This window comes from Lactuca sativa, chromosome 7, assembly GCF_002870075.4.
Source record: "Lactuca sativa cultivar Salinas chromosome 7, Lsat_Salinas_v11, whole genome shotgun sequence".
Taxonomy (NCBI): domain Eukaryota; kingdom Viridiplantae; phylum Streptophyta; class Magnoliopsida; order Asterales; family Asteraceae; genus Lactuca; species Lactuca sativa.
In genome coordinates this window covers 140253386-140325474 of record NC_056629.2, presented here as the reverse complement: position 1 = coordinate 140325474, position 72089 = coordinate 140253386, and the positions used below count along the sequence as shown (strand labels likewise).

At 38.1% G+C, this 72089-nt stretch overlaps 2 protein-coding genes across 2 annotated transcripts; one reads left to right on the top strand and one right to left on the bottom strand.

The window, feature by feature from the left end:
• Positions 1 to 31608: 31608 nt before the first annotated feature.
• LOC111887794 (probable phosphoinositide phosphatase SAC9) lies at positions 31609 to 38564 on the bottom strand. The gene is made up of 14 exons (XM_023883946.3): positions 38351 to 38564; positions 37740 to 37807; positions 37066 to 37664; positions 36867 to 36999; positions 35589 to 36790; positions 35360 to 35467; positions 35093 to 35263; positions 34767 to 35009; positions 34255 to 34674; positions 33404 to 34129; positions 33104 to 33304; positions 32584 to 33036; positions 32244 to 32468; positions 31609 to 32122 (listed from the first exon to the last, which is right to left on the bottom strand). Exons 2-14 carry the CDS (start codon positions 37753 to 37755, stop codon positions 31838 to 31840), a joined length of 4782 nt encoding a protein of 1593 aa, XP_023739714.1. The 5' UTR covers positions 37756 to 37807; positions 38351 to 38564; the 3' UTR covers positions 31609 to 31837.
• An 11048-nt stretch (positions 38565 to 49612) lies between these two features.
• On the top strand, positions 49613 to 52582 carry LOC111887792 (ankyrin repeat domain-containing protein 2B). Its single transcript, XM_023883943.2, has 9 exons — positions 49613 to 49768; positions 49971 to 50013; positions 50470 to 50621; positions 50710 to 50919; positions 51426 to 51574; positions 51677 to 51824; positions 51905 to 51997; positions 52091 to 52230; positions 52308 to 52582. Exons 1-9 carry the CDS (start codon positions 49628 to 49630, stop codon positions 52405 to 52407), a joined length of 1176 nt encoding a protein of 391 aa, XP_023739711.1. The 5' UTR covers positions 49613 to 49627; the 3' UTR covers positions 52408 to 52582.
• Positions 52583 to 72089: the final 19507 nt, after the last annotated feature.

Here is a 72089-nt window from a genome sequence, read left to right as displayed (position 1 = left end):
GGCAGAAGCTGGTCAACTGGGCAGACTCGATGTCTGCAATCCATCGCCTGGCAACAATGGGGTCTTTCACCCCATGGAAATCCGGCGCACCGCTGCCCCTGAAGTCCTTGAAGGACAGCGTGCGAGATCCTGACTGGCTAGATGCCATATCACTCCTGAATGCCCGAAGGCGATCCTCCATCAACTCCATGATCCCTTCCTTGATCGACCCAAAGATAATAGGAGTCGACTCAAGGATACCCCTGGTGATCTCTGACGCGATGAACTCGCGTAGCCCCTCATCAATTGGCTCGGAACCTGATCCCGAACCTGACCCCTCTCCTGAGCCACCATCTACCGGCCTCGATCGGAGTACCACCATTCTGCAATACATCATAACAATCATTAGTGATACTGATACTCCCTGAGGGATCACATCTACTTACAAGTTCCCTGGTCTTATCTTGGCCATCCTTGGTTCGGGTACAGATCCTCTACTTTCAGTAGTACGGGCCCATACTACCTTCCACATCTATCCGTACATTCTTCAAGGATTGCCTCGACTCCACCAGATCCCTTTCACTAATGCTGATCACTGCTATACTCATCCTAGGCTTGCCCTAGGGAAATCTCTAGTTCCACTCTAACCAGTCCTCAGCTGCTACAGGCCTCCTTGTAATGCCAGTTAGCCATTACCCGAATACCATCACATGTGACGAGGCCCAAATAATTCTTCGAGTATCCGACTCGTCCCTACAACGGTTGGACTCAAACAAGAGCTGCACAGTAGGATCAAATCCGGCACTCTAAGATTATTCAACCCTGGTCACACGTGGCGTGACGCATTCGCCTAATGGCTAACTCCCATTATTCAGAGCCCCACGAAGCACAAAGCAAGCAGCATTCAGATAAAGGGTAACAATCTCAACTAACTCCATCAACTTCAGGAACTGAGCTAGCATAAAGTGCTAAGCTCATACTACCAGGCATAACCTAATCAGGCTATCCTACTTACTGTCTACCCGAAACTAGCATGCAATTTTCATACAACTAAAACACAAATAGCAGGCACATAAGGTATCACTCCTAGATCCTTAGTCCTATTCTAGCATGCTGTTCTACGAAAGCTGATAAACATAACATAAACTTGTATTGGTACTTTGGGGAATACTTGCTCGAGCTCGGCCGGTCGCGCACATCACACACACTTCGTTCTTTCTCAAAATTCTTTTCTCAATTTTCAAAAACATTTTCTTTCAGAAAATCTTTTAATCCCTCGATTTGAGTTCAGACACCCCCGAAGGTGTGTCCGAATCCCTCAAACCAGGGCTCTGATACCAACTTGTAACGACCCAATTTTCATGACCAAAAATTTCGTTTTAAAAGAACATTACTTTTAGAAAATATAAAAGGCTAAAACATTGTCTGATCAGATTATCACACCAGTGAATCATGTCTAAAAGCCAATTCATACATTCAATTAAAATATCAGAGTACAAATCCCAGAAAAGCTCGTAAATGCGGAAACCGGAGAGTGTGTGCGTGACGTGCCGCTACCGCGCCGGCTCCTTTCCCCTAGCTGAGGAGATACCTGAAACCAAAACTGAAAACTGTAAGCACAAAGCTTAGTGAGTTCCCCCATAATACCACATACCATGCAACAAGTAACAACCACTATTCAGCTAGGAGTTACGGGCCTTGCCCACACTCGGGAAGATACGGGCCCTGCCCACACTTCGCTAGCCGAGAGATACGGGCCTCGCCCACACTCGTGAAGATACGGGCCCTGCCCACACTTCGCTATCTGGGAGATACGGGCCTAGCCCACACTCCGACCTTGGCGAGATACGGGCCCTGCCCACACTCAACCACTAACCCATAACATACAAGTATCACGCAGACAACAAGTATAAGCAATACTATCTTATTAACACATATACCGTACTTAACTACAACAGAGATACGGGCTCGGCCCACACTCTAGTACTAGCATCTCGTCTACACGGGTCGGCCTTGGTGCCCTAGACCCGTTCCTACTGAGAAGGAAACTCACCTCGAAATAGCTGCTGGTCTGCGTGGGAACTGATCACCTACTACTGATGTTGCTGCTCCGGAAACCCTCCGGCTGCAATTCCCACAATATACTCAATCAAACACTGCTCACTGACCTTTGGGTAAAATGACCATTTTACCCCTGACCTTGCCCCAAGTCAAAGTCAGAGTCAACTTTCAGTTGACCTCGACTCGCCGAGTTGGCTTTCCGACTCGCCGAGTCCCTACGCAAACGACTGCCCTGAATCCCGATCCTACCCGTCGAGTTAGGCGACGGCTCGACGGGTTCGCCTTCAAGACCAATACTCAAGTCCTTCATCCTACTCGCCGAGTTGTATGAACAACTCGTCGAGTCCATCTTCATCCGAAGAACACCCATGCTAAGACTCGCCGAGTTGTATGAACAACTCGTCGAGTCTGTTCTTGATCTAAGGAGATTGCCTTGAACTCGCCGAGTCAGGGCATTGACTCGCCGAGTACCTCCATAGATGGGTTAAGCTTCCGACTCACTGAGTCACACCCTGTGACTCACTGCTCACTCGAAACTACGGAAAGGGGACAAACTCGAAGACTCGCGAGCAGACTCGCCGAGTCACATGAACGACTCGCCGAGTCGCTGCCATGCACTCCTAAAATATACCGATTTGCTCGATTCCAGTCCATGCCATTCATAGATCTGGACTCCTAGGACACGAATCACACGTAAAGTTTCCAACTTTACGTGTGGATATTCACCAATATGGATTATAGGGCTCAAAATGTCTCAAAAGGGTAGATCTAGGGCTAACAAGCCACATGGGGCCAAAAAGCTAACAGATCTGAGCTCCTGGAGCTCAATCTTGCATAGATCCAAAGGCCAAACGCCTTATTACGACATATAATGCACATACAAACTTGGGGAAATGACCAAGAAGGACCCAAATGAAGTTTTAAGCATAGAATCAAGGGGAAAACGGGTTATACCTCAAAGGAACTGCTGGAAGGACACCAATAATGCTTGGATGGCTTTCTATCTTCTGGATCTACTTCCTTCCTTCCTTCAAAGCCTTCAAAAGTACACAACAAAACTTCAATCTTCAAAGAACAAGCACAAACGAGGGTTGGGGAGCTCTGGGGAGAGAATGGGGGCTGGCCTTGGGCAGATAAGCTGCTTAAATAGGGTGCAAACCCCTGAAACTTAGGGTTTCATCCAACAGCTGTGACTCGCCGAGTCCAGGATATGGACTCGCCGAGTCAGCAACTTAAACGTGTCCCGGGTCCCGCATCCACTCGGCGAGTCGGACCTATGACTCGCCGAGTCCAAGGCTAAAAGAAAGGAAATACTCAAATAACATTTACGTACCAGGAACCGGGTGCTACAAATCTCCCCCACTTATTTTAGACTTCGTCCTCGAAGTCTGCTGCTCGATCCTGAAACAGCTCGGGATAATGCTCCATCATCTCATCAACCGGCTCCCAAGTCCACTCCGAACCCTTGCAGTGCTGCCATTGCACCTTCACCAGCTCCACCCTCTTGTTCCTCAAATCCTTCGACTTCCTGTCGAGGATTGCGACTGGGCGCTCAATGTAGTTCAGGCTGTCATCCACCTGAATATCCTCCAAAGGAACTACTGCAGAATCGTCCACGAGGCACTTTCGCAACTGCGAAACATGGAAAGTGTTGTGGATCTGGCTAAGCTCGGCTGGCAGATCCAGCCTATATGCTACCTTGCCCACCCGGGCTAAGACCCTGAACGGTCCGATAAATCGCGGGCCCAACTTGCCCCGCTTCCTGAATCGGATGACGCCTTTCCACGGCGACATCTTCAGGAGGACCATATCCCCGACCTGGAACTCTAAATCGGATCGACGCTTGTCGGCATAACTTTTCTGCCGACTCTGAGCAGTCTGAAGCCTGCTCCGGACCTGCTGGATCCTCTCAGTCGTCTTGAGCACCACTTCGGTGCTTCCCATGACTCTCTGGCCAACCTCACCCCAGCATATCGGGGTCCTACACCTCCGTCCGTACAACATCTCGAAGGGAGGGCGGTCGATACTCGCGTGATAGCTGTTGTTGTAGGAGAACTCGGACAGGGGAAGATAGGTATCCCAGCTACCACCGAAATCTAGCACACGCGCCCGCAGCATATCCTCCAGAGTCTGGATGGTCCGCTCGCTCTGCCCATCCGTCTGCGGGTGAAAGGCAGTGCTAAAATGCAGACGAGTGCCCAACTCGTCATGGAATCTCTTCCAAAACCTGGAAGTGAAACGCACATCCCTGTCCGAGATCACCGATACTGGCACCCCATGCCGTGCCACAATCTCCCTGATATAGATGTCGGCCAATTTCTCGGCCGATATGCTCTCCTGAATCGGAATAAAGTGAGCACTCTTGGTCAATCTATCCACGATGACCCAAATCGAATCCACTCCACGTGCGGTCCTGGGAAGCTTCGTGATAAAATCCATCGTGATATCTTCCCATTTCCACAGTGGAATATCCAACGGCTGCATCTTGCCATGCGGTCTCTGATGTTCGGCCTTGACCTTCCTGCAGGTCAAACATCGCTCGACATACCATGCCACATCCCGCTTCATGCAGGGCCACCAATAGTCTAGACGAAGATCCCTATACATCTTCGTCACCCCGGGATGAATAGAGAATCGGGACTTGTGCGCCTCCTCCATCAAAATCTGGCGCACGCCTCCGCGATACGGCACCCACACCCTATGGTGTAGTGTCAATAACCCTCGGCTATCATAATCGAAGGAGGAAACCTGACCTACTACACGCTCGCTCTTCCGATGCTCCTCCTTGATAGCCTCCTGTTGAGCCTCCCGAATCTGCTCCAACAGGGGAGTCACCACGGTCATCCGCATGCAAACGTCCCTGATCGGCGCCGCCTTGCGGCTAAGCGCATCGGCCACCACATTGGCCTTCCCCGGATGGTAAAGGATCTCGCAATCATAATCCTTCACCACATCCAACCACCGACGCTGCCTCATGTTCAGATTCGGCTGATCCATGAGGTACCTCAAGCTCTTGTGGTCCGTGTAGATGGTACACCGAACCCCATAGAGGTAATGTCGCCAAATCTTGAGGGCAAACACCACCGCCCCCAACTCCAAATCGTGCGTCGGGTAGTTCGCCTCGTGAGGCTTGAGTTGCCTCGAAGCGTAAGCAATGACATGCCCCCTTTGCATCAGCACCGCGCCCAACCCAGAAATGGACGCATCACAATAAACCACAAAATCCTCTACGCCCTCTGGCAGGGCTAAGATCGGCGCCTCACACAATCTCTGTCTCAGCGTCTCAAATGCAGCCTGCTGCTCAGGTCCCCACCGAAAGACCGCGGCTTTCCTTGTCAGCCGCGTCAGGGGCACGGCTATCTTGGAGAAATCCTGAATAAATCTCCGATAGTAGCCTGCCAATCCCAGGAAACTCCGAATCTCAGATGGAGACTTCGGAACCTCCCATCTCATCACGGCCTCGACCTTGGCCGGATCGACCAGAATCCCGTTCTGGTTGACGAGGTGTCCCAGAAATTGCACCTCGCGCAACCAAAACTCACACTTGGAGAACTTGGCATACAAGCTCTCCCTCCTCAGGGTCTCTAACACCTCTCTCAGATGCTCCTCATGTTCCTCCCGGGTCTTGGAATAAACCAAGATATCGTCGATAAAGACTATCACAGACCGGTCCAGCATCGGTCTGCATACACGGTTCATGAGGTCCATGAACGCGGCAGGAGCATTGGTGAGCCCAAACGGCATCACCACGAACTCATAATGGCCATAGCGCGTCCGAAACACGGTCTTCTGCATATCCTCCTCCCTGACCCTCATTTGATGATAACCCGAACGCAAATCAATCTTGGAGAACCAAGATGCGCCCTGAAGCTGGTCAAAGAGGTCATCAATCCTCGGAAGCGGGTAACGGTTCTTCACCGTTACCTTGTTCAGCTCCCGATAATCTATACACATCCGATGCGACCCGTCCTTCTTCTTCACAAACAGAATCGGGGCTCCCCAGGGCGAACTGCTCGGACGAATGAACCCCTTGTCTAGCAACTCCTGCAGCTGCGTAGACAACTCCTGCATCTCGGGAGGAGCCAACCGATACGGCGCTTTGGCTATCGGAGCCGCACCAGGAACAAGGTCGATCCTGAACTCCACTTGTCGCTCCGGAGGTATCCCAGGAAGCTCCTCTGGGAAGACGTCTACAAAGTCCCGAACCACCGGAACCTCGCTCATCGATGCATTACCCGTCTTTCGGGTATCCATCACATACGCGACATAACCTGCGCATCCCTGGTGGAGATAGCGCCTAGCCCTCGCTGCTGAACATACAGCGGGTCCACACTGCGGCCTTTCTCCATGAATCACCAACTCTCCCCCACTTGGGGTCCTGACCCGCACTAGCTGCTGCGCGCAATCTATCACCGCCCCATTAGGGCTCAACCAATCCATGCCACTAATCACCTTGTTCCCACGCAACGGTATGGGAACCAAGTCTACCAAGTAACGCTCCTCGAAAAACCGCAGAACGCAATCTCGGAATACCATTGATGCTCGCACCGAACGATCATCAGCAATCTCTACTTCTAAAGGACAATCTAACTCTCCTGAAGCCTCATGAAACCTCTTGCTAAGCGCAAGAGAAACAAACGATCGGGATGCACCCGAATCAAACAATACCTGAACTGGGATGCCGTTCACATGGAACGATTCTAAAGCATACAGAGCACATATCAATATCATAACATCATAAAAATAAGACAGAAGGAAAGAATCATACCCGTCACCATATCGGGTGCGGCGCGTGCCTCCTCGGTAGTCAGCTGAAATGCCCGGCTTCTCACCACTGGAGCCTCTGCCTTGCCCTGCCGACCATCCGTGATCCGCAGGGTCGCTGGAGCTGGCGCCTTCACTGGCGCTGAAACTGTCAACTGGGGGCAATTGGCCTTCTTGTGGCCCCTCTGATTGCAGTGAAAACACAGCAACTCTGATGTCTGAATAGCTGAAACTGGAGCAGTACAATCCCTGCTAAAGTGCCCTGCCTTGCCGCCCTTGTAGCAGCCTACTGAACCCATCCTACATGCCCCCACATGCGACCTGCCGCATTTCCCGCAGCGGCTCGGTCCTGACTGACCTTTCGGCCTACCATCTGATCCCTTGGGCTTCTTCCCCGAAGCCCCTCCTGCCTGACCCTCCTCTAGCTTCCGTTTCCGGATGTGCTCCAAATCTATCTCCCTCTCCCTTGCCCTGGCAATCATGGAGTCCAGGGTAGGGCAAGCCGAAAAGCTAACATGCTCCCGGATGTCAGCTCGTAGCATATCATGGTAACGAGTCCTCCTCATGTCCTCGTCACCGGCATACTGGGGCACCAACAAAGCCCTCTCCCTGAACTTGGCGGTGATCTCCGCCACAGTCTCCGTCGTCTGCCTCATGTCAAGAAACTCCCTGGCCAGCTGCTGAAGCTCGACCGCCGGCGCGAACTCTGCCCTGAACCTGGTCACAAAGTCCGACCAGGTCATAGCCTCGATAGTTGAGGCTCCCAACGAGTCACCCACTGACTCCCACCAATCCCGGGCTCGGTCCCGTAGACATCCCGCTGCATACCTCACCTTCGACCCCTCGGGGCAGAAGCTGGTCAACTGGGCAGACTCGATGTCTGCAATCCATCGCCTGGCAACAATGGGGTCTTTCACCCCATGGAAATCCGGCGCACCGCTGCCCCTGAAGTCCTTGAAGGACAGCGTGCGAGATCCTGACTGGCTAGATGCCATATCACTCCTGAATGCCCGAAGGCGATCCTCCATCAACTCCATGATCCCTTCCTTGATCGACCCAAAGATAATAGGAGTCGACTCAAGGATACCCCTGGTGATCTCTGACGCGATGAACTCGCGTAGCCCCTCATCAATTGGCTCGGAACCTGATCCCGAACCTGACCCCTCTCCTGAGCCACCATCTACCGGCCTCGATCGGAGTACCACCATTCTGCAATACATCATAACAATCATTAGTGATACTGATACTCCCTGAGGGATCACATCTACTTACAAGTTCCCTGGTCTTATCTTGGCCATCCTTGGTTCGGGTACAGATCCTCTACTTTCAGTAGTACGGGCCCATACTACCTTCCACATCTATCCGTACCTTCTTCAAGGATTGCCTCGACTCCACCAGATCCCTTTCACTATTGCTGATCACTGCTATACTCATCCTAGGCTTGCCCTAGGGAAATCTCTAGTTCCACTCTAACCAGTCCTCAGCTGCTACAGGCCTCCTTGTAATGCCAGTTAGCCATTACCCGAATACCATCACATGTGACGAGGCCCAAATAATTCTTCGAGTATCCGACTCGTCCCTACAACGGTTGGACTCAAACAAGAGCTGCGCAGTAGGATCAAATCCGACACTCTAAGATTATTCAACCCTGGTCACACGTGGCGTGACGCATTCGCCTAATGGCTAACTCCCATTATTCAGAGCCCCACGAAGCACAAAGCAAGCAGCATTCAGATAAAGGGTAACAATCTCAACTAACTCCATCAACTTCAGGAACTGAGCTAGCATAAAGTGCTAAGCTCATACTACCAGGCATAACCTAATCAGGCTATCCTACTTACTGTCTACCCGAAACTAGCATGCAATTTTCATACAACTAAAACACAAATAGCAGGCACATAAGGTATCACTCCTAGATCCTTAGTCCTATTCTAGCATGCTGTTCTACGAAAGCTGATAAACATAACATAAACTTGTATGGGTACTTTGGGGAATACTTGCTCGAGCTCGGCCGGTCGCGCACATCACACACACTTCGTTCTTTCTCAAAATTCTTTTCTCAATTTTCAAAAACATTTTCTTTCAGAAAATCTTTTAATCCCTCGATTTGAGTTCAGACACCCCCGAAGGTGTGTCCGAATCCCTCAAACCAGGGCTCTGATACCAACTTGTAACGACCCAATTTTCATGACCAAAAATTTCGTTTTAAAAGAACATTACTTTTAGAAAATATAAAAGGCTAAAACATTGTCTGATCAGATTATCACACCAGTGAATCATGTCTAAAAGCCAATTCATACATTCAATTAAAATATCAGAGTACAAATCCCAGAAAAGCTCGTAAATGCGGAAACCGGAGAGTGTGTGCGTGACGTGCCGCTACCGCGCCGGCTCCTTTCCCCTAGCTGAGGAGATACCTGAAACCAAAACTGAAAACTGTAAGCACAAAGCTTAGTGAGTTCCCCCATAATACCACATACCATGCAACAAGTAACAACCACTATTCAGCTAGGAGTTACGGGCCTTGCCCACACTCGGGAAGATACGGGCCCTGCCCACACTTCGCTAGCCGAGAGATACGGGCCTCGCCCACACTCGTGAAGATACGGGCCCTGCCCACACTTCGCTATCTGGGAGATACGGGCCTAGCCCACACTCCGACCTTGGCGAGATACGGGCCCTGCCCACACTCAACCACTAACCCATAACATACAAGTATCACGCAGACAACAAGTATAAGCAATACTATCTTATTAACACATATACCGTACTTAACTACAACAGAGATACGGGCTCGGCCCACACTCTAGTACTAGCATCTCGTCTACACGGGTCGGCCTTGGTGCCCTAGACCCGTTCCTACTGAGAAGGAAACTCACCTCGAAATAGCTGCTGGTCTGCGTGGGAACTGATCACCTACTACTGATGTTGCTGCTCCGGAAACCCTCCGGCTGCAATTCCCACAATATACTCAATCAAACACTGCTCACTGACCTTTGGGTAAAATGACCATTTTACCCCTGACCTTGCCCCAAGTCAAAGTCAGAGTCAACTTTCAGTTGACCTCGACTCGCCGAGTTGGCTTTCCGACTCGCCGAGTCCCTACGCAAACGACTGCCCTGAATCCCGATCCTACCCGTCGAGTTAGGCGACGGCTCGACGGGTTCGCCTTCAAGACCAATACTCAAGTCCTTCATCCTACTCGCCGAGTTGTATGAACAACTCGTCGAGTCCATCTTCATCCGAAGAACACCCATGCTAAGACTCGCCGAGTTGTATGAACAACTCGTCGAGTCTGTTCTTGATCTAAGGAGATTGCCTTGAACTCGCCGAGTCAGGGCATTGACTCGCCGAGTACCTCCATAGATGGGTTAAGCTTCCGACTCACTGAGTCACACCCTGTGACTCACTGCTCACTCGACACTACGGAAAGGGGACAAACTCGAAGACTCGCGAGCAGACTCGCCGAGTCACATGAACGACTCGCCGAGTCGCTGCCATGCACTCCTAAAATATACCGATTTGCTCGATTCCAGTCCATGCCATTCATAGATCTGGACTCCTAGGACACGAATCACACGTAAAGTTTCCAACTTTACGTGTGGATATTCACCAATATGGATTATAGGGCTCAAAATGTCTCAAAAGGGTAGATCTAGGGCTAACAAGCCACATGGGGCCAAAAAGCTAACAGATCTGAGCTCCTGGAGCTCAATCTTGCATAGATCCAAAGGCCAAACGCCTTATTACGACATATAATGCACATACAAACTTGGGGAAATGACCAAGAAGGACCCAAATGAAGTTTTAAGCATAGAATCAAGGGGAAAACGGGTTATACCTCAAAGGAACTGCTGGAAGGACACAAATAATGCTTGGATGGCTTTCTATCTTCTGGATCTACTTCCTTCCTTCCTTCAAAGCCTTCAAAAGTACACAACAAAACTTCAATCTTCAAAGAACAAGCACAAACGAGGGTTGGGGAGCTCTGGGGAGAGAATGGGGGCTGGCCTTGGGCAGATAAGCTGCTTAAATAGGGTGCAAACCCCTGAAACTTAGGGTTTCATCCAACAGCTGTGACTCGCCGAGTCCAGGATATGGACTCGCCGAGTCAGCAACTTAAACGTGTCCCGGGTCCCGCATCCACTCGCCGAGTCCAAGGCTAAAAGAAAGGAAATACTCAAATAACATTTACGTACCAGGAACCGGGTGCTACAAGCAACCTCCTGGATTTGTCAATGAAAGGTACCCCAATCACTGTTACATTTTGGACAAAGCCGTATATGGACTGAAACAAGCTCCGAGGGCCTGGTATGAAACGCTAACCAAATTTTTAAAGATGTCCAAATTCAAACAAGGTTCGGTTGACCCAACCTTCTTTCGTAAGAAGGAAGGTAACCACCTTATGATTGTTCAAATTTATGTCGATGATATCATCTTTGGCTCAACGAATCCTAGCTTAACGGCTGAATTCAGAAAGCTGATGGAGACTAAATTTAAATGAGCTCAATGGGTCCAATTAACTTTTTCCTTGGTTTAAATATTAGACAGGGACCCGAAGGCATCTTTATTAATCAGGAAGCTTACACGAAGACTCTCCTTGCAAAATTTGGCATGATGGGAGATTCAAAGGTTAAAGTTCCAATGGCGTTCGGCACCAAGCTTACTCCATCATTGGATAAGCCAGCAGTTGATATTACGCTATATCGCCAGATGATCGATTCACTGATGTATCTTACTGCTAGCAGGCTTGATATCATGTTCTATATTTGTTACTGTGCTAGATTTCAGGCTTATCCACGTGAACCTCATATGCTTGCAGTGAAGAACATACTCCGCTATCTCAAGCGAACTACCTCTTTAGGCCTATGGTATCCATCCAACTCAAGCTTCTTCGTTCAAGCCTACTCAGATGCAGACCTTGGAGGTTATGGACTAGACAGGAAAAGCACCACGGGAGGCTGCCAATTCCTAGATGGGAAGTTAGTTAGTTGGCAATCAAAGAAACAAACCTGTGTGTCTTTATCTACAGCTGAAGCGGAATACATTGCAGCTGCCTCTTGTACTTCTCAAGTGATTTGGATCCAAAGTCAACTCAGGGATTATGGACTCAATATGAAAAAGATCCCACTATATTGCGACTCAGAAAGTGCAATTAGGATCTGTCATAACCCAGTCCAACACTCGAAGACTAAGCACATAGCACTGAGGTATCACTTCATTAAAGATCATGTGGAAGATGGGAACGTCGAAATTCATTTTGTTCGAACCACTGATCAACTGGCTGACATCTTCACCAAAGCTCTTCCTAAAGCATCGTTCAACAAAATTTTACAAGGGCTAGGTATGATGGAATCGGAGTCAGTACCAAACATTACCTCTCAAACTCAAAAGTAAGAAGCGAAATAGACCGAACGTTCGGGTTCGGGTCTTGTACTAATGTACCGAAATGAACTGAACGCTCGGGTTCGGTTGAATAATTTGCTTTTCGCTCATCAATCAAAGGTAGTTTTCTTGGTTGTATGTCTTATGTATAATTGCTCCAATTGCATTTATTTTATTATCAAAGTTATTCTCTTTTTGAAAATCTATTTTCTTTGGTAACCGAAATAGACCGAACGTTCGTGTTCGGTTCCAAAATTTTTCTTACCCGAGATAGATCGAACGCTCGGGTTCGGTTCCAAAGTTTTTAACAACCGAAATAAACCGAACGCTCGGGTTCGGTTCCAAAGTTTTTTTTTAATTTTTTTTATTTTCATTCCTCTTTTTTTTTCTTTTCTCAAAAATTCCAATTTTTTTTATCTGTTTTTTTATTTCTTTTTTATCAAAAACTCCAAAATTATTTCTTTTATAAATTCAAAAACTCCAAAAATATTTTGTTCTTTATTTTCTTTTTGGCTTTAATTTTTTGTGTGTGTTCGTTTATGGGGAAATTATTGAATTAGCTAAGTGTCCCTAGAATCATGCTGTTATATGTGTCCAAAGCCTCACTTGATTCTGAATAATAGGCCTTACTGACTTGGTATAAACAAACATTGTCTTCCCAATTAGGCTTTCTTATTTATTCTAATCATGAGCTACCTAACTCTCTTCTCACATGAGATAAGAGTTTTCTGCTTGGTCCAGTTTTTCACAGCAGAGGTACTTTGTTTTCTTACACCATCTAAATTGCATTTCTCCATCACTTTCGTTTCACAAAAGTAACCCTTGAGACTCTCAGAAATTACCACTGAGGTTTATGGTTACACAAGTTCTGTGTTTATGATCTTAATTTCGTGTCACTACGAGCTAAGTGAAACCCAAAATTCAATACCCAATACGAATTGACGGTGAACGATTAATTTGCTCTAGTTTTCACCATTGAATTGACGGATGTATCTCCTTGAAATCTCAAATTCTCTTTTGTGTGATTCCTATGAAATTGTTAACACCCATAACATTTCTTCCCTTGGGATCCATTTTTAAATTTTTGTTGAGGTTTTTTTTTATGTCCTAGTCAGGTTAAATTATTCCAAACCTACTTGTTCAACAGACTACACCGGTCTCACAAGTACTTCGTTCACTTTCTATCTTATATCAAGATTAGGAATGTTGAATCGAAGCGAAAGCCACCCTAATAAGCCTAAATTAAAAGAAGCCTTTCAACACTTCTTGATAAGTGTTTGATCGTTATTCAACGGGAAACCACACAAACACTTTAAGGTCTCTCTTGACTTTGAAGGAAGAGATTCATGCCCGGGATCATCTGGTTCGTGTCTTTATTGACATCACATTTTTCCCAAAAATATTGCTTTATTTCTTTTTTTTTACACCCTTAGCATGAAAATCTTTGATTTTCCAAAATTCAGGTTCTATTAATTACAAGGTATTTTTTCTTGGATTGGCAGTCGATTAAAGGATGTGGTTGATTTTAATCCACGTGGCGATATTTTTCAAAAGATGTCGTTACCATTTAAAGGGATAAGATGAAGACATGCTGACTCAGGCGGGAGTCTAATCGATTTGATTTCAAACGGCGCTAAAAGGGAAAGCGTGCGAATCGGAAACGTTTAATCTCTAAACGACGCAAGAAAGGCGCGTGTGAATCTGAAATGGTTCATATCCAAACGGCGCTTTATGGGAGGCGTGTTCTTTGGGATCTGACACTCTCTCTCATGCGTGATCATCGGCTACCCCAACTGTCATGCATCAGTCAACTCCGGAAAACTCTTTGTTTTTCGATAGAAGATTTGGGAAGATCTTTCTCTCTCCTTACCCCACAGTATAAAAGGCAACATCCTCTACCGTTTACCTCTTTACTGCAATTAAAATTCCCAGAGCGCAAGAATTCCCTGAACCTTAACTGTTCATCATCTTCTCCACTTTCTTCAAGCAATGGCAGACTCATCTTCTGTTCACGCAACATCCCACATTCTGCCCATTCGCCCACAACAAAGCCTAATCATCGATTTATCCCCTCATGTTTACGATGCCTTCATGTTCCCTATTATTGAGTGCTTGAAGTATTCGCCGATTGCTCCTGCACTTACAAGAGCAGAATCCGTTCCGATGGAGTTCTTGTCGCAGATCTTTGCGACTGCTCACTACGACAAGGTCGTGGATAGAATCTTCTTTGACATTTTTCAGCACAAGGCCTCGATTTCAAAGCAAAGATTTTGCTTGCTGTTAGGGTTTGAACCTGATTCCTCGAGGGTTAACCCTGAAATGATTCCCATGGGGCATTTGTTCAACATGTTTTATAACATGGGCTATACGGAGGTGCTTTCTTCAGTCGCCAAGTTCAAGAAGTCGTGCCTACCGCCATAGTGGAACGGGATGTTCACTGTTTTATTCAAAGGGTTATCTGAACGAAGCGTTGGATCTGATGGCGCTAGTCGGTTGTTCTTGTCAATAATGTATGGTGTCTACAATGGCATCAACATGGATTACGGGTCCATTTTGTGGCAACAACTCATTCAGAGTCTCTCCTCTACATCCAAGCATTCTGAAATTTCTTACGCCAGGTTCTGGACTTTGGTCACGAAATGGGTGATGGATAGGTACCACATCCCTATTGTCGCTGGTGCTCCAATGTCTTCGATTGGTACATTCCATACCACGAAGATCATTATCTCAGACGCTTCCAAGTTTCCATTCAACGGTTCGATTCCGGAAACCATGTATGGCGATGTTCCTGCTGATAGCCGGATTATCCACACGTATAAAGGATTCAAGCGTTCTGGTCCGAGGGATCTCACACCGGAGATGTTGAAGTCTATTCATGATGCCGACAAGCCTGCTCCAAGAGGCAAGAAGGCTGAAAAAGGGAAACAGGTGGTGAAAGGGGCTAAAGGCCCTTCTCCAAAGAAGAGGAAACCAATCAAGGCTGCTCAGTCTCCACAGCCAAAACGCCAAAAAACTCAACCGAAGCGAAAGCTGATCATCGCTTCCTCCTCAAGCGAGTCTGAGGGTGAGAGTTCGGATTCTGAAGACTCTCCACGAGGCAACACTACACCCAGATCTCCTACCCCAGAAGTTAATGTCTCTACTTCTCCCATTAATTCCCCACCTAGAACCATTCCTATTTCTATTCCCCCCATAACTTCTACTACTTCAATACCACCCACTTCAATCCCAATACCAACACCAATATTCACCGAAGCAACTACAACATCCACTGCAGATGTTAGAGCCAACGTATCTGATTAGGGGGTTCATACTGATGCACCCGAAACCACAAACGCATCCGAACCTACCCCTATACCCGAAACAACCCAACCAGAACCTACCCATACTTCAGTTCCACCAGCTTCACCACCACCACCTTCTCCTGATCATGTTTCAGAGGGTGACGAACCATTCCTTGGCGGGGAAAATATGACGTTTGACTCGGTCTACTATAGTCCGTTTCAAATTCAGAGTGATGACGATGACGATGCTCCCGTTACAAAACGACATCTCAAGGAGCTCCATGACAAAGTTGATTTGCTCATTGCCTTCTCTTCCACCTCTCAGTCATTCCTTTCTGAAGATGTAGTTCAGAAGATTGTTGACGCTTTCTCTAAGGCTCAGCAAGATTCCATTGCTTCTGCAACCTCCGCCATTGACGCCTCAACAAAAGCCTGTCAGGTTGCGACCGAAAAAGTCGATAAACTATTTTTTGATGCCTCTATCCTATTAAAGTCTTTACAGGAGAGTGCAAATGCTGCAAAGACAACGTTGGAACCAATTGTTCAACAGTTGACAACGTCTGTCTCAACTGAGTTGAAGTCGTTTGCTTCATTCTGTTAAACGCTTTCCGACGACAACTCAGCCTTTCGCACAACCATAGACGAGCGTCTCTCAAAGTTCCAAGAAGATTTGGCTGCTGAGAACTCACTTATGGATGTTCTTTCCAAGAAGACCATTGCTCTGAAGGTCAAGAGTGTTCAACTCTCCCAGTCTCAACAGGAGATTGAATCTCTTCGGTCCAAAAGAGAGGTGATAAAGATGTGTGTTTCGGATGTCCACTCAGACATCTCAAACATCCTCGAAGCACATGATCCTATCCTTAACTATTCTGTGAGGCGTGCCCTTGCAGAAAAGCTCACTCCCGCCCTTGCCCTGTTAAGCAAAATCGAAGGGCTACTTGATTTCGTGTCCATTCCGAAACAAGGGGGAGAAAAGGAGTCTATTTCCCGACCACCTCATTCCTCAAAGGCAACTCACACTACCGAACCTCCTCCAGTAGGCCAAGCCTCCGGATCGGGTGTGAAAGACAAAGGCAAAAATATTGCTGAGGAAGAAGACAAAGAAACCATTGCCGACTTGTTAAAGCGCAGAAGTCGACGCAATGAGGCTGATGTCAGTGCTCGTGTGGCAAAAGAGGCTGAAGAAGCTGAACGAAAACAGAAGGAAGCCCACGACCTTCTTGAGAGTAGGAAAACTCTTTTTACTGCTTGGACTCTCGAGAGGATGATAAAAGAAGCCATCGACACACCGAGTATCTTGTGGCTGGAACCAATAATTTATTTTGACTGTTCCAATACTGTCGACTCTCAGTTTGACATGCCACTGACCCGAAAGGCGTTCATCTTTCATACCTTCTCCAACGTTGCAGAGTTCCCTCATCCTCATCCATAGGTTGATCGGGACTTAATTGATTTCTATCTGAAGGCTGCTCAACCTCAGTATCAAACTTGGAGCGCTCAGAAGATTATCAACGTTCGGGTCTTGAAGCCGTATACTGAAGGGAACTTCATTAACGTTCGGTTCAAGGTACTTCGAGGATCTGCCAAAACCGAGCATGCCATTTCCCTTGCAGATCTTCCGAATCTCAATCCCCATGATTGGATAATATCGCACAACATCCTTCTCACCAACGAAGCTGAATATGGTCCGATCATCGACCATCTCAAGAGGATGCTGGTGTGCTACATCATGGAAGTTGCACTGATGGATCAGGAGATAGCAAGTGTATTTAAGAAGAAACCAAAAATCTCTCCTGTTGGCTCGGCCAGTGATCTGAACCAAATGCAGATGGGCAGAATTGATTCAAGAAGGAATTATGTCATGTTCACCAGAAACGAAGGATAGAAATGTCTCTTTGCCTTGGCTGACAAACATCTGTACACTACTACCTGCTTAGAGCATGTTTTGGGGATCATCCACAGATGCAAGCAAAACTCAGCGGATGATGTCAAGTACTTCGATGACATGATACAATGGTACATTCGGTTCAGACAGACTATTCTTGCTCTTATCACACGTCTGTTTGATACTGTAAAGAAGACACCCGCTGTTGGCCCAAGTAAGAAGAAAAAGTAGTCTTGCTCCAATTTGACGCAAAGGGGGAGATTGTTGGGTCGTGTTTTGTATTTAGTGTTGCGTCTATTGGGCTCGTTAGCTAGTCCGTTTTTGTATCTCCGGTATGGGCCTGTCCATCCGTGAGTTTAATAGGGTTTATTATAAATATAGGTGCTTGCATGCATCTTAAAAAAACGATTAAAACGGTAGAAACGATAGATCAGAGAATAATTCAGAAGTTTATTATCGTTCTTGTAACCCTAAATCCTCTACAGCGGAAGTTCTTAGTCGAGCTCTGCTGAGGATTGTTTGAATTAATCATTCGACACATATTGATCCATACTTGTCTTATTTACTGTTTTGTGTTCATCGTAATACCTGTTACAAAGATCTAATCGATCTTCAAGTTTAATTAATAACTTATCAGCGGGTATAAGTCATAGCATACATGATCGAGCCCACAGCGGAAGCATACGGTAATCGACTCATCTCTACTATCTCAGCCTCTATACTCGGACTCTAAGTCTTACTCAGTTTTAGCATTGCTTTGGACTGGTAAATCTCCTTTCTTGGAATTCTGCATGTTGAACCTTTTCAACACCTTATCCAAGTTGGTACTCTAACTAAGCCCAATTAGTCTTTTACTCCTTTCTCTTAATATCCTTATCCCTAGCATATAGGCAGCTTCCCGTAGGTCCTTCATAGCAAAACCTCCTGCAAGGTTGGGATGTCATTTCCTATAAGTAGTATGTCATCCACATACAGTACCAAGAAGCTAACTATACTCCCACTAGCTCTGACATACATGCAAGACTCATCTTCACTTCTCGAGAAGCCAAACTCTTTGACTTTCTCATCGAAACAAAGATTCCAGCTACGAGATACTTGTTTTAATCCATAAATGGATTTCTCAAGCTTGTACACTCTATTAGGGTATTCTGCACTGACAAAACCCTCTGGCTGATTCATGTACACATCCTCAGCCAACTTTCCATTAAGAAAAGCGGTTTTGACATCCATTTGCCATATTTCATAATCATGAAATGCAGCAATGGCTAGAATAACCCTAATAGACTTAATCTTTGCTATCGGTGAGAAGGTTTCATCATAATCAATACCCTGAGTCTGAGTAATACCCTTCGCAACCAGTCGAGCCTTATATGTGTGCACTTTTCCTTCCATGTCGGTCTTCTTCTTGAAGATCCATTTGCACTCGACTGTTTTACGGCCTAGTACATTGTCAACCAAGTTCCAAACTTGATTGTCATACATGGACTATATCTCGCTGTCCATAGCCTCCTTCCATTTAGCAGACTCCGGGCCTGCCATGGCTTCCCTAACACTGCTAGGTTCATCCAAATTTACCAGTGAACTATCGCTGATAAATGTATCACCTTCCGTAGTAATATGAAAACCATAATAAAATTCAGGTGTGTTCCTAACCCGTGTGGAACGCCTCGGAGGTACAGACTCGTCAGCTGGCTCAACAGGAGTTTCCTCCTCAGGTTGATTGCTAGTGTCTGAGGTTCCTTCACCAATTGATTCTTGAATTTCTTCAAGATTAATTTGCCTCCCACTGTTTCCTTGGCTCATAAACTCTCTCTCACGAAAGACCCCTCTTCTTGCTACAAAGACCACATTCTCACTGGGTCTGTAGAAGAGGTAACCGAAGGATTTCTGTGGGTAGCCGATGAAAATACACCTTTCACTTTGGGGTTCGAGCTTATCATGAGTTTCACGCCTCAAGAAAGCCTCGCAAACCCAAATCTTGATGTGGTCTAAATTGGGAACCTTCCCAGTCCACATCTCATGAGGTGTTTTGGTAACCTTCTTTGTAGGGACTAGATTAAGGATATGGATGGCAGTCTCTAAGGCATACCCCCAAAAAGAGATTGGTAGCGAAGCTCGACTCATCATAGAGCGAACCATGTCTAATAAAGTTCGATTACGCCTCTCAGCTACACCATTTAGCTGTGGTGTCCGGGTAGGAGTCAATTGTGAGACAATCCCACACTCCTTAAGATAGTCAAGGAACTCGATACTAAGATACTCACCACCTCGATCGGATCGAAGCATCTTAATGTTCCTGCCCAATTGATTTTCTACTTCATGTTTGAATTCCTTAAACCTTTCAAAGGTTTCTGACTTATGTTTGATCAAATAGACATAACCATATCTACTAAAATCATCAATAAAAGTCACATAATACCGATTAGCATCCCTTGTGGCGGTTTTGAATGGTCCACATACATCAGTATGTATTAGGTCTAACAAACCCTCACCCTTTTCACAAGTACCAGTGAAGGGTGATTTTGTCATCTTTCCAAGTAGACAAGATTCACAACTATCATCCGATTTAAGGTCGAATGACTCCAAGATTCCACTCTTTTGGAGTTGGCCTATGCGTTTCTTGTTTACATGTCCAAGACGACAATGCCACAATGATGCTTTATCTAGGCTAGTAGAAGAATCAATATGCAATACATTATTTCCTAAGTTGTCTACAATCGACACAGTTTCATACACACCATCACAGGGTAATGCTTTAAAATAAAACACATTATTAAAGAAAGCATTAATACCACCACATTCATTATCAAACGAAAAGGTAAAACCTTGTTTGTACAAAGCATGAAAGGAAATAATATTTCTCGCCATTGCAGACGAGTACACACATTTATTCAAATCTAATTTTAACCCATTATTCAGCAACAAAGTATAAACTCCAATATTGGAAGCAGGTGAAGCCTTCCTATTCCCCATGATCAAGTTTATCTTTCCGTGCTCCACATCCTCACTTCTTCTTAGGCCCTGCAAATTTGAACATATGTGAATACCACATATTGTATCAAGCATCCAAGAGTTAGAATATGGTGAGTAATTAGACAATATTGTGTAAATACCTGCATAGGTGGGTTTCACTTTCCCATCCTTTAGATCCTGCAAGTACTTAGGGCAGTTTCACTTCCAGTGCCCTTTGTCCTGGCAATAGTAGCAATCAGCATCCTTGGGAATGGCAGAAGGAGTGACAGAACCGCCCTTGGTCCTTGATGAGGAGCCTTCAAGAGACTTTCCCTTGGTACCCTTCGAAGGGGACTTCCTTTTTTTCCCTTTGCCTTGCTCGATAGCCAAAACAGGGGTAGATGTTAGAGTAGGAGTAGTAGAGGTAACAACCGACTTGCCCTTAAGACCGGTTTCAGCGGTCTTCAAGAGTCCTTGAAGTTTGCTAAGAGTAACTTCCTCCTTGTTCATATGATATGTCATACGAAATTGGTCATAACAAGAAGGTAAGGAGTGCAAAATGATGTCAATTGCCAACTCCTCAGGGAAGTTCACATTCATCTTGAGCAAATGGTCCACATACCTTTGCATCTTTTGCATGTGGCATGTGATGGATTCACCATCCTTCATGCGGGTTGTTATCATGGAGGAGATTATTTCATACCGCTCCTGGCGAGCACTCTGATGGTACCTTTCCATCAGATCTTGGTGCATCTCAAAAGGGTAGAAGTCCTCATAGGACTTTTGGAGCTCGGCTGTCATCATGGCCATCATGATGCATGCTACCTTAGTAGCATCTCTCTCATGTGTCCTGAATTCAGGGATCTCCTCAGGAGTAGCAGTGGACTCATCAAGCTCCTTTAACTCCTTATCGAGGACATATTCCTTGTCCTCATAACGAGTAACCATCCTAATGTTCCTAATCCAGTCCATGAAGTTGGAAGCATCAAAGATGACTCTCCCACATAGATTCATGAGAGAGAAAGAGCCAGTTGGGTTAGAGCCCGAAGCATTAGTGTTGGAAGACATCTGAAAGAAGAACACAAGTTTTGATTAGATATATAGAGTCCCTAATAAGACACCCAAATGTAATATTAAGGCTAGGATCCAATCACAATATATTATACTTAGAAGAGGGATGTCATAATCTAAGTAATAACATATTTGAAAGGCAGGTGAATGACGATTCACCAATTTCCACCATGAAAAACGAAATGAATTACTAGGTTTTAATTGGATTTGAAATTCCTAGATTCTTTTGAGATTCATTGAACTTTTCAATGGCATGTTTCAATCTCGATTGTGCCCTTCAAGTTTTGTGATTGGGATGTCGAGGATCACAAAATAAGGTGTGAACAACCATACTAATTCACTTGGTACCCTTAATATTATCACCTAATCAATGTGACGGTTAACAACACACGCTCCATTGATCTATGACAAACATTAAGTCACCCTTCGTGATCCTTACTAGTCCAAGTTAGTGTGCCGGTTAACCACACATGCTCCACCAACGACTTGGTAAGGTACAAAGTGTGAATTCCATGGACTAGCACCATGTTCATATTTTTCCTAAAGTAATTAAGATTCGGAATTAAAATATTTAGTTACTTTATAATAATCATTATACTTTTAATTAGGATTTAAAGTCATTGTCCTACCCGTTCGGTTAACGGCCCTCCACCGATCAAGGAAGCGGTGGGTAAGAGTGGACACCCATTAAGCTGTCATTTTATAGGCAACAACCTTATACCCCCCCCCCCTTATAGACCGGCTTCGTGAATGAAGCCTACTAACGGTAGAATGACTTATTCTTATACATACATATATATATATATATATATATATATATATATATATATATATATAATAATTAACCATTAATGTTATAAATAGTATAAGTGTTGAATTTTAACTATTAAAACTCTAAGGGTTGTAATTAAAGTTTATTAAAGTGTGTGAAACTTTACAAATTCTAAAACTTGAGGGCAAGTTTTGTAACTATCCAAAACTTTTCATTTCATAACTTATGAATTAAAGGTTCATAAAAATGAAGACTCTTCATTTTTATGTAACTTATGTGTTTTAAATGTGTGTTTAAAAGAAGTGACCTTTGGATATCCATAACTTGAGGACAAATTATAGACTCCATTAAAACACATAAATGATCAAGAATTAATCCTAAACAATTCAGCAAATAATTCCTATCATCTTCTAAATTCATAAGAACATGAACATGATCATCAAAGTTTCAAGAATTATATGAACACATACAAAGCATGAAATTTTGATATAAGCTATTGTAAATGGATTAGAACAACCATTACACCAACTAAAACAAGTTTTAACACACCAAAATAGTTTAGGGTAATGTTTCTAGTCCATTTCCAGCAGCAAAAGTCGAAAATCTGCATTCTGAGGCTCCTACTCGGCGAGTAGGATGAGTTTACACATGAACTCGGCGAGTCCCCCCATGGACTCGGCGAGTTCATCAGGCAGACAACAAAAAATCGACTTTTTTCACTATTTTGCATCAAGTATCAAACAAACAAGCCTAGCTAGGCTCTGATACCACTGTTGGGTTTTGAGCATTCTAACACTTCCTAAGTGTACATGCAACCCTAATAAACCTTGGATCTATGTTTTTCTAAGGTACATGCAAAATATTAATTTTCCAAGGTTTATAACCTATCTAGCATGGCATGGGGTACTTTTAAACATAAAAGAACTAGATGAATTACATACCTTTTGTTGATTGTTGATTCCTTGGAGTTTGAGAGCCAAGCACCAATAATGTGAATGCCTCAAATGGAAATCACAAATCACCACAAACTTGGAAAATGTATGAGAGAGTATACTAACTCTTAGAATTCGGCCACCACTATTACACACACACTCTAGGGTGTTTTTCATGCAACATAAGCTTATTTATATAGTGTGCATGGTTAGGGAGAAACCCTAATAACCCATGTCTTTTCCTCTTCCAAGGATCCATGGGTTAAAAGCTCCATGGATCATCCATGAACTTCCATATAAGCTTAACCCATTAACAAATGAGTATTAGCCCACACAATATAAATATAATAGCCCATGATTTAATTAGTCTTCCTTTTAATCACTAAATTAATTCACAATTAATTCAAGATTAAAACTAATTAAATAACATGACTTTATATTAATATATTATAACTTATAATATATTAATAAATCGTAAGTATACAATTCTCATAAAATTATCCATAAATAATTTGGGTGAAGTGCAACCCAAATGGACCATGTCGGGTCGAGTCAAGTATATACCAAATAAGTTATGGACTTAGACACCTTATCCAACATTAACACATAAAGACATATATTTACAACTAAGTTAGACTTTTATCATGTCTTAACTCACTTAAAACCAGTTAACTTTATGATAAAAGGAAAGAGTAAAAATCAAGACTATACCTAGATTTTACTTGCATCTAAAGTATGTTGTCAAAAGGTGGTGGAAAACACAAGATTTTAAGGGATGAAAGGTAACTTTCTTTAGGGTTTTAAGTGCTTGAAAGTGGAAACATATGGGATACTATGAATCTTGAAAATGGGCAGCAAAATGAAAGACTTTTGGGTGTTGGTGTGATGCTCGAAAACAGCCACTGTTTTGGCTTAGTTGTTGTCACGAAAATTCCCAGCAAAAAGGGTAAGAAAGAGTGGTTTAGCCACTGTTTTGAGTCCTCATTGTGTAGCGTAACAACTAACTTCCAGGGATATTTGGAGGTGAAAATATCAAGCAAAAGGAAGGTAAAATAGGTGAAATGGTGGCTAAAAACCGAGGGACAACAGACTCGTTTTGCTCACGGTTTTAGTGGATTTGGAAGGAAGTTCATGTGGCTGAAATATGATGAAGATTGAAAGCTTTTCTATGGAGATTTTTATGGAAAATGGAAGAGGAAAAGAGAGAGAGAGAGAGAGAGAGAGAGAGAGAGGGGAGTTCAAGATTTATAGGAGAAGAGGGAAGAAGATAAGAAGCAATCTTTACTAAGATTTGATGTGATCTTAATATGATTAGATTTGATTTACCCTTGCCACTTGATCTCTTGGTTAGTTAAGGATAGAACTTAGATAACTAACTAGTTACTAGTTAGTTATTAGTTTAATGTTATAGTTTAGGAGAGGGAAAGAGTAAATCTCGGAAATTAGAAGAGGTATTAAGATGATTTTTCAGCTGTCTTAAGTGATTAAGTACTTACTAGATAACTTGGCACTTCTCTCAACCATTTATCTTATCTTATTGAGTTAGACATAATATTTCTTAAATGAAATCATTTTAAGTCATGAACCCATAACTAGTCATTTCCTGGATAATAATACATATGTATATATATACATACAATTATTGTTGGTACAAAATAACAATGTAGTTTTTATGTATTTGAACTTAAATGCTTATGTTTGATTCTTTTATTTATAAACATTTAGATACATTTTAATTATGCCTTATAATAATCCATTTTATATTTTTATCAATTAAATATAAAATTTATTGACCAAGGTATAATTTTGTGACATTTAACCGGTTAAAAATATCGTTAACCACATTTTGTCACTTCCTTTAGTATAATTGTCAAATTTTGATCCTTCACAACTATTAGGCACATGTGTTATATAGAATTTAAATTACTCATCAATTGGGTACGTGTTGATACGGTAATTAAATTTCACGTTTAAATGACGTTATTTACTAACTTTTACAAACCAGTGTTGGTTCTTAATTATACGTCATAACAGAATTTATCACTAGTCACTTGTTTTATTTTTCACAGTAACTTTTCTAAATAAAACATGTCAAATTCCTTCAACCATATTTGGTAAAATATTTATATTTCTTAAAAATCAAAACATGGTATTGTAGAACCGTTCCTATTTTTGCCAATTGTTACATTAATAATAAAATAAATAAGATTAAAATACATGTCAAAAATAAAAGATTATTTAAGACAAATAATATTAGCCTAATTGTAGTATACGAAATAAAGATTATGGAGATATAAGGAACGTTCGAATCCAACTTAGAACGAAGAAGTTATGTTTCTTCGAAGTTTCGCAATTAACCCGACACGACTCTACGTATCGTAAAAAGTAATTTTTTGATAAATTACTTTTCAGCCTAAGTTATCTAAAAGAAAGTCGTTGTAGTCATTAAACCGAGAGTTTGCATGTTGAGAACGTCTAAATATGGCTTCATTAGAGAAAGTTATGATTTTTTTAAGATTCGGCGTAACTGTGTACAACTCAAAAATCAAATTTTAGATCGGTCGATTTTTAGCCGAAACAATCTAAATGAGAAGTAAATATCTCATTAATAGAAGCCCAACGATATAAGGATGGTCGAAAACGGACTCTGTATGAGAAACTTATGTATTTTATACGGTCTTTAACAGTCTAAGCCTATGTGAAAAAAAATTCAAAATTAGCCGACGGAGTCTAAAGGAAAGTTGCAGATCTCGTCGAGTGCTTTATGGAGATCTAAAGAACATCAAAAAGGGAACTCGTATGAAGAAGATACACAATTTTGAAAATATGAAAAACGGTACACGTGCACGTTAGGAGCGCGATGCGCCCGACAAGACCATGCAGTCCCACCCACTATGCGCCACGTGTCAGGCCAGTATTTTTCCACATCATTTTTTCTGACCAGAGGTGAAGCGCGCCTACCCCCAAAACCTCATATAAATGTCTGCTAAAATAGAAACCCTAGGCCCGGCCTAATACCTGGGCGAGATGGGCTGTGGCCCGGGGCAGCATTTTTGAGGGGGCATCATTAGTCGTAAGTAATTGTGTATATATTATTTTGGCCCAAAAGATTAAGCCCAAGCTCCTGATTTTGTCACAGACGAGACGATGCAAGCCTAAGGCAAGGCGCTTGTGCTTGAATCGACATTGGAGATGTAATCGACAACGCCTAGAAAATTGAAGTTTGTAGAAGATCGAGGAGTCGAATGCATCTCTAAGTCGATTGGTTCTAATTTCTACTTTTTTATTTATTTTTCTCCTAATTCTTATTCACGATTTGCGTATTTGTATGAGTTGGGGTTCCCGGTCCCAACCAAGATTGCCATTATTGTATTTCTGATTTCGACTTATAATTCTCCTATTCTTTTTATCACTATTTTGATTTGATTGGAGTTTAATTGTTCAAGTTGGAGACATGGAGTTCGTCGGTTCAAAGCTATCAGTTAAAAATGTAATTATTTGTTCTATTTTTCTATTTCTGATTCTCAATTTGTTCTAAATGTATCAGTTAGTTTTCGAAATGTGCATCTTTGATTTCATATTTACTTGTTTGATTATAGTAGTTTGCTTCAAAAAGTCCAATTTTTGATTTCTTGTGGTTTGCTTCCAGATTAGGTGTGTAAGAGTTCGAATATGTGCTGCGTTTTTTAGTTCAAAATAAGGAGTTCACAGTTCCTATTTCTCTCATTTAAGTTTGAAATCAAGAGTTGCTTCAGGTATGATTTTTCTGGTTTGCTTTTGTATAATTTTTGTGGTTTAATGTATTAATTTCTTGAGTTCCTTTCTGGATTTTGATGGTCTGTTTATGTGATTCAGAATGTATATTTTATTGTTGAGTTCTGACCTTTTGATTATTTTGAATATCTCAGGGAAGCAGCTAAGGGCAGTAGGTATATAATTTTTCCATTGTTATTTGTTGCTACAAGACAATTTTTTTTAAATGGATCTCTATTTATGATTCCTTGATTTATTTTCCAGATCATTTTTCATAGTGAAAGTGGAAAAAACACAATCTTTGGTCTTTTTTTGGTTTAAAAATAGCAAGGGCAAATTAGGAAAATTCTTATTGTACTTTTCTGCTTCATATTTGTAGTAGTATGTATCTTATTTTTCCTGATACTAAAAAAACTCAAATTTTTGTCTTATTTTTGTTCTTTACTTTTATATTGTCAACATCTCTATCAACATTTTTTTACAGTAAGTGCATTAAACAACAAAGTGAGACAAATGGTTTCCAAAGCAATGTGTAATGTTGTAACAAAAGACATTGTTGTTACCTCTGAAGAAGGAAAATTTGTTTGAAAATCAATTATATGTTGTTGAACATGTTGTTTTGTGATTTACATATGTTTTTGTTTGTAGCTATATGAATTTTGTTTGATTATAAGATTTATAGAGATGGGTTATATATATCACACTTTTTTTGTATAAATATAAGGGCATTATTTTATTACCTTGCCCTGGGCAAAAAAATACAATGGCCGCCCTGAGAAACCCCAAGTGTCTCTGAAAGTGTCTGGATTAGATATTCTATTGATGTAAGGTGGTTAATGACATGCATCTCGTGAATAATTATCATTTTTTACGGTTATGTTGTCATGGTTGAATTGGCTTTTAGGCGAAATATGTTGTTTGTTGCCTATAAATCCCCATTGACCATGCATGCATGTTATACCAAACAATGATAATTATCCGATTAAGAATAAGACATTGTACATTATTAAACCTACCAAGAATATCATACCATTAATGAGTAAGATACACTTGGAGTTCACCACATAAGGTTTATTTTATTGAGTATTTCCCTTATTTACCTTTATTTGTTCTCTTTAGTTGATAGATAAAGAATAAGTACAAAGTTTTCTTGGAATACTTAATTATGCTTCTGATTTTATTAATAATCTGGCAACATTGAGGAAACCCTTTCAAGAGTTACTAAAAAAGGATAGAGTTTTTAGCTTTGACAAGGTAGACATAGAACATATTAAAAATGAAATAAAGCAATGTTATTCTGAAAATCCATTACAATTTTGGGAGAAAAACCAAATAACGGCTAAATTAGAAATGAAAGATAAATATAAAGAGATAAGAATCAAACCAATGAGATAATCCTGATGATCAAAATGAATTTTAAATAAAAACAAAAGAATTGTTAGGTCTTAAATTAATCAGACAAAGTCATAGTCCGCATAGTTCTCCTGCCTTTATGGTTAGGAAGCATGTTGAAATAGCTAAAGGAAAAGCTCGAATGGTGATAAATTATAAAAAATTAAATGATGATATCGTATTTGATGGATATTTGTTACCACATAAAGAAAGCCTAATCAATTGGACTAGAAATAAAAAAAATTCAAAATTTGATTGTAAAAGTGGATTTTGGCAAATAAAAATGCATCCAGATAGTATTTCGTATACTGCATTTTCAACACGTCAAGGACAATACGAATGGCTTGTTATGCCTTTTGGATTAAAAAATGCTCCACAAATATTTCAAAGAAAGATAGATAATGTATTTAAAAATCATGATTTTATTTTTGCTTATGTTGATGATATTATAGTATTATCAAATGATATACAGTCACATTTGCGACATTTAAATACTTTTGCAGATTTATGCATTAAGAATGGATTAGCTTAATCTGAAAAGAAAACTAAATTATTACAAGACCAAATAGAATTTTTAGGAATGAAAACTGATGGTAAGGGGATAGAACTTCAAAGTCATATACTCAAAAAAATAACTGCTTTCCCTAATAAATTGATAGATAAAAACAAGTACAAAGTTTTCTTGGAATACTTAATTATGCTTCTGATTTTATTAATAATCTAGCGGCACTAAGGAAACTTTTCAAGAGTTACTAAAAAATGATAGATTTTTTAGCTTTGACAATGGCTTAGAAAATCAAGTAAAAAAGATAAAAGAAAGTTGCAAAATTTTGCCAAAACTCCAATTATCGAAAACTAGATGTAGACATCGAACATATTAAAAATAGTTTTATTATATGTATCATAATTGTTTGATGGAAAAGAGAACAGACAGTTATGATACATATAATAAAACTATTATGGGAATAATCGAAAAATTAAAATTCCAAAAAGAAAATGCATCTCCTACTTCTTCTACAGGGAAATCAATTTCTGAAGATAAACATATACCAACAGATTCAAAATTACTGAATATCATATTTTCTTTGAGACCTGAGAGTGGGAAAAAGATTTATGATGAAAAAAGATTTCGATTTAATTTTACAAGTAAACATTCGTTTGTTGAAATACAAAGCTCAAAAATGAGAGAATTATTTAACCTATATGATACAGGTTTTAGATATGTTGATTTTTCTGGGATTTATCCAATTATTTACAAGATTCTCCACCCGAAGAAATCAGATATTAGTACGGTTTTGGTGCCACAAAGTCGATATATCTCACATCTCCAAATTTTCATGAGATAAAAATGTTACCACAATGGATAATAGAGGGTGTAAAAAATTGTTATATGAATAACCCTACTATATCCCCAAAGGATATTATGGTCCTTAAATTCGTATAAGCGGGACTAGATTTTTATGAAGAAGACATATATCCTTCCTATCATTTCATGCGGATAGGAAAAGCATAATCATTTTCAGTTACTGCAGTAATGCAGAAAAAATAATTTATAAAATTTGATGAAAAAGATATTCGTTATCGAAGAGCTATAGGCATCAAAGATATTCTCCAAGCCATGGAAAGCCAGTTTAAAAAAAATCGTACGTATGGTGGAAGTACATATTCGCCAGTCATGATATCATTTGCTAGGGAATCCCCTAGATTAGCAATTCAATACTTACAAGCAAAAATAAATTTACTTGATAGAGGTAAGATAAAATCAAGCCCACAAGCACAAAGCAGAATCTGTCAATATGTCAATACAGACAACATACTAAAGATATTTGTCCAACATGTACTTCATCAAAAGATCAAGAAAAAGCCTCGTCATCAAACTCTTCAATGAATTTCGATGACATAAATTGATTGTGGGTCCCATGTAGTGACAAATATGCAGATACTAATGGATAAGTCATGTTGACTTAGAAGACAAATATTATACATAAGTTATAAGGATAAAACTTACACATGGGATATATGTGGCTAGATATTAAAGAAATGGATGCATCTTGCATCTGTGTGTCATGCATGCATGAAAAACCTCTGACATGAAGATGATAGGTGTTTAAAGAACTGAAGAAATAGATGAGTCTTTGATCTATGTACCTAGTGCTATAAATAAAAGCCCAGTGTTATAGAAAAGGGCATCGTTTGTAATCCTTGTTTTTCTATCATGTTATCTTATAAACCAACATTTGTTATAAAAATAATGTTTGAATAAATTCCTTTTTTTTTATATTTGCCTGGAGTCATATAATACTACATATATTTTCATTATAGAAGAAAAATCCCACAAAAACCCATACTTATTATGCATACACCTAACGTAGGAAACGAAATTAGGTTGTGTTGAGTATTGTTGAAGGGGCTACAGTGAAGTTATCTGTCCAAAATAGGTTGGAGCTAGAATGCTCGGTAAAAGTCTCGTAGTATAACCCGGCAATATTCCGGTTAAAGTGAAAAACAAGTACGGAAGCATATGTTGGACCCTTTTCTTTTTATAATGTGAAAATATTATTGTTCTATTATTTAGCTCTTGGTAATTATAAGGAAACTTGTTAAAAAAAATATTTTTTTGTTGAACACAGTAAAATAAATTAAAAAAAACTTTTATTATTTAAATTAAAGAATGATATTAATCTTATATCCGCTAACTAATTTAAATCTAGTATTACTTATGTTGTAAAATGATTTTCGAATCGACTATTTAGATGTAGATTTAAATCCACCAAATAATTCTCAACTATAATTTTTGTTTTGTACCGGCCATCTGGTTCGACCACCCCCACGACTAGTATAAGGGCCATAAAATTTTTCTTTTGGAGAAAAACCTCTTAGATTCAAGTTCAAATTTAATACAATGTTTTCAACAAAATATTTATATTCTTAATAATAATAATCAAAAATCTACTTCTTAAAATGAATTTGATAATTATATATTAGATGAAGATTTTACATTTGAAAGATACAAATGGACTAACAATAATAATATTATTGGAGAATTATCCTATCATAAGTAGTATATCTAGCTTGTCCCAACATAGTGAAATTCTTTTTCTTAATCCTTTAATTACTTTAATAAGAATTGCATTACCACACCATTCACTTTATTTATTTATCTCTAAGGTGAGAGATTCTTTTTCCTAAAGTGTTAGATTATATGTTTCAACTAATTTTTGCTCCAAAGGATCATGTATTTTAGCTAAAAATAATGGTAGAAAATTATTTATATTGATACTTGGCTATATATGTGATAATAGTAATCTTGAAAGACCTAAATATATTTTTCAATTTCACACAAATATAATAGTTATTCTTTCATGACCCTAGCATCCATCCAGAGGAACATCATTCAAGATGTTAGTTTGAAATAGAATCACCCAATTTAAGCAAACCTCATATTTGGAGTTCGGAGGAAAACAAACGAAACCAATCACAACTCCAGGCTTAATAGATAAAATCCCGCCAAACAAAAACACAAAAAAATAAAGAAATTTACACAACATTACAACAATGAATGAGATGAGTTTTTTTTTTTTTTTTTTTTTTCTAGGGAGAAAGAAGATTAAACAGCAGAAAGGCTAGCCCATTTCCCAAGCTCATATGGATCAGCATAGTAGTAAAGCTTAATTCGGTTGGATAAAGAGAGCCCTGTAGCCAATGGGGGGCGACCTTTCGAATCAGAATCATCCTGATCCGTTGGATCATCTGCAAACGATGCCACATCCCCAAATAGTCTAAAACAGACTCGCCTACTGTTGACTGGTCTAGGAAAATCAAAGTACATGAGGGTCCCACCCTTCACCTCCGGTAACCGGTATTCTGCAACCACCACCATGTTCCGATTCTCCTACACACACACACACACACAATGTTCAATTTATTTATTTAGTTATTGTTAAGCCATGGCCCAATTATATTATTTTTTTTATATGATATTGATTTAGAAAGTAAAGTAGGTGAAAGGGTACCTGTAAAGCGGATACTTGAATGTATAGTACGTGTGCAGATATAAATCTATTTTCCCAAAAAGCTAATAGATGATGATGATCATGAGAAGAAGGTGAATGGGTAACTCGAGGTTTTATTGCAGAAAAGCCATCAAGGCGGAATCCTGCCAGCATTGGTGAGGCTGGTGACATATATTGTTCCAACACCAGCTCATTCTCAATCAACCTCTCACCCTCAACTGGAACCTGCAACATGCAGTTTGTAAGTTCTAAGTAATAAAATAGCTTAAGTTTCATTCCAATAAAATAGGTCAGTTGTAAGTTGCAAGTTGTAAGTAATAAGCAATAGAAATAGGCATACCTTGAATCTGTTGAGGGGTGGAGGTTTATCCAACCAGTTTTTGAGGCTAACATGGTCAGTAGAAGTTTTTGCAGATGAAATATCTGATGTTTTCACTGGACTTCCAACCACAATAATTCTTTTAGCATGCAAACATGGATCCGTTTCCAATGGTCCTCCTAAAGAGGAACGCCTATTGTAGTCCGAGAAAGGATTTTCATCCAAAGATAGAAGATCAAAATTCACAGAGCTTGAGATTGTTCCCGCTTTTTGAATACTTAGTTTAATCCAGATCATGCGACAACAAACCGGATTCTTAAACGAAAACTCAACGTGCCTTGGAACTCGGTTGCCACTACCAGGTTTTTCAGGCCCACATACCTCAGGGTAAGATGTCAGGAGTGATCCAACATCCCATTTTCCCATAATTCTTCGTTCTTCCTTCTGTATTTTGTTGCTTGCCCATATTTGCACCTGCATAAATTTTACTTAAATTTATATCTCAACTTTCTTTTTGAAACTTAAGCACGAATTTACTTACAGTAGGGGAATCAGATATGGAATAGCCGCAAGGACTAACAACAAGGATAACACCCGAGACATTGGAAAGATTGCCAAGAACAACAACAAACTCAGCAGAAGAGGTTGTATGAGGAGCTTTCCAGTATGACTCATCCGATACATCAATATCCAAAGGTGCTAACAGCGACAACAGTGGTGCTGAACCTGGTGCCGATTCAACCTAACAAAACTCAAAATACAAAATAAATTTACCTATAGCTGAATAGCTCTTTTGCAATGAATAATAATAATAATAAGAAGAAGAAGAAATAAAGATTACCGAGTGTAAAATGCTGCCAAATGGGTATTCAGCTAATGATTCCTGTCCTTTGAGTAACTGGTGGTTGAGGTTATTTCTGCTGTGAGACACAGGCTTGGGCTTCATCATTGTTTTTGGTCCCAGGACTTGATGGAAAGCTTTGTAAGCAGCAAGGTCACAACGGGTGTTTCTTCGGTGGGTGAGTAAAACTCTAACATAGTCCAGAATTAGAGCATCAAGAACTGTATCATGACAACACAATTTACAAATAACACCACCCCCATCTGAACAACCATCTCCTTGAGCAACAAGAAGAAGAAGAGCTCCTTTTCCAGCACAACAACCTCTGCAAACTTTACGCCTACACTCTGAGCACGAAAACATGGAAGAAGATGTTGATGTTGATGTTAAAGGTTCAGCATGAACCTGACACGATCCCCCACAACAACCCTCACCGATTTTATTAATATTCCAGAAATCAATATCAATGTCATTGGTAGTAATACCATTGAGCCCAATAGCACCACCACTTTTATCTTCTAAATAAGTGTGACCAACAATTGCAAGGGCGTTTGCAGTCCGGCATAATGAAGATATGTAAGATTCTTCAAGGAGTTCATTTGGATTTATAGTAGCTGGATCGATGCCAATAGATAATAAAGCTCTATCCCTTTCAGCAGCAGATAGATTCAGCCCAAGACGTTCCATTTCTAGTTTCATGGCTTCTACAAACCCTAATTTCTTAGCCTGCAATGTTTAAAACCACTAATCGCCTCAATAAAAGATTTCTTCCATTTGTCATTCATTTATCAAAACCCAAACTGCCAAAGGATAATGTAGCTATATGAAAAAATAAGGAAATAACAACCTACCACGTGTGAGCGAGTCATTGTCTTAAAACAACTTATATACTGTTGCGAACCACTTTCAGTTGGTAAAGGTACAGAGACCTTAGGAGAAGGAGGCTCACTTTCTTCATCATCAACATGAAACGGGTTGAGAAATGGATCGTGTAAAGCAGTTTGTTGCACTGGTTGTGAAATGGATCCGGATATAATGTCATCACCCGATAACAGGTCCACCCAGGTACTACTGGAATTTTGGGATTTTAGTGAATTATCATCAGTAGAAAAGGGATTGCTGTTTGCATCAGATGATAGCAAAGGGTTGGTATTGGTATTGGTAATGGTAATGGTATGAGTATCTTGTTTGATTTTATTGATATGTTCCCATAACCTTATATCAGAAGCAAAAAGGTCTCTCCATGGAAGAGAAATTCCAAGTATCTCTACCTGTTAGTTATTAATTACACAACCCAACCAAAACAGCAATCAAACATCACAGAATGAAAAAATAAACTGAGATTAGCAGCAATGTATGGTACCTGACCAAGTGTGATAGGGGTTCTGGCTGACACAGAAGGATAGAATGTGAGTACAACAACACGAGTTAGAAAATCCAATTCACCCTCAAGTTCTTCAAAATCATATAAAAATGGAAGCTTGGTTGTATCTTGGTCATGTACACGTGCACCGGCTCCTGTCACAGCCATATCCTCATCACTCACAGCTCCAGGTATGGGTATCACAATGCTTGTCCCATTAGCACACTCAGGAATAGAGGCTCCCTGCATACAAACACAACTACAACCTCTGTTATACTAAATACTACTACTTTAAGCCTGATTTGGGAGAGATGAGCCAGACAGACCTCCACAACAAGTTTAAGCCCATCTAGATCACGTCCAGTTCTCACATCAACTCTCGATGGATATGTTGAACTATCTGCACCATGTGAAATTGTTAGAAGAAGCTGACAAACATGACAAGGCTCTCCAAGATGGATAAAGACTTCCATTACATCTGCTGCCTGTGGACAAACCTGTACACCAACAAAAAAAAAAAAAAAAAAAAGTAAGATTGTATTATACTATATATATTAAGCATTAGGAAGTATGACATGTTATGAAATGGTTACCCAAATAAGGTCTTTCTGCTTAAAGCTAAGAAGACTGCCTCCGTCATCAGAACTCGGTAAAATGCTGGCAACTGGCTTCAGAACACAACCAAATGGTCTACTAGGCACCTATCAGAATAATTAATAATAAATATCAACTCATGCTCTATTGCAGCTTTTTGAAACAACGACTAACAATTACTACATTAAATCCACAGAAAAAAAAAAAAAAAGATTGAAATTTACATACATGTAAAGGTTGGAGTGGAAGTGATGGAAGATGCTTGAAAAGGCGAAGTCCAAGGAACATCTCTAACTGCTTCTGACGAGAGCTATCAACAATTGCGTTTTTATATCTTCTCTGCAACGTGATTTTCACATTCTGTGCGACAGAAAACTGCTTAAACTTTCCAGGTTCGTCAGTAAATATGGTAAGAATCTGACTATGCATTGCTTTAGATCCAGTGTAGATTGTGGCATGAATATCACCAGCTAGCAGAAAAAGGTCAGCCAGAAGACAAACTGGCGACAAGATTGTAGACCTTTTGAACTCCTCAAACGTCATGTCAAAACGTTTCCAAGGTTTATCTGGACATGGGTGATTCCAAGTAGTAGTCCTTGTATTGTGATCGATATAATATGATTTTCCAGTTACAGCATCCGATCTTTTTTCCCACCCTGGAGGCAAAGGTGCAGTATATCCACCGTAATTGTTAGCTGATTGATAACCAATGGCTAAGTCAGTATCAAGAGATATTCCTAGGCGTCTACACTGCTCTGTGAAAACTTGAAGAGCACCAAAATAGCTAGCAGCATTTGTTCGATCCAAAGAATCCGCACAGTTGAAGCGTATGATTCCATTTTGATGCGCGCGTAAGCAGAAAGCACCAACAGGATCATCATCATCATTGTAAATGACTTCACCTTGACAATCCTTCATCCTATGACGAGAAGGCAAATAATCCCCTTCAGAAATGCCTATGGATATTGTTGGTGCTTTTAGGAGGTACCACAGTCTTTCAATTGTTCGTTGCTCCCCTTTTAATTTAATAGTCGCATGCCAATCATAATTTATTAGATGAACCCTAGTGTTGGGAAGTTTTCCAGTTGATCGGATGTGATTGATAGATTCTTCAAAATGATGAACAAGAATCGCTTCTGATTTCCCTTCTCCATTCCTTAGCAGGTTAATGCACACAATTGGAACCAATGGACTTTTCTTTTCGCTATCTCGTTTATCGTATCTCTTACTTAGTCTCTGGTAATACTCTGCACTTCCTTTATATGGATCACGCTCTGCAACATAAATTTCTGCTTCTGCAGCTGTCATCTTCAGTTCTGCACCCCACCAGATTGGAATAGTGCCTCTTCTCCATAAATACGAGTTGAAACCCACACTTTGACCACCCCTTTTTCGGACCCATACAATTTGCTCACACTCAACTTCATTCCCTACATTATAATGTATATATAATTAATACAAAGATATGTTATGTGGTGTGTTTATATGCACATCAACTGTACTTACCTGTGCTGTAACAAGAATTTATGCCCCTTGCTAGGTATCGAGTGCCAGGATGAAGCCTGCTTCGACGAGCTATAAGAGCAACAATTCCTTCTTGTTGACCTAAGCTTCCGAAATTTCGACATTCTGCAAAACCCTGTAACAATTTGACTCTTTAGATCTAACATGCTATATGTTGTAGTAGGAGATGTGATAATAATACCTGCAGTAAAATGACACAGTGTTGGTCGAGACCAATTCGTCTGAAAGGAGTCGAGAACCATTGATTCCAAACAAATTCCTCATCAGGGTTTCGAACAGAAGCATGACTCGGAAAAGGTCGTGTTATATCCCTTGTTTCACAAAAGTAGTGTTTTCCATCGATATCAAGTTCAGCAAGTTCTTGAATATTTTTTACTTCTCCTTTCCCTTGGGGTTGGGGATTTTGAAGTGAGACTTTGATCCATTGGCTCTCACTAACAGTGTACACACACCCATCACCAGGTAAATTTGGAATGCTAGCATTCAACTTTGTTGCAACAAGCAGCAAACCGAAGCTCCCAAGCACTGCGTAACCTAATATGGCTTTGCCATAGGTTATAGTCTTGTAAATTGACCTTGAACCATTTGTGATGTAGTTTAATGCCTCATCTTCGGAATTAAAAACATCATAACCCACCTTCTGCTCATGTCTAAGAGACCCGGTTGTAGGATCAATGTAGATCACTTGAGTGTCATTCCTAGAAGACAAACTCACAATTATATATACCTCACTTGTATCAAGTGTAACAACAATAATAGATGTATCCCGCAATCCACCAGCTGCAAGAAAACAAGAGTCAGAATCAATCAGCAACAGATAAGTGATGAAACTGTTAAAGCTTTCAAAGGGCTAACCAGGTGATTCCATCATCTCACCAAGAGTCTGCCTTAGATGTTGATGATTGCGTTAAGCCTCATGAATCCTATTGGAGATAAGAAATGAAATTGAAACTAAGAGATAAGAAAATGCAATGAAGAAAAAAGAATTGCACAAAATAATCAGAATTGCACAAAATAATCAGAAATTTCAAGATAATCAGAATTACTAAAAAAAGAATTGCACAAAATAATCAGAAATTTCAAGACTGCTAGAAAGTATAACTTAGAGATATTCACAATGATAAGGTCAGATACTCTCATACACAGAGTCTACTCTCGATTTCATCTTGTTTACAAAAAAAAAAACTGGAAATCGAAAATAAGAAGATCAAGAATCGAGATTCACATTCACATTCACTTGTGTTGTTTCAGTCAAATAAACTGAAAATCGAAAAGAAGAAGGGCAAGAATCAATTTCATCCGGGATCGTGAGAAAGAGAAGCAGTCAGACTCGATTCACTGATCGGTGGTTGTTACGGAGAAACTCAGAAAATCAGAAATATAAGAAAATCAAATGGAGCAGAAATCAATTCACTTAATCACTTGAAATCTGGAATAAGAAATTAGAAATATAAGAAATCGATTACCGTTGCTTCTTGAATGAGGAGAAACGTCGTTTGGATTAATACTATGTAGTTGCCACGAAACAAAAGTTCAATGATCAGCAAATACGCAGTGCAGGAATCTACAACAGATCGACTGCGAGGTCGAGAAGAGATCCAACCGGGAAAAATAAAGACGAAACTCTAAGTCAATGTATTCTCATCCTCATTACTAGTTTCTAGGTTTTTTCATGTTCTAGCTTTTTGGAGACTATGGGGTTTTTTGTGAATGATTTTTAATTTCAAAAATGTTTTTAAGAAAATTTGTTTTTTTTTTTTGCCTTATGGTTGTTTAGAGAAAGAGTTTTTAAAAAATGTTTGGATTAATTTTTGTCCGATTTGATTAATTATGTTTTTTTTTGTGTAATAGGCTATGCTATCAATAGCACACTATAGCGGCGCTATAGTGTTTTGCGGTTTTACTGAACCGCTCTTTTGAAATAGCGTTTACAAATAGCGGTGGCGCTATTTACCGCGAAACTTATTAACGTTATAGCAATGTTACACCCGCTTTTACAATTTCGTACATATTGTGTGTTATTTCAATATTTTTAACTAGTTCACTACACTTTTTGTCTTAATGAGTCCAAATAATAAATATAATTAATTACAAACTACAAATCAACAAATGACAACTTCCCTTTCTCGTCTGTCTCAGTACTTAGAAACCACGAACGACTTGAGCTGTAATGACATTTTGACACTTTTTAGTTTCCATATAACTATATTAGAATATTATATATAGATTATGTTATGTTTTTATATGATTTTTTTATGATATTAATTCCATGTAGTATTAATAATCTAATATATAAATTTTGTATAAATATATAATATAAATTATACATAATATTAAAAAACCGTTATACAACTGCTATACCACCGAGATTTTAAATAGCGAAATGTGACCGTTATTGAAATTTGGACCGCGATAACTGCTTAGGCAATAGGTCATAACTTTTAGTCTTTTACTGTACAGTTGAATTAATCCATTATCGTTACTTTTTAACCATTCATCCATTGACCAGTTATTTTGAATTACACAAGTGGCCCCTATGGTTTAAATTTCTTTCGTAGTTGGTCCCTTACCATCACTATTCATCACCGGCACCACCACCGTTCACTTCCGGCAACTACCACAATTCACCTTCGGCAATTCTTAATCTTCTCTTTTTCTCTCTCTAAAGCTTTCAGCAAGTAATAGATTAATATCCTTTATATGCATATTTCGTTAATTGTTCTCTTCTTTAGTCCTTATTTGACTTGAAAAAATTCCTAATTCCCAAAATGAGTTGGTTGACCCAATTTTCGAATGATCTGTTGTTAGAACTGAGAACCCATGTGCGCGCCAATCGTCTTAAAATCTTGATGAACGAATCTTGCAATTGCAATTGCATAATCTTCCCTCTTAAAGTTATCACCTCTGCAAGTGTAAATCTTTTAATTCAATTAAATTGATTTGAGTTGATTTCTCAATTCCTGAATAATTAATCCCCCAAATTAACACAATGGTGATGGGCATGGCTTCACCGCTGTTAAATGGTCAGAGAGTTGTGGTTTTGTTGTTCGTTTCTAGCATTCTCTATTCTATACGTATATCCCTTTTCTATGAAGGCCTGTCTTTCTCTTTTCTCGCTATTTTTGCCCAATTCGACGAGATCTCCGTTGAATCATACGACCTCGCCTTCTCCTTCAGGTACTCGATTGATCTAGCCACTTCATAAATTATACTGAATTGGTTTCGTATGGTTTACCAATCGTCATAACTTTAAAGGTGTTTGGGTTTATGTGTTTGTAACGGCCCAATTTTAGAAAAATTTTAAACTTTTAATTTCACAAACATCATCCATGGGAAGTACAAAAATCCCAATACATATCCATATTATTTTTGAATTCAAAGTACAAAAGCTAATTGTGAAAACACTGGAGAATGCACGCCACGTCATCAAGCCGAGCCCTTGCCTTTATCAATACAAGTACCTGCACGGAAGCTGACTATGTTGGGACTCCAATATTCACTCTACACAACCCTATAACAGAAACAGTTTCTTAAATACAACTCAATATGCCCCAAAACCCCTTAAAGGTCAAACTTGGTCAAAGACTAAGGTTAAAAGGTCAGAGTCAACGTCCTGAGTTGACCCAACTTGTCGAGTTTCTCTATCACCGGTACAGATCAGGAAAAATCCTATCGACTCGTCGAGTTGGCCAGAAATCCGACCTCTTAATGCATTAAGTTGATACCATCGAATCTAGGGACTCCAGATCTCAGATCTCATCCAAAATGATGTCTAAGAGGGTAAAGTTTCCAACTTTACCCTTAAGAACCATCCAAAAAGAAGCAAACCCAAACCCTAAGCTCTTTAGAGTGAGTCTTAGTATATTAAGCCCTTGAACTCTCCCAATATAGCCCCAAAACACAGATCTAGGGTCCAAAGGTCAAATAATCACGTAAAGTTTCCAACTTTACGTCCATGCGACCTAGAAATACACTTTAGAGCTTAATAAGGACTTAATAATGGACTTATTGCATGAATGGGGCTTGGAACTAATAAAGTTTGCAACTTTCAGTCATGAAAGGTCATGAAGGGGTTAGATCTAACATAATAAACCCTGGAACCTTCAACATTTTGGCTAGCCCAAGCAAAATCCCAAAATCATGCTAAAACTTCCATTAAAGAGATCTAGATGATAACAAAGCAAGATGTCGACTTTATACCTCAAGAAGACTGCTATTGGTGAAGAGTTTTTGGATCTATACTCCTTCTTCTAAGCTAGATGTTTCCAACTTCCAAGCTCCTTCCAAAGAACCATGAAAATCAATTCTCAAAGCTCTCACACACTCAATGTTGAAAGGATAAACGAACTTAGAGTTTCTGGGCAATGGGATGCTGGTAAGGAGGCCAGCCAAGGGGGTTGAGTCCTTAAAATAGGGTGCAACACCCTAAAATTAGGGTTTCATCTTCAACTGCCAACTCGTCGAGTTGGGACTCCCCGACTCGTCGAGTTGGTGATGTGAATTATGAGCATTGATTTGGCATGCAGAATTAAAGAGCACACAAAGAACACGGTGATTTGGGTGTTTAAGAGATACATTCGATTATGAACCCACCTTATATAGAGGTGTTTACATGTCTCTCTCTCTCTTTCTCTATCTCTCATGTCACAATGCTAATTTACCACATGCAAGTGGGTCTACAAAAGTCAAACCATTTACAAAGTCATACATGGATAACTTTGTACCCAACATTATCCTCCTTAAATTTAGGAATGGATGACCCGCTTCAAATCTTCCAAAATCAAGCAACTTCACGAACCAAGCGTCAAGCGTGACACATGTAGAGATGAACTTAAAATCTTCAATTCTTCAATGATTTTTCAATCCGGGTTCTAGAATGTGAGACCATACAAACCAAGCATCAACGGATAATTAGGAGTTTCTCAATCTCCAAATAATCACCCTAAAGTTGAGCATAAAAGCACACCCCAAAAATCTTCAATAAGTCCAAACCTATCATGAACCGAAATCACAACTGAATCTCCAATCGAGTCATTTTGTAACATCCCAATACCAGGTATATCTCATAAACTCGTGTTTTATTATAGATGTCAAGTTTGGCCCTTTAATTGAGAAAAGGTGGTAAATGAGTATGGAGGGCGTACGCGTGTGTACACTCAGCATACTCATGTGCATGTTTTGGACACGGAAGCCACCTAGCACGTTGAGTGTATTAGGCTCAGAGTGAAAACCCTAATTGTGGGGTGTGTCCCTATTTAAGGAACATAATGGCCTCATTTCTGGCAACCATTTCCAACCTTCAGCCCTCTCAAAACCCTAATTTCTGTTCCTTTAGATTGAGTGTCTATTTGTGAGCTTCTAAGTGTTTTGTGGGATCCTTGGAGTGAAGAAGAAGCATTGTATAGAATAGAGTTGGACTCCAGGCCTTGGATCTGAGCTTTTATGTGGTTGGAGCATCATTTGAAGGTATAAAGCTCAAAGCTTTCTTATCCTTTTTTATTTGTGCATATTATGGTCCATTTTGGGGTTTTTGGTCCCAAAGCTTGAAGCTTTATGAGTTGTTGAACTCCAGAGCCTAATATTTGTCCCTTTGAGTGCTTTTAATGGAATGGATTCATAAAAATGAATTCATGGACGTCAAAACCACCCCATGCATGAGATAGGAGCATTTTTGGGAGAAAAGAGTGAGAGTTTTTGGGTTTGGGACTTTCTCAGCCACGCAAAGGCTTAAAGTCACGAACTTTATATAGTATGAGCCTTTAGGGAGTCCAAATCTGAGAGTATAGCTATGGTCTTAACGGATTTAGACCAAGGGAGTGAGAAAAGCAAGTTTGGAACGTACGTCGAGCGTACTCCCAGGTACGCGCAACTTAGGGTCGAGGATCCCCGATGCATGTATGGCGAGTTAGTACGCCTAGTGTAAAGGGGTTGTACGCCCAACGTACGTGCTGCAGTTGACTTTTGTTGACTTTTAGGGTTTGGTCAAATTGTGGATTATAGAGGTCATGGAAGGGTAAAATGGTCTTTTATCCTTCTGTGAATTTGTAGTTGGTTTAGCCTAGCTTCTTTGAGGTTCGTTTATTAATTAGAGATAATTATGATATGTGTTAGGCGGAGGCTAGACCGGTGATTCAAGTATGAGGTTTATTTGCTTGCTTACGAGGTGAGTCTTCACCCTATACTTACTTTGAGTGGTAATATTGTGTAACCGGAGGGTCTTGTGTGCTTATATTGAGTATTGTGATATCTTTGTATTATGTCTTTGTGATTTATGTTGTGTATTATGTTGGGCTTTACTGAGTTAGGACCGGAGGGTCCACCCGAGTTATGGGACCGGAGGGTTCCACTGAGACACATTGACCAGAGGGTCTTATCTGAGACATAGCCATGAGAGGCTAATGAGTTATGTGTGGTATTTTGGGGAACTCGCTAAGCTTCATGCTTACCTTGTTATGTGTTATGTGTTCCATGTACTTCTTAGGATCACGGGAAGGCGCCGACTTGATTGTACACACGAGATGGAGTTATGTTTTTGAGAATCCTGGATTTTCTTTAAACAATTATGAATATGTGTTTTTTTATAATTTTACATTTTGGGGATTTGTGAAATGTGTTGATGATGTGATTTTAAAATGAAAATTTTGTTTGAAAATTTACGGTGGTACAAGTTGGTATCAGAGTTTTGGTTTGAGGGATACGGAGGTACCTTCAGGTGTGTTTGGACTCAAACTCAGGATTTGAGAAAAAAATATTTCAAAAGAAGTGATTTTTTCAAAATGAGAAAGAGTTTTATGAGAAAAACGAGTTGGAGCAGTGTGTACAATCAACCAGAGCTCGAACGGTGATTTCCCAAAATACCCTTACTTATTTGTGTTATGAGATATTCATGAGATAGTAGGGATGCATGCCATAGGATAAGCTAGTTATTCCATATATTAGGGATAGAGTTGCCTGATTTGTGATGCCTTAGCTTAGGAGATGCTATTGATCGATGTTATCTGTTATTTGCTTTGAGTATGTGCTGAGTAAGAGTATCTAGAAGGAATCACTTAGAAAGAGTTATGAGTCGAGGGATAATCTAGAAGAGGTGCCTAGATGAGCAAATGAGGGTCTATTGAGAGAGTAGTCTGATATTCGTGAGAGATAGAGTACTTGTGAAGTGGGATCCTAAGAGGAGGACTTGGGGTGACTATAGGTTGGTGTGGAAGGTAGTATTAGGCCTGTACTACTGAAAACATTGGATCTGTATGCAACCCAAGTAAGAATCCTTAGGGTACTAAGGAGCATTTAAGGGAGGGAAATCGAGTGTGAGTATGCTCGAACGAGTCTCTAATGATTTTTGTATTGTGTTTCAGAGACATCATGGTGGGTACACGCCACAACCCTGAGGGCGATAGTGCCAGCAATGAGGAGATCCGTAGGATCATTCATGAGGAGGTGGCCGCAACTATTCGAGGGGTGATATTAGAGATGTTTGGGTCTATTAAGACCACACTGATTGAGACATTCGATGAGCGATATGTTGTTGTTATTGAGGATGTTGCTGCTGCAGCCACTACAGTCGTAGTTGTTGCTAGGCCACAGGGAGGTGACCCGTTGTTGTTCTGAGAGTTTAGCAACACGAAGCCACCAGAGTTTGATGCGACACAAGATTTGATTGCCGCTATGAGATGGATCTCCGACATTGAGGGGTGTTTTTACCCATGTTCATGCCCTGAGCACCTGAGAGTTCGGTTTGCACTGAATCAGCTTCTCTTGGGAGCGAATGACAGGTGGAAGTTCATGACATTTACTCCTACAGATCATTTTGCAGTGACATGGGAGAGATTTACACAGTTGTTCCGAGATGAGTATGTTCCCCCGGTGGAGAGGGAACGGTTAGCCCAAAAGTTTTTGTCTCTCAAGTAGAAGACAGAAACTGTGACTGAGATCTCGAGGATGTTCCATGAGAGGACGTTGTTTTGCCCTGAGCATGTGTCTATTGAGCAGGCACGTGTGAGCTGATACCTGCTCATACCAAGGAGGGATATACGAGAGTTCGTGGTGAACTCGTCATACCGGACATTGGCTGAGCTTCAGACCAATGTCAGGAGGAGGGAGATTGAGCTAGAGTTGCAGACCAGAGAGGAGGAGGAGTCCCAGGGTAGAGACAGGAGACCGAAGCAGTCGCAACCGACAACGAAGCGGGCAAAGCCTGCTGATACGAGAGCTGGGTGCCAGTGCGGCAAGAGTCACGAGGGATCGTGTCGGACAAGGATTTGCTACAAATGTGGCAAAGAGGGGCACATGGAGAAGGATTGCCCCAAGGGGTTTGCAGTTTGCTTTCACTGCAACCAAACTGGCCATCGGAAGGCCAAGTGCCCTCAGCTCATTCAGGGATCAGCCCAGGGTTCTGCACCTACTGCTTTACGTGCTACTGATAGTCGGCCAGCGAAGGTCGAGACACCGAGGGCTCATGGGAGAGCTTTTTAGCTGACAGCAGAGGAGGTCCGCGCAACACCTGATGTTGTGGCTGGTACGTATTTCCTTATTTATATTATTTTTAGAGTTGTTGTGCTTATTCTGTGTTGTATATAAGTACTTTTCTTGTGAGTTTTGTACTTGCTTTGGTGTTATTTGACTCAGGTGCAAGTCGATCCTTAAGGGTTTTGAGCATTCTATCACTCCTATGGTGTACATGCAACCCTAGAAACCTTGGATCTATGTTTTCTCTATTTGTAAGTCCATAATTTGCCTGTGTATCAGTCAGATCCATTTGATGGTGCGGAATCCCAATCAAACGGATGATGTCAGATCAAATAGAAGAGAAGGAGAAGAAGAATAATATGAATCTTGTTTTAATTGATTAGAATGAAGTTCCTTACACAAGATTCACACAGTTACACACATACGCTACTTTCTCTCTCTCTTTGGTTTCTCTCTTCTCACATTCATCAATCCATTCCTCACACCCTAACACCTATATTTATACAAGGGGAACATGGGCCGAAGAATATGGGTCGTAAATGGGTTTACGGCCGTAAACACAACCGTAAACACCAAGTTGTTTACGGTCCAAAACACAAAAATACATTTTTCTAGAAAAGTAAAGTAGAAACCATATTTTTGACCCAACACTATTATACATGCAAAATTGATTTTCCAAGGTTCTCAACCTAACTAGCATGTTATGGGGTACTTGTAATATAAAAATTTAGTAGCATAACATACCTTTTCTTGTGGTTGATTGCTTGGAGTCTTGAGAGCCTAACACTAATAATGTGGATGCCTCAAGTGGAATCACCAATCACCAAATGTAACACCCGAAATCAGAAAGGTCAAGAAAGGAAAGGAAAAACCCTAAGTTAAAGAGGGTTGACTCGTCGAGTCCAGGGAGGAACTCGGCGAGTCGAAGCGGGATCCGGGTGTAAAGCAAGTGACCAACTCGGCGAGTCGGCAAGTGGACTCGGCGAGTCAGGTCTGGGTTGGGAAACCCTAATTTCGGGACTTGGTACCCTATTTAAGCATCTTAATCTCTTCCCTAGGGCTCACTTGCGGCCCTATAGTCCAGAACCAGAAACCCTAAGCCTCCATTGTTGCTTAATCAAGCTTTCTTGCCAATTTGGGTGATTTGAAGGAAGAAGGAGGAAGACACACATTGGGGATTCAAGAATTGGCAGTAGATCCAGAGTTTGTGAGGTCTTCCAGAGCTTTTGAAGGTAATGAGTCGCTACCTTCCCTCTTTTGCATATAGATCAACCTTTATCATGGGATTTGGGGCTTTTAGGACAAGTTTATGAACCATTTCGAGTTAGAAGCCCAGATCTGAAGTTGCTACTTCAGATCTATGTGTATCTTGGCCTAGAGAATCATAAAGCATCAGTCTATGGGTTGATTGTTGAGCCCCTTTGTCTCAAACCCTAGTTTATAGTGATTTGAGCCTAGATCTCGTTAGCTACACGTAAAGTTTGCCACTTTACGTAAGGAATAGGCTTTAGAAGAGAGGATTATCAGCAGAGCTCAGCAGTTCAGGTGAGTTTCCTTCCAGTAGGAACGGGTTTAAGGCCACAATGCCGGCCCGTTTAGCTAGCAATAGTTTCCGGATTTTAGTCCGATGCAGTAGTTAGTATGTTTGATGCCTTCGTGTCTCAGACAGGATTTATGTGTTATGTGTTCCGGGTTACAGCCCGATGCAGTATGCAGTATATGTGTGTTCATGCTAGTTGATATGTTTATGTTCTGTTCTGTTCAGTTAGTTCCGGACTTCGGTCCGATGCAGGGGGCAAGGCCCCAGTTAGTCCGGACTTCGGTTCGATGCAGGGGACAAGGTCCCAGTCAGTTAGTCCGGACTTCGGTCCGATGCAGGGGGCAAGGCCCCAGTTAGTCCGGACTTTGGTCTGATGCAGGGGACAAGGTCCCAGTCAGTTTTCGGACTTCGGTCCGATGCAGGGGGCAAGGCCCCAATTAGTCCGAACCTCGGTCCGATGCAGTGGGCAAGACCCAGTATGTGTTTTATATGTTATTGTTCGGTATGTGGTAGTTTGGGGGAGCTCACTAAGCTTCGTGCTTACGGTTTTCAGTTTTGGTTTCAGGTACTCAGTTTTCAAAAGAGGAGCTCGGAGAGATTGCAGTACACACACCATAGTCAGTTAGCCTGGAAAATGTTTTACTCTGATAATGAGATTATGTTTTGAATCTAATACTCGAAAGTTATGTTATGACTTATGATACGTTTTTATAAATATGGTTGTAGTAATGTTTAAAAAGAAATTTTTAGTTATGATTTTGGGTCGTTACACCAAAACACCTTGGAAGACTTGAGAGAATAGAAAGCACTTCTAGAAATCAGCCCACTCTTTGTTTACTCACACACTAGTGCCATTTCATGTGCCAAAGGCCTCATTATATAGTATGGAGGATTAGGGTAAAAAAAATAATCAATATAAGTTGTAAATTGTAATATTTATAATGACATAATCTTGCTATGATCTTATCGATCATCAAAGAAAATCTATTGTGGTATGGTTTTCCATCGGTATATTGCGAACCTTGCTGTCTACAATATCAGGGCCGACCCATGGGGAGTTCAGAAAGTGCCCATGAACAGGGCCCAAGAAATCATAGGGCCCAATTTTTCTTTAACGTTCACAATAGCCTATATTCAGTTAATGGCCCAAAACAAATTAGGTTAATCTTTTTATCCATGTATCAGTCGACAAGTGAGCGGGAAAAAATGAAATTTCTGGAAAAGAAAGAAAACGCTTCGATTTCTGTAGCATGAATTAAATCTTTCTCGACATGCAACAACGAACGATATTATTGTTTGCTTCTTTTCAACGCATTAGTTGATTTCAATTTCAAATGCAATCAACAATCATAATTCTTTTTCTTTCTTCATGAAACTTTGAAGCAACGATTTATTTTACAATCAGAGGCAACGATTTAGAAGCTTTAAGTTTCTTACCTATTTGAGATTTTGAAATAAAGGTAAGATTAAGGTATTTCAATTTTTTATGAGTCGCTACTTCTTTTTCTTCTTCTGTTTAGATTTCTACATCTAATTTCTGATTTTTTTGATTTTAGAAGGTTGACTGCACTCTAATCAATAACCAGTTTCCAAAATTGGAGAAACAAAGATATCAGTTTCAAAAATCATAACTCGGAAGGAACAAGGAATTAAGGAAATCAATTTCTGGATTTTGAAGGTACAAGCAAATCAATTTCTATTTTTTTAGTTTCTGACACGTTTCTGATTTGTAAGAAGTAATTAATTTTTTTTTTTGGTGATTTTGTTTCATTCATTGTTTCTGATTTCATATTTAAGTTCTTTTTTTTCTTGTTGATTATAAGGGTCAAAAACCAAAGAATTTGGGACCGAGTCTAGGGGAAAAAAATCAAAAGTTATGTTTATTTTTTTTATCTATTTGATACATTTATGATGTTCTTTGGAAGTAAATTAGATTTTTTTTAAATTATTTTTTATTCATGTTTTCTCGAATTTTGAAGATTGAAGCAATAATTTGTCCATTTTTATTCCTTTTTTGAGGTTTACATGTTTCTGATTTCAAATCAAACTATTATACATTTTTTTATCTATCTCTATATTTTTGAAATTATTTATAAAAATATCAGTTTTTTTTCATTCTTTATGATTCCTAGTTCTCGAATTCATAAGCATTGAAGCAATAATCTATTGACTTTCAATCCGTGTTTGAAGTTTACAAGTTTTTTATTTCAGATTTTTTTATGAAGTAGGTTGAAATTTAGAAGGTAAGTAAGTTCTTATCTTCTGATGTTTTTTTATTTGAAGTAGGTCAAAGTTTTTATTTTCTAATAATGTAACTTAACTTTCTAATTTGATTTATGTTTTTTTTATAGTTATCTGTGGAGAACAAATGCATTACTCTTTGCTATCTGAGTTTGAAGAAAATGATGATTATAGAAGTAATTTTATTTTTTCTGTATTATTTTGAATGAAATTTTAAAATATGTATTTGTGCACTAGAATATGAAAATTTGTCATTGTTTTACTTAAAATTTCAGGCTTTTTAAGTTTTAGGGCGTAATTTTTGTTAAATTGAACAGGCCTCCGAAATCTCGGGACCAGCCCTATACTATATGACTGAACATGATTAATAATCTAACCTTAAAAGAAAAAAAAAAATAACTGGACTTTTTATCCGAGCACTGACCCGATCCGGACCCGATACTTTCTACAGGCAGGCGTAATCCCGTACCATTGATTTCGTCATCTTAGGGGATTGATGTATTGTGGCCCACGCCTTCACGTTTTTTCTGTTATCTTTTCGACCGAGTTTTATCAAAAACCTCGTCATCATTCCGTCACTGATCTCCAATCCATTTCAAAATCCAACAATTTCTCACTTTCTCTCGTCATGTCTCAGGTAAATCTTTTCATTTCAAACTAAATGTTGTTTTTGAGTCTCATTGAGGCTGCCTCATTCGATCAGCATTGTCACCCCGTTTGATCCGCTTTATTTTTGATCGTTTCTCTGTTCGGGATCATGATTTTGTTGGAATTGACATGAGTTTTGTCGCGCTATGGATTGTTTTTAATATCGTAATTGTGATTATTTTATTTGATAGGTGAATGGGAAAGATCCGGTAATCAATCCTCCGGCTGCAACCGGTATGTTTTCGCTGTTTTATGTTGATGTGATTGAATGTGTTCATGGACGGAGATAAATCATAAATGCAACTTAACGATTATAGAATATTTGATTGATGGTTGAGTTTAGCTAATTTTATAGAATTCCAGAAGCATATAAATGAACATAAAACTTGATTCTATGCTATGTTTGATGGAGTTGAAAAAGATAGGGTTCTTTTTAATTGTTGGTTTCATGGTGGGAATTAAAATTAGGGTTTTCTTTTGATTATCTGTGTGCATATGAGGGAGGAAGAGGATGACAAGGTATCATTGCCTTTTCTAACAACATTCTATTAGTGGAGAACCAGGGTTGAAACTTTAATAATGGAAATTTATATGAACAAAAAGATGAAATCGAGGATTTATTTTTCTAAATCTGCAGCAATTATTTATTTTGTGCATTCATAATTTCTGACATATATGTTCTTCTATCAGATGAGAAGGCTGATTCAGCTGTGAAAAAAGCTTCCTCTGAATCAAGTTCCTCGGATTCACAATCTGGAAAAATACCCGTAATGCCCTCCACCCCAGGAGCTGGATTTCCCGCTAGTCCTTTTAACTTCTCATCTATGGCTAGTCTACTTAATGTATTCTACTTCCTTTCATTCCTACACATAATCCAAACATTGCATACATTTTGTAGCTTAACTTAACAATTCTGGTATATTTTTACAGGACCCAAGTGTCAAAGAATTAGCCGAACAAATGGCAAAAGATCCTTCATTCAATCAGATGGCAACTCAACTCCAGAAGACCTTTCATGGTCCTGAAGAGGGTGTTTCTCCTCAGTTTAATACACAACAGTACTATTCCACAATGCAGCAGGTTATGCAAAATCCACAATTCATGACAATGGCTGAGCGCCTTGGTAATGCCTTGATGCAGGTATGACATAACAGAACAGAACAGGTTGTACTGCATTTGACATGCATCTGACTCGAGGCTTGGACGAATGTTTCCCCACCTAAAACGATGGGCCAGGGACTCACTCTCAATCTCTCTCATATGTACAAAAGACGCAAATGCCCTCCTCATTATCATCACCAAAAATAGCTCTTGAAAACTTGTTTAACCTGTCCGATGTAACAAATGCAGCCTACGGCTGCATTTGATGCACAGGACGCAGACAACAAGCTTTCAAGGGCTATTTTTGGTGATGATAATGAGGAGGGCATTTGCGTATTTTGTAGATATGAGAGAGATTGAGAGTGAGTCCCCGGCCCATCGTTTTAGGTGGGGCAACATTAGTCCAAGTCTCGAGTCAGATGCATGTCAAACGCAGTACAACCTGTTCTGTTTTGTTATAACAAGTGAGACCTTAAGCATATGTTTTAAATGTTGATGTAATGTGGTGGAATGGAATTGGAGGATAAAAATTGTGTTTGTGGTAGGATCCATCAATGTCTCAGATGCTTGAGAATTTATCTAATCCAGCTCAAAAAGATCAGCTTGAGGAACGAATGGCTCGAATCAAGGAAGATCCATCCTTGAAACCAATTTTAGAAGAGATTGAATCTGGAGGTCCATCTGCAATGATGAGGTTTCTCTCAACCACTTGATTGGATAAATGATGAAAAGTATCTTTTTTGGCTGTCTGAATGAGAGTAAAGTAAATGACCATATTACCCTTTTGTTTTATCAGGTATTGGAATGACAAAGAAGTTTTACAAAAGTTGGGTGCAGCAATGGGTGTTCCAGTCCCTGGAGATGCAGCAGGCGGAAATGAGGCGGGTGGAGTAAGTGAAGATGAATCTGCTGTTCATCATACTGCTAGTGTTGGTGATGTGGAGGTAATATTTTTATTTATATAATCTTTAGTAACATTATTTTTAAGTAATTGATTTTTTTTTATGTTGTATGAGTTAACTAGGGTTTGAAGAAAGCATTAGATTTGAGTTCAAATAAAGATGAAGAAGATTCAGAAGGCAGAACTGCTTTACATTTTGCATGTGGATATGGAGAGGTATAATTGATACTCTACTCTTAAAATATATATTTTATTTATTTATTTTATTACTATAAACAATTACTAATATGATTTTTATATAATCAAAAGGTGAAATGTGCTCAAATCCTTCTTGAGGCTGGAGCAAAAGTTAATGTTTTAGACAAAAACAAGAACACCGCCCTTCATTACGCAGCTGGTTATGGCCGAAAAGACTGTGTTGCCCTTTTGCTTGAAAACGGCGCTTCTGTGTAATTACGATTTTACCCTTTGTCTCAAATTACGATTTTGCCATTTTAAAATGCTTTTCTTGTTTCTGTTGTCCCAGTACTCTTCAGAACATGGATGGGAAGACTCCTATTGATGTTGCCAAACTTAATGAACAAACTGATGTACTGAAGCTGCTTGAGAAGGATGCGTTTCTATGATTTTATGATTTTTTTGGGTTCGATTGAAGGTTCTTTTTATATTTATTTATTTATTTATAATGTTGGTGTTAGATCTTTCATGAGTATAACTATTTTTGTTATTTTAATTTGTTGGTTTTATTATAACTGTGTGCTTCTTTCTAACAAAGATGCATATTTGACATATTCATTTTAACTGCATTCTTCATATTATTTTATAACTTATTCATGTGAAATTTGTAAACCTATGTATGTAATTGTAGTCTTTGTTGAAGGGGTGTCAATAAACGTCAAAAAGACGCGACACAATAAAAAAAATGGAAGGAAAATAAAATTCATATTCATGTATAAAAGTGGACACAGAATTGACATGATATTATTATATGTTGCTTTGTTTTTCGTGTTTTGTATGATTAAATACTAATTAAATAAAATAATGAGTATTTTATATTATAATTGTTGTCTCCTGCAGTTTTTGTTGTGTTTTAATTGGGTCGTACTTGTATAATATAAAATTGTATAATATAAATAAGCTTGGAATTATGGTTGTGTTACACAAAAACTTGTCATGTTACGTTGTAAACATGACATGATTATCCGATTTGATACCATGCTTTGTTAAGTGTGATACCTTCACTAGACCATCATTATGGGAGTTATATATTTATATTGCAAATATAAAAATTTGGATTCTTTGTACTCATTGGAAAAATAATCTTTGTTGTAATAGCTTCCACTTTCTTGTGTTTCTAAGTGCGGGGAATTATGCTACCATTATATATATATATATATATATATATATATATATATATATATATATATATATATATATATATATTAGGTTAAAACCCGTGGAACCCACGGGTGTTAATTTTAAATAAAATTAAAACACGTTGAAATCCATTTTAAAAAGAAAAAAAAACAACATTATTCAAAATCATAATGACTAACTACATATTTGCAATAAAAAAATATCAAAATCGTAATAACTAACTGAATATTTAAAATAATATTTTGTTTAATGTAAAAAATAATATTTAACCTAAAAGGAAGAATATATATATATATATATATATATATATATATATATATATATATATATATATATATATATATATATGCGTAAAAAAAATCGGTTGTAATTCTACATTTCGTTTAAAAGTTAGTTTTCACTCCACACTCCATTCTTTATGCGTAAAAAAAATTATAAAACAATATTATAGAACGTACAAAAGAAAAAGAAATTAAATATATTCTACAAGAATGTGATTAGATTCTTAAAGAATGATACAAAGAAATACCATATTGAGAAACAAAATCCCTAAAATTATTATTTTAATTCTTGAATTCCTTTTGTTTTTTTTTATTAGTTCATATGTAAAGGCAAAAAAATTTAGCCTCGTGTAACTGTTCATATGATTTGACAGTAGTGGAATGTGAAAGTCTTTTGTTTATATAAACAATTAATAAAGAAAAAAGAATACTTGATAATTATCGTCGTATGAGTTTTAACCACCAATATGCTTTTTTTTCCCTTGATCGCCTATTGTTTTTCATACAGATAATGAATGACGATTGTAGTTGAGTTGTAAATGTCGATGATGAAATTGTTGTAGGATTATGAAACTGATATCCCTAATTTAAGGGGAAATTAAATGTTTTAATTATTTCCTATAATTAACTATAAGTATATTAATTAATGATTTATTTTTTTTTCTTAAATTGTGATTGATCCTTACATTCATACAATATTTGTTGGATCTATATGAACCTAACTCTCTCTCTCTCTCTCTGTATATATATATATATATATATATATATATATATATATATATATATATATATATATATATATATATATATATATATATATATATATATTAGAATCTCTTTCACTTTCCTCACTATAATTTTCTACACTTAATGCCTTTTTTGTAAAAATGTGAGTTTAATATCTAATATGTTAAATATAAAATTAATGTACAAACATATATAAATAACGAAAAGTAAGCTAAACGAATTTGTTAAGAATAACTGTAACATGAATTCATCAATCACACGCTTAATTAACAATTACAATTGAAATTGTAACTAAAAAAATTTAATAAACAAAATAAAATATTTAAGTAGATCTTTTCTTATAAATACACAATTATATATAATATTTGACACAAAAAATAGATTGATAACTTAAACTAAACATAACATTTAATTAATTATAATTCAGCCTTAAGGAATGAGAGATTAAAAAACTTATATAGTTATGAACATCTACATTTACCTTTTATTTTACCTTTTTAAATTGTTTAAAGATATATTGTATATTGATAGAAATAAATAAAAAATAAAGAATTAATAAAGAAAAGTTAAAAGAGTTAACAAAGAAAAAACAGGGAAAAAATATGTGGAAACAATATGTTTTCCACATGAAGTTCTAACCTTCTAAACATTTTCCCTCATTTTTTTTGGCATAATCACTAAAATGACCAAGATTAGTGGTTCTATTTTAACAAATAAAACACAATGTTGATTCTGAATAAAACTTGGAACAATTGACGTAAGATCATATCTTGTTGCAAGATTACATTTTTGCACATCAAGCCTTCATCAAAAATTGATGTTATCACCTATACCATTATCACCAAGTTATGTTTTAACTTTTAAGACATGCAATTTCACTATTATTTAAAAATAAAAAAAGAAATCATTCCTATATGAAATTAATCCATTATTTTATTTTGTATAGCTTGGCTACGTACATAACTGCATCACATATAATGATTGCCACCTGAGTTAACAATTCCTTTTAATTAAGTTTTCTAATATAAGGAGGTTATTATTTCCTTTATCAACTAAATAATCTCTTAAAACCAAGTATTGTACAAAATAAAGATAACAACATCCATTTCTATCTTAGGACAAGAACCTATAGAATTAAATTCTAAATTTAATTGATCAAATATTATGTCAGGCCTAATATGCATACACAAAATGCCAACTCCAAGTAAGTAATAAAAGAGGAAATTTGAGGAAGAGAGAACCAAGATTCTATAGATATGACAATTGGAGGATATATAAACCCAACATAAAGTTCCATCATCACTAAACCTGGACATAGTTAATTAAAATTAACAAAAGAAAAAAAAAACAGAATATGATTCAACTGTATCATATTGATTAAAACACATTAAACAGGAAAGAGACACAAGGCACATACATGCACACTATTCTTCTTGCAGATGGTGGATATAAGCTTTCGTATTGGATTATTTTCTTTGTGTCCACTGGTTTGATGGCAAAAACAAAGAAATTACAAGAAAATTTCTAAAATCAGGCGACAAAACCAACAGACACACTAAACCGAAACAGGTACATAGAAAATACATGATCCACCATCATCCTTGTTGAGGAATGAGCCTTCCATATTGGATTGCAGGGTTGTTTGGTGAATCTGGATTCCACCTCAAAACAACCTCTGTAGTAATTTAAAAACCTCATTTTTAATATATTACTACGTCATAGAGTAGTAGAGAATAATTCATACCTCAATGGGATTAACATTACATTTAAAATCCTTACTGTGGCTTATCATCTTCGGGTCGTAGTTTCTAGAATCATAGCATAATACTTTCAGCTTTTTCCTTATCATCACCATCATTATTTTTGTAATGAACAACATCAGTCATAAGGGTAAGTTTGTCATTTTGAATGAATGTTAGCAAATCTTTGTCTGATTAATCTTATCATGCATCAAAGAATGCAAGAATAAGACCATTAAATACATGCCATTTATTGTATACTTGTGAAGTTTTTTTTTCTTTTTTCGTTTTTTCTGTAAAAGATGTAGAATTTCAGGAGCAAATCAGTCACATACAACCAATCAGTATACCTTCTTATGGAAAACTGTTAAAAATCAAATATTTATAAAGTACAATGACATATTCAACAGATTTTTTAATGTTTCATTGATTAATTTATTTTTCTATATAAAATGCAAAAAAAAAAAGATAATATGACAGAAATGTGATTGATTATAAAACTCAATGGCTAAGAGAACATCTACATTCTATAAATGAACTGGAAGTAAAACTCAATGGCAGCTTGAGAGTTTACATAAATCAATGCGAATGGATTAGGAAACAAGCTTGATCTTTCTTAGGATTTTATCCCCTTTTATTACATCCAATGGTTGGATTGCCATAATATAGTTTGGGATCATGAATATCAATACAGTAGCTCTTATAGGGACCAAAAAGTCCATTGTTGTCATTATAAGCTTGCATATGCATCTAAATTTAAGCCAAATGTAGTAGCTACCAAAAACACAACTGTTTCAGTAACCCAATTGGAAAAATAGTCAGTCCCCAATTTTAATTTTATCCTTAAGGAAGACCAAAAATCTATGGAAGCTTGTACATATTCATTGGTGAAAAAAATGTAGAAAGTTGAGAGATGAAGTATGTGACCCAATCTTCCGTAATTAGAATAACGGTAGAATACTGGAATTAATGTGGATCAAACATATATCATCAAGTCAATCCCCCACCCCCTCAAAAACTTAAGAAATGTCAAATTGACACAAATGCCCATGATACCACTTAAACATGAAAGCTTTATTCTATTTATGCATTTAATAAGCACATAGAAATTACAATTTTTTAAGAAATTCATTATGACGTGATAAGATTGCATAATTTTCATTTGCACATCTTGTTTACTTTCATTTCCAATTTTACTTTTTTTAAGAAAATCACAACAACCTGTAGAGATTGTCTCAAGCTTTTTTGACTCGCTTACCAGAAAATGAGGTTGATTTAGATTAGTATTTTACATTCATCCACATACCATATGAGCAATTTTACTAATTCTTTTCAAATCAAATGAGTGAAATAAAAAAAAACTTTTTTAAGAATCTAACACATCAGCACTTACTGAAACTTTGTACTTTAGTTTTAATTACAAGGAAATAAATACTTTAACTTTCTCCACAGAGAGATTCTTGTGAAAATTATGATTAGCACTGTTAAAAAGCACGCTTTTATTAATGAATGTTCGATTTAAATTTCTAGTTTATCAAGAACTTGTAAAAGCCCTAATTATATTAAGAATATCATACTAAAAGCCCTAATTTTAAAATATAATCATGTGAATTGGCAAAGTAATCGATAGCAAAGACTGTGTATGTTTAAAAATTATCCATTTGAATGTAAGTAACATGACTAACCTGTCTCTAACATTAACTTCTTCGACGTTAGCTGACAGGCGTTGAACTACAACAACATGAGAAAAAGAGAGAGATTAGGGCAGATGTGTTAATAATGATAGACATGGAGAAATCTCAGTAAGATGGACAGAAAATAGGGTTAGAAATTGAAAAGACTAAGAAGAAGAATATGAATACACCTTGTTATAAAACCAAGACAATAGATGATCTGAGCCAACCATTTTGTTTCTTTGCATAAAAATCTAAAGGATGAAGAAGAAACGCCAGGATCCAACACCATCGAAAACACTAAACACCACAAAATCACCACTGTAACACCCATTACTGCCACCAATCGCAACCCTTAAGCCACCACCACTACCAACCACCGAGCACCATCACCTTCTACCTACCGCCTCCTATATCTTAAAACAACCATATACCTCACTTTCTCATCTGTGTTATCAATACTGCCAGCACCACAAACCACTTGCCACTTTAATACCATTCTTTTACCACCATTGCTCAAGCCAGATTTCACCATGGAACCAATCGAACCAAGAGAGAAACGAAATAAGGAGAAAGAGGCCCATAATTAGGGATTTCAAAAACAATATTCAAATTTCACTTCTAATAGAGGTTGAAGAAATAACGGGATTTGAAACAATTTGAATGAAAGATAATATTGAATGAGAGATTGAAGAATCAAATTCAATAATTCACTTGAGAAATTGTGTTTTGTAATCGTATCCTAAAAACAATTCAAAAACATATATATAAGATAAGAAAAGACAAATCTAACTTTTATAAACCGTATAACAAAACTGCTCAAAACTATTCTATGTAAAATGACCAAACTGCCCTTGGCAGTGGCAATCTAATTCTATGTGTTTTGTTCTTTCGTGGAAGACAGGGTTATGAGCGATATGTATGGCAGCTAGGTTATCACATTTCAAGGGAATGGGAGTGATATCATCAATTCCAAATTCATGAAGAAGGCGAGTTAACCAAGCAAATTCAGCACAAACGCGTCGCATGGATCGGTACTCTGCTTCAGCAGAAGAAAGAGAAACCATCGTTTGCTTCTTGGATTTCCTGGAAATTGGAGCTCCACCAAAGAGAATAAAATACCCACTAACAGATCTTCGTGTGAGAGGACAGGCAGCCCAATCACTGTCGCAAAAAGCCTCGATTTTAAAAGTGGGATCATCATTGAAAAATAAGCCATGATTGATTGTACCCTTAAGATAACGGAGAACACGGAGAGCAACATCCAAATGTTCTTGACAAGGTCTCTGATTAAATTGACTAAGAAATTGGACAGTGTAAGCCAAATCGGGGCGAGTATGAATGAGAAAATTCAATTTTCCAATCAATTGTCTGTAGATTGTGGCATCTTGAAGGAGATTGTTGGTCTTAAACAAAATTGCAATATCATATGACAATGGAGAAGAGACGATAGAGTAGTCATCAATTGAGTAATGAGATAACAAATCCTTGATGAATTTTTGTTGTTGAACTATCATACCGTCTGAAGTAGAATTGAATTCAAGACCCAAGAAAAAGTGAATTTGCTCGAGATCCTTTATTTTGAAACGATTGTCCAAATAAGTTTTCAGTTGCTGAATACCATCATAATCATTGCCAGTTACTAAAATGTCATCGACATACACAGTGACGATAATGATAGATTGGTCATTTCGTTTCAAAAACAGAGATGAATCATTAGATGAGAGAATATAACCTTGATCGTGTAGAGATTGTGAAAGCTTAGAATACCACTGACGAGATGCCTGCTTTAGACCATATAGTGATTTCTTAAGCTTGCAAACCAGCAAGGGAGAAGAAACGTGGAAACTAGGTGGGGGTTTCATGTAAACATCCTCATACAAGTCACCATGAAGAAAGGCGTTATTAACGTCCATTTGCTGTATATTCCACTCCTTTTTAACAGCAAGAGAAACTAAGCATCAAACGGTATTGAACTTCACCACAGGAGAAAAAGTTTCATGAAAATCGATCCCCTTTTTTGTGTAAAACCTTTGGCGACCAGTCTCACTTTATAACGTTCAATTGATCCGTCTGAGCGATGCTTAATCTTGTAAACCCACCGACAAGAAATAGGTTTCTTACCCTTTGGTAATTTAATGATGTCCCAGGTTTTGTTTGCATCTAAAGCTGCTAATTCATTGGACATAGCATCTTCCCAACTAGGATACCTTGAGCTTGATGATAGAAGGCTGGTTCCATGGGCAAATCGTGAGTATGAAAAGCAAATGATGATTTTAGGTTAGCACTTTCAAAGACAACAGAAGAGGGTGTAGCAACACAGAGGTTTGTCAATGTGTGAACACATTCACTAATATTGGTGTTGGTATGAACATGATTACACACATAATCAGCCAAACGTTTGGAGGGAACAGAAACCCTAGTGGTGCGTCTGAGCTGAGGTTGAGGCTGAACATAATTGTGGACAGAAGGAGATGAAGAAGAGGGACTGTTGTGTGGAGAAAAAACAGGAGAAGGGGTATTTTGGTCATTAAACTATTCTTGAGTAAAAGTAAACGCAGGAATGATAGAAGCAGATGTGAGAATGTCATCTGAGATAGAAGAAAGAATATAAGAGGGGTAAGTGGGTGTTAAGTGGTTGTTGGTGAGAGCATGAAGAGGGTAAATGTTCTCAAAGAATCGAACATCTCTTGAAACCAAAAGTTTCTTAGTCACCAAATTGTACATCTTGTAACCTTTTTGTCCAAATTGATAACCAATAAAGACACATGGATGTGCTTTAGGCATGAATTTGTCCCTTCCCACTGTGGTTGTACTCACAAAACAAAGACATCCAAAACTTCTGAGGTAAGTTAAATCAGGTTTCACTTGAAACAACATCTCATAAGGTGTTTTATTTTGCAATAGTTCAAATGGCATCCTATTAATGAGATGGACAGCAGTTTTGGTACATTCTCCCCAAAATTGAACACCAATACCAGATTGAAAATATAAGGCCCGTGCTGTGTCAAGAATGTGCCTATGTTTTCGTTCAACAAGGCCATTTTGTTGTGGTGTATTGGGAGTTGATTTTTGATGAATGATGCCTTGAGATTGAAAGTAAGTGATGCCTTCATGACTGGACCCTAACTCGTAAGCATTGTCTGTTCGAATCTTCTGAATAGTTTTGTTAAATCGTGTTTGAACAAATTTAACAAAAGATTTGATTAAGGCAAAAACATCTCCTTTATTTTTTAGCAAATGAATCCATGTGTGTCGATTGAAATCATCAACAATGGTTATAAAATATTTATAACCATCATGAGTGGAATGTTTATAGGGGCCCCACACATCAATACGAATTAGTTGAAAAACAGACTGAGACAGATTGGCTTAAAGGAAAAGAACAACGTGACTGTTTTGCTTGAGCACATACAACACAAGGAGAAATGTCATTATTGTTACAATGAGGAATCAAGGAAAGAGTTTTAAGTTTATACAATGGTAAATGCCCAAAACGACAGTGCCATAACAGTGCTTTAGAAGAAACATTACAAACAACAGACTTTGATTAAGTTTGAACATTAAAGACAGAAAAACTATAGGACAAATGAGACTGAATGTAGTTATGATCAAAAACATATAAGTCGTTGAGTTTTGTCCCAAGAACACTAAGTGCAAGCTTATGTTTCAAAGAAGGGTCCTGCATCATACAAGCATGATCAGTAAAAAGAAGAAAAGTATGAAGCTGCTTGGTTAATTTAGCAACTGAAAGAAGATTATATTTGAAAGATGGGACATATAATACTCCTTTGAGTAAAATTGTTTCATGAAGTTGAATATCTCCAATAAAGGAGATGAAGGTTGTTTGACCATCTGGTAAACCGATTAGATGAGGAGAGGGAAGTTTGTGTAAAGAAACAAGGAAGGACTTATTAGAACACATGTGATCATTCGCACCAGAATCAATAATCCAAGAAAAGTGTTTGTGTAATAAGGATGCAGATTTTGTAATATTGAAGGCAAATCGTTGATGAGATATGGTATTACCTTCAGTGTTCATTGAATCACTGGTAATGATATTATTGGATTGAGTAAAAGTCAACGAGTTGTTCTGAAGAAGCTGAACTAAATGTTCATATTGTTCAGTTGAAAGCGATGATGAAGAAGCATCAGTAACATTGTGGGCAGTGGATTTGACATCCTCCTTCTTGGATTTAGTGAACTTAAAAGTTGCATGAAAACCAATTATGCGATAACATTGATTTTTGGTATGAACTGACTTCTTACAGTGTATACAAACCATGGTTTTCTTCATTTGAGCAGAAACAGGGTCTTTAGAAGCATTCATGGCGGTTGCATCTGGGGCGAAGGTAGATGAAGAATGAATTCCTCTTTGACGCTCTTCATGAAGAATCATGGAGTAGGCGATTGAAACAGATGGTAATGGCTTCATCATTAAAAGTTGACCACGAATCATCATGTAAGAGTCATTCAATCCCATTAACAATTGAACAAGACGTTGTTCATCGAGAAACTTCTTAATTTGTGTTGCAACAGCACATGAACAAGAAGGAAAATTCTGAATAAGGCGCAAATCATCCCAGATTTTCGTTAATTTGGTGAAGTAAGTTGCAAAGTCATCAGACCCTTGTGAAGTTGAATACAATTGTTGTTGGATTTGGTAAATGGAAGCGCCGTCTGGTTGCTCAAAACGTTGGTGTAACTCTGACCAAATTTCATGAGCAGTTGGAAGAAAGAGGACGCTATCAGCGATTGATGTAGACAACGAATTCAAAATCCAACTGATAACCATTGAATTTGCTCTGCTCCATTTTGCGTAATCGGGAGATGAAGATCCAGGCTCGAGAATTGTTTTGCCAACAAATCCAAGTTTGTTCTTAGCGGAAAGCGAAATTATCATAGATCGTTTCCATGAATTGAATCCAGTACCGTTGAAAGGATGTGAAATCAAAACATAACTTGGATTATCAGAAGATCCAATATAATAAGGATTTTCAGAATTGCCGGAATCGGAATTTGAGGATGAATTATTGACATCAGGCATGATGACAACAAGAAATTGAGATAAAGATCAAGAAATTGAGATGAAGATGTCAAAGATTAACACAGAATCGACTGCTCTGATACCATGAAACAATTTGAATGAAAGATAATATTGAATGAGAGATTGAAGAATCAAATTCAATAATTCACTTGAGAAATTGTGTTTTGTAATCGTATCCTAAAAACAATTCAAAAACATATATATAAGATAAGAAAAGACAAATCTAATTTCTATAAACCGTATAACAAAACTGCTCAAAACTATTCTATGTAAAATGACCAAACTGCCCTTGGCAGTGTAACGGTAACAGGATTAGGGATGGAGATTTTAAATTGGCAAAATTTAAGGAAATCAATAGAATAGTTTCAGATTTTAAAGCAATCACAGGGTCATTTTGGAAAAAAACACTTTGAGAGAATGGGCAGGAAAAAGAAGCTTGGAAGGGGCTAACTGATTGCCACGTGGCATGATTCTACTTATTTATTAGGATAGGGGGATAGGGGATATATATATATATATATATATATATATATATATATATATATATATATATATATATATATATATATATATATATACCATTTGGTTAGAGTAGTCAGTAGTGGGCTTGACCTGTTTTGGTCCGGTTTAAAATGGACATTACCAACATAGTAGTTAGTTTATACTTTATATATATATATATATATATATATATATATATATATATATATATATATATATATATATATATATATATATATATATAAGGAAAAGTTCAATAGAGAACCATAATTATTGGTTCTTCAAGGAACCAAATCTTTTTTTTTTCAATTTCTAGAGCTTATTCTTTATCGAAAAAAAATCTAAAAATATCTAAATTCATTAATTAACATTGTGAATGTGAAAAATATTTTCCGGATTCACGTTGTGAATTTGATGTAAAAAAAAATCGAATTTGATATCATTGGAAAAAGGATAAAAAGTTATGAATTTTTGTATTTTTAGTTTTTTTTTGATAAAAAATAAGTTCTAAAAGTTGAAAAAAAGATTGGTTCCTTGGTTAATTATGGTTCTCTATTGAACCTCACCCTATATATATATATATATATATATATATATATATATATATATATATATATATATATATATATATATATATATATATATATATATATATATATATATATATATATATATATGGGCCGCATGCATAAAAATCCGGAATACATATTTTGGATTTTGAAATTCCGAAGGTCGTTCTACCTGCATTTTAAACAGAGTTTTGACCATGGATTAATCAAATCAGTTGAGTTCTACTCTTTAAGTTACTTGCATTTGAGTTTACAAACAATTATATGTATACCGAAATCAATAGATCATGTTCGGAATATGAAGAACAAGTCTGAAATATATATATACATACATATATATATATATATATATATATATATATATATATATATATATATATATATATATATATCATTTTTCACACAAAAGACCCATATAAGTATCTTAAAGTGTGTTTAAGATGAGTATTTTAATGAGGAAATAAGTCTACCAGGGAATGTGGAATGATAGTGTACATCTGGAATACGAAGATCAATTCTCGAATGATGTTCTAGAATAAAAATTCATTATTTTTTGTGTCTGATATTGTTTAATAACCTGTATTAGTTTCAAGACCAATTTTGTGTGGATGTTGTTAAAAAAAATGGGTTTTACGGACGAAGAAATTGTTTTCCATTTACAGGAACTTTCAGAATTGTGCCTGGTAAAATCGAATTACAAAAATTTCTAATAAATATTTTATTTTATTTTTATGGTAATTTATTAAAATAATATTGGAATTTTGTTTTGCAGATAAAAAACCAAGATTTTGAGTCAGAAATAAATAAATAAACCACCAAAGGGATCTATAAAATTAAGAAAAAAAATCAGAAATTGAGTTAAAACTTAAATTGAAAGTAGATAAAACTCCGAAAGATGGGACCAGAGCAAGTATAGACAAACCTGTTATTATAGAGTAGTTGCAAATTAATATTTTTTTATGGATACGTTTTAGCTAGTTAGTTTTAATTTTGGATAGTCATACAAGTTGGTTTTTAATGTATTTTAAATTCATCCTTCAACATCCAGTGACTCGATCGATGATGATGCATTGCAAATAGAATATGAAATAATACGTCTTGAAGACGAGAAACGACGTCTTGTTGATATGACTGCGTTAAAAATGATTTGTGATCATCAACGTAAGAAACAATGAATGGTAATGATGGAAATCTCATTACCACCTTCTACGGACGTTGAGAGGAGAAAACTAGGATTGTATAATATGTAAATGCTCATCATTACGATGTTTGAAGATATATGTCAGTTTATGAACACAATACACATCATCGAAGAAGAACGTAAGACAACTACAACAATAGAAGATCGAGTCCAAATAATTGATAATGAGTTCAACCCAATTGAGACTTACATAGATATGTTGGAAAATCATGTAGACACGACTAGTTTGCACCAGATGCAAGTTCCCGGTTATTCTTGGAAATGTACTCTGATTTTAAATATTGTAATTTCTTTTGAAACTTAATCATGTAAAAGGAATGGTAAGGTTATCTAAAATGACAATGCTTTTAGTTAACATTAGTACAATGATCGTTACAAATCTTAATACATACTTATATTGGTTTCCACAAATTAGGCAATTGTAAGGTATATATATATTTTTCGTGGTCAATAAAATCTCCGCTAATTCTAACAACATCTGTTAGACGGTCTCATTCTGCATGAAGCTTATCAATTTTCGCATTTGTATATTGAATCCACTTCTTAGCTTCTTTGAATTTTTTTGTGGCTTCAAAAACCCATTTTTATTTTTCATTTACTTGTTTCGCTAGATCGTCTACACGTTCATTAAGTGCCCACATTATTTCATAATGTCTTTCGTTTGCTTCTTTAGCAGCCTTCGTAGCTTGGAAAATGTCAGAAGACATTTTATCCGAGAGTGGGAAATTCGGGGAACGAGTTAATATCTGAAGAAACATAGCAATTTTCTTCTTCACAATGCCAAACACCAAACTCAGATGGACTAATTCTCAAGTTTTTTCTACGTTTATGATGTATGATAGCTTCATATTAATAAGGTGAATGGGTGTCCGAAATGTTATATTCAGAATGTGTTGTTCGAAATGTGATGTCCATAATTTGTGTGCGGAATGTGTGTCCGAAATATGTGCCCGTGATTCCGTAAGCCAAGAATCTATGACATGTATGATTGATTTGAATAAACATGAAGGTTTAATATGGCATTCGAAATGTCAGCCCGAAATGGAATTCCAAAATGACATGTAATCCAGAATGCAACACAATAAATAAGAAAATCAAATCGAAGAACCTTGAGAACTCCGAAATGGCAGAAAATCAACCCCAATCGTGGACTAGACAAGAAGTGACTGCACTCGTTGAGGATTGAAACACCATTGTGGATGATATGGTTGTCATCGATCATCCACATGTCATGTACGAATCACGTTGGGTCCGATTGAAAAATATGCTTCACTATGAGTTACATGTTGCAAAGTATCGAACTGAAGAAGTAGTGAAGATTAAGTTTCTAGACATCTATTCAAAGGTGAAGGCATTTATCAAAATTTATCACAAGATCGACAACAAATTACTAAATAAAAATGAAAAAGTAATTTTACAGTTGACAAGGGTGAAATACAATCTTAGAAAAATAAAGGGGTTGATTTTTCATATGAACATTCTTGGGATCTTTAAACATGTACCGTATTTTAAATTATTTATTTTGTTATTTGTAGGTTTAATAAGGTTATGTTATTTCTAAATTATGTTTGGTTATCTTTGTCATATGTAATAAATATTAGGGCAATAATAATTTTCATTATTCACTCCAAATCGATTACAAATATAATTAATTGCGATTACATATGCATTAAAACGACCATCAATGGGCCTGGTATTTCCCATTTAGATGGAGGGGGAAGATGGTGTACATTTTATGTCTGATAGGTAGTTAAAAACACATCAGCCTGGTAAGCTAATTCTTTGATGTTTGAATAACATGATAACACAGTAGCATGACTGCATGCTATACCCAGACTGTGCCATTTCCTACATAAACATGTATGGAAGTTCAAATCTACAATACAAGTTTTTTTAAAATCAAAAAATCAAAAAATGTCATATGGAAACGGAGATGGGATCTCGGGCGGGATCTTTGTTGCTTTCCACCGAACATACTTTTGCATCCTCCTCCGAAGCACCATCTCTACATACGGGGTGAGTACGCTAGTCAACCTCCCTGAAAAAAAACAGTGAATTTTAGAACTGAAAACCCAAGTTCGAACTTTTGCTTTTATACTATCAATTAAATCAACATCATTATCTAAAGATATTGAAATATAATTTTTCGATAGTTTTGGATTTTCATTAGATTGCACCTAAAGCTTCTCAATTCTTGTTAATTTGTTGATTGGTTTCTATCTCTGAACTGGAGTATTTGAATCTTAAGAAGATAAACTTCCAGTTGTTGACTCATTCAAATAATTTTCATAAGCTGTTTTGATCTGAACTTGAGAAAACCTTCCAAACTGATACCTTTTGCCTTGTCCCTCAAGCCAATTATTGATTGAATGAATTTCCGATTTTCCGTTTGAACACGAAACCTTTGTCGGTTTTGTGATTGAAGGATTTGAAAATTTTGGCTTTTGTGGTGTAAATGTTACTTTTGATTTAGAAGTTTCGTTTGTAATGAGTTTACTATTCGTTGGTTTTCGAACATTGTTAAGTTTTTGATCATTCACAACTTTTTGTGATGTTTCATACTTTCGAATGTTATCAAATTTTCGAACATGTGCAACCTTTTGATTAATTGGAAATTTGTCTATTACATTCATTGGTTGATGAAAAGACGTGCCTCTTTGTTTATCTGTGACAAAAGACTTTTGAAAACTCTTTGTTTTTGAAATATTTGATAATTTGGATTTTGAAACACTGATTTTCTCAGACGAAACTTTGGATTTTGTTAGAGCAGGTTTTTCGTTAGACACTGTTTGCCAAAAAATTGTCTTTCGTTCCTTTTTTTTTTTTTTTGAAACTTTGTGTTCTTTTGAAAACTTATCAACAAGCACTTTGAATTTGTTTGAATTAAGTTTCACAATTGGAGTTGAATCAACAACTTCTTTTGTAACAACTTCTTTTTCTTTTTCAGATTTAACAATCCATTTTTCTTTTGGTTTTTGTTTTTGAAAAACATACGAATTCTAAGTGAGGTTGTTTTCAACCGTGTTTTGATTTGCAAAGAATCCTTCATCAGTTAAGCTCTTATTGTCTTCTTCAACCAATTTGTTGAATTCTGGCTTGACGTTCTCAACATTCCCAGTTGTGACAAATACTTGATTTGGAAAAACTATTCATCTATGCATGTAAAATTTGGATACACGACAATATGAGTTTCCAAATAGTGAGCACCTTTTTCATTCATCACCTTATCAAACTTTTCAGTTTCTCCATAAACTTGTTCAACAACAACTCTTGGAATTGAAGTTTCAGTTGAAACTTTCTTTTCTATCTTACAAACATTCGAAGCTTTGATTTTGTCCTCCTCATCATCACTATTATCTGTCTGACTGTCTCTAACTTCCACATCATCAAAGTCAATTTTTTTTTGAAGTAGAGGGTTTTCCAATGTCATCCCCAACCATCGAATCATTAACAATTTCTTTACCTTTGACCTTATATGTGATGTTAATGATAGATAATTGAGAAGAATCAATACTTTCTTCTTCTTCAATTTCACTGATTTCACTAAGATTATCCGAATTCTCATCAATATCAGCAAAATTAAGTTGTGAATCAAGTTTCGAATGTTCAGTTCTTTTCAAAATTTTCACTTGTTCATCTTTTGTCAAACTTTTTGAAACATCCCAAAATTCAAGGCCAAAAATTTCATTTTTAAATAAGTTATTACATAAAACCATCTGTATAAAAAACATTCATTATAATATCTTGTGACAAACCAAAGTGTTGGTAATCAAAACATATTATCATAAAACCATATCATAGTTTAATCCCAAAGATCTCATGTGCGGAAAACATAGTGTGATGCGCTGCGATCGAGCCGACTCCTTTCCTTGAGAACAAAACTGAAAACAGTAAGCACGAAGCTTAGTGAATTCCCCAGATACCACATACCATACAAACCAACTGATCCATACATGCCATACATAGCCAAGAGCCATACATAACCAACCTATCCATAATCAAGTAAGGTACTATGTGCCAAACATAGTCTTGCCAAAGTGTTATGTGCCAGACATAGTCTTGTGGTTATGCCACGGGCCGCACGTGGTCTTCCTGGTCAAGCCTGGGGCCACTCCCTGGGTCTTACAGACAAGTGCCAAGGGCCACCCCCCGGTCTTTCATGCAAGTATCTCAAAGACAACTATACATACTACTCTGATAGGCTACTCCGCATATAGTGTGCCAGGTGCCACCTCCTGGTCTTCCATACACAATAGCATACAGTGCGTGTTGGGTCAAAAATATGGTTTATACTTTGCTTTTCTAGGCAATTGTGTTTTTCTGTAATATTTTATGAGTTTACGGTCAGGTTTACGACCAGGTGGGTGTTTACGGCCGTAAACCCGGTTTACGGCCCGACCGTAAACCCATTTACGGCCCATGTTTCTCATGTATATATAAAGGGGTGAGGGGTGTGAGGAAAAGGATGATGAACACATAGAATAGAGGAGCTTAAGTGTGTGCATTTGAAGGTGTTCTAGAGAGAGAGAAAATAGAGTGTGTGTGAATCTTGTATCCGGATCTTTATTCATATCAATACATACAAGATTCATCATCATCTTCTTCTCCTTCTCTTCTATTTGATCTGACATCATCCGTTTGATTGGGATTCCGCACCATCAAATGGATCTGATTGATACACAGGCAGATTTGGGGACTTACAGTTGGTATCAAAGCCGATTTGATCTTAATTTGGAAAGATTCTTGCGTTTTTGGATAGATCTCTGAAAATTGGGGGGGGGGGGGGGGGGTTTGTTCTTCACGTTTTTCGTAAAAAACGAGTTTTTGATCGAGTTTTGGAGCAAAAATGCTGAAAAACGTCGTTTTTTTCACGATCTGAAGCTGTGTTTACGGTCTTTGAAGGGTTTACGGTCCGGAGTTTATGGCCGGAAACGTGTTTACGGTCGCCGGAGTTTGCGGCCTCGGCTCGGTCAACAGCAGTTTCCGGTTCAGAAGCCTTCTCGGTCAGCAGCATCCTCGCACCAGGTCCTCGCCTTCGTGCCTCGGATCCTCGGCCTCGCTTCATCGTCGCATCGCAGCAGCCTCGCATCAGCGCTTCGGATTAAAAAATTTACACGTGAATTGAGGTTGCCGGGGATCGATCCCGGTACCTCAAAGTGTTCAACCAAGCGCCTAACCATCTCGACTAGCCAAGCCCTTGTGCATTCCTTTCAAAATTTTGAACTTAACCACTCCCTACCGCTTCCAAGTTTCGCAATTTTCACACTTTTAGCCCAAAATTGATTTTCTTTTAATATTAAATTCCTTTTTCAACCAAAATTTTTAGTTTTTAAATTTTAAATTTTATTTTTGATTTTTTAATTAAAATTTTGAGTTTGACTTTTAAAAATTTGACCTTTGACTTTAAGCTTTGACTTTCTCATTTAACTGTTAAAATTTCAAATTTAGCTTTTCGGTTTGACTTTTCAAGTTTGACTTTTGAGTTTGACTTTTTAAATTTGACTTTTAAGTTTGACTTTTGAGTTTGACTTTTTAAATTTGACTTTTCAAGTTTGACTTTTGAGTTTGACTTTTCAATTTTGACTTTTAAGGTTGACTTTTGAGGTTTATAGTCAAAGGGCATTTGTAAATTTAAGTTTGACTTCTAGTTGTGCTTTTAATAGTTTTTGAAGTTTACGAGGGAATTGAAGACATGAAAGAGAGTCGTCAGGAGATGTTAAGACAAAATTTCAACATGTTCGATTATATCCCTAGAGAAACCATGGAAGCTCAGTTGCAGCGATTTACCACACTCACTACTGAGACGAATATAGTTGGGATCTTCTTGACCAAATTTGAGATAAACAAAAATCTGCTGAGTGCACTTCTGAAATCGTGGGACATGAACGTGGCTGACATCAAGAAGACAAAAGATCTTAATCGTCTTCGTCTTGTTGATATAATTGAAGAAATTGACGCTTTGAAGTGTGGAAGTTCCGCAAAACTTCCGATCAATGAAGTTTCATATTCTCAATCATGTGAAGTTTCATGTTCTCAATCATGTGAAGCTACGATTAAACTTTTTCGTGAACATAATGATTTATTACGTAGGGAAGTTGGGGACCTGAGATATGAAGGATATCAACTCAGGAAAGGACAAAAACCCCTGAAGGCCCAGTTAGAAACAAAAATAAAGGATTTTAAGAGAATTCAGACAGAATACAGTGAAAAATGTGAACTTTATGACTATATTAAGAGACAACTTGATGCTGTAACCGAAGAACTTGACGCTTTGAAAACTAAGAGTGGAAAAACAAATGTTAGTTTCAAAAATTATACTGCGTCAAGTAAGACAGTCGAGTCCTTATTTGAAACCCAATTAAAATTCAAAGATAATCAAAAGACTTGTTTTCACCAGGAGCAGGAAGAAGCAATTTCCCAGTGAAGAAAAAGACTTGTTTTCACCGTGGAACACCTGGACACATTGCCAAAAACTGTCTAAATCGCGCATACGTTCCTTACTATGCAAAAGGCTGACAGAACGCGCCAAGAGGGAGATACTCCAAAAGAAACCCGTCAAGGTCACGTTCAGACCATGATGAATGGGAAGCGCAGAAGGCCAAGAATCAAACCCACAAGGCCAAAAATCTGAATCCCAAGGGCAAGAAGGGAATGCCGGCCAAGAAGCCCAATCCAAGAGATGCTCCGCTGAAATAAAGACCAGTTAGGTCAAAGTCATCTCAACGGCTGACATCAAAATCAAAAGCAAGTACTGAGCCAACCATCGGATCGAAAAAGAAATGGGTTAAACCCAACTACAAATGAGTTCCCAAGGCTCACTCTCCCAAATCTTCTAACGATTTTAATATTTCTACATCTTCTGTTTGTGATAAGCAGGACATGTTATGGGAGAGAGTACCGTGCAAGGATGAAAAAGGTCAACCTAGTTTCAAAATGGATTGGGTTCCAAAGACCAACTAATCCCGCTCTGTGTTGGAGCAGATATGGAGGCATATCATCATACTTCGGTTTGTTGGTAGTGGCTGTTCCAGGCACATGATAGGGGACACTCTCAACTGTACAACATTCAGACCTTTGTTTGAGAGTATGTGTCTTTTTTCGAGAAAGGAAGAAAGGAAGAGATCACTCATGGGGTTTGTGCTTAATGACATGAAGAATTTTCGGATCTGTTAT

Excerpts from the sequence above, each read along its gene's own strand:
- LOC111887794 (XM_023883946.3), bottom strand. Across the intron at positions 35,010-35,092 it reads GGCTTAAACTTGTTGTGGAG|GGAGCCTCTATTCCTGAGTG; the intron begins GTCTGTCTGGCT and ends GTTTGTATGCAG. Across the intron at positions 34,675-34,766 it reads CCCCTATCACACTTGGTCAG|GTAGAGATACTTGGAATTTC; the intron begins GTACCATACATT and ends AATAACTAACAG.
- LOC111887792 (XM_023883943.2), top strand. The coding sequence starts at position 49,628 with ATGTATTGTGGCCCACGCCTTCACGTTTTTTCTGTTATCTTTTCGACC. Across the intron at positions 50,014-50,469 it reads CAATCCTCCGGCTGCAACCG|ATGAGAAGGCTGATTCAGCT; the intron begins GTATGTTTTCGC and ends TTCTTCTATCAG. Across the intron at positions 52,231-52,307 it reads CTTGAAAACGGCGCTTCTGT|TACTCTTCAGAACATGGATG; the intron begins GTAATTACGATT and ends CTGTTGTCCCAG.